Source organism: Pseudophryne corroboree, chromosome 1 (genome assembly GCF_028390025.1).
Source record: "Pseudophryne corroboree isolate aPseCor3 chromosome 1, aPseCor3.hap2, whole genome shotgun sequence".
In the NCBI taxonomy this organism is placed as follows: domain Eukaryota; kingdom Metazoa; phylum Chordata; class Amphibia; order Anura; family Myobatrachidae; genus Pseudophryne; species Pseudophryne corroboree.
The window spans coordinates 427,085,825-427,157,913 of NC_086444.1; the positions used below are offsets into that span (position 1 = coordinate 427,085,825).

General features: G+C 47.1%; 1 protein-coding gene across 1 annotated transcript; it reads right to left on the reverse strand.

Annotated features, from left to right (window-relative positions):
- Positions 1 to 22,317: 22,317 nt before the first annotated feature.
- On the reverse strand, positions 22,318 to 25,935 carry LOC134890309 (uncharacterized). The gene is made up of 3 exons (XM_063913444.1): positions 24,982 to 25,935; positions 24,766 to 24,883; positions 22,318 to 24,512 (listed from the first exon to the last, which is right to left on the reverse strand). Exons 1-3 carry the CDS (start codon positions 25,755 to 25,757, stop codon positions 24,078 to 24,080), a joined length of 1,329 nt encoding a protein of 442 aa, XP_063769514.1. The 5' UTR covers positions 25,758 to 25,935; the 3' UTR covers positions 22,318 to 24,077.
- Positions 25,936 to 72,089: the final 46,154 nt, after the last annotated feature.

Sequence of the window (72,089 nt, forward strand, 5' to 3'; positions counted from 1 at the left end):
TTAAAGTCAAGAGGGGCCGAATGTCCTGTAAGAATGGAGTTATAGAGTCTGGAAAGGTGTTCCCGAACATGTGGGGAGAGGAGTTTGTAGTATGCGGCAGATAGGCCATGTGGGCCTGGGGCCTTCCCAGTAGGTAGAGACTTAATCACCGTCTCCAACTCTGTGTCTGTGATGGGAGAACTAAGAAGGTCTCTATCATCGTCAGAAAGGGTAGGGAGTCCTGCCTGAGTTAAGAAGTCTAGACCTGTAACGGGCTGATCAGGGGGTGCTGTATAGAGGATTTGAAAAAGTCAAGGAAAACATTACTAATTGTCTCTGGAGTCAGTGCTAAGGAGCCCTGGCCGTTTTGAATGGATGGGATGTATTTAGGGGCTGAGGAAGCTTTCAGTAAAATAGTTTCCCAGGCGATTACCCCATTGAAAATATTTATTAGACTGAAATAAGTACAATTTAACTTGTTCAGCACAGAGTGTCATGTATCAACTTGGCATCCTTGTATAGTAGCCGATTAGGTTTGGTAGGATTAGCTAGTAATTGTGAGTATGTTGAGGTAACTTCGCGGGTTGCATGGGACAATCTGGCCTGGAAATGTTTTTTCTTAGCGGCTACATAAGATAATATGTGGCCCTGAAGGACCGGTTTTGAAGCCTGCCAGAAAAGATTTATATTATCCGTATGGACACTATTATCTTAGGCATAATTAAGAAAAGATTTAGTTAAATAAAGTTTAAAATCTTCAGAGGAGGCTAGGTAATCTGGAAAGCACCAGTTATGATAGTATGGACGAGGCGTCGATAGGGTAAGTATGAGGGTAATAGGAGCATGATCACACAAGAGGATGTCAGCAATGGTCGAATCTGCAACTCTGTGAATCAATGAAACCAGAGATCAACCAATAATCTAAACGAGAGAACATATTATGTAGATGAGAGAAAAAAAATTGTATTCCCTACAGTCAGGATGTAAGAACCTCCAGGGGTCTATAAGTTGTAATGAGTCTAATAATAATGACAAGATGGGTGGAGCGGAACTGCTTAATCCAGCCTGCCTGGGCCCATCGGACACATCGAGAGAAGGGTCAAAGACTACGTTTAGATCACCCCCTAAAATTAAGATAGCTTCCATCCATCCTTGTAGGTTAACAAAGAGGGTGGAATAAAAGGCCACATTTGGCCCCATTGAGGCGTAAATACATGCTAGGGTGAACCTTTCCTGTTCATTATCCACCTTCAAAAATAGAAATCTCCCATCAGGGTCAATCCATACATCCTGAATATCATAATGCAAAGATTTGTTTAATAAGAGCAGTACTCCCCTGGTTTTCATTGTATAAGAGGCACAATTAAAAACCCCAATCCAACTATCCCGCATTATGTTCGGATCTGTGAGCCTCCAATGCGTCTCTTGTAAGAACGCCACATCGGGGCGAAATTTTTTAAGATGGTTCAAAATATTCCTCTTCTTAATTGGGGTGTTCAACCTTTCCACATTCCAAGAGACCAGTTTAAGAGAAGTCTTCGACTTGTCTGTAATGACTTTAGAATCAGAAGACCTCAATATCATCCAACACCTAGTCTGATGGAGCATGGAAGGGGAAGCCATAAGGAAGCCTCCATCCACCTGTCCCAGCAAGCAGGAGGGACCAAAAATAACCAGCAAAGAGAAATACATAAAGTAAACCAGAAAAACAAGACATATTACAATACTTGTAAGTGCAACTATGGCATTTAACAATTGCCACCTGTCCAAAGATTTTACATTTTTTTGAATCCAAAATGACAGTTCTAAGAACCATCGCAATGCAAATAAAACGTTATTAAGACCAGTAAGAGAGAGATAGTGGGGAATAAACAGGAAAAATGGGGAGAGGATTTTTCTCTACCTAGGCATCCACAATATAGCGGGGGAGATTCCCCACAATAGCAAAAACAGAAACAATAAACCTAACATTATGTCATCCATTGAAAAGAAGAAAAAAGGAGGTTAGACTAGGCAATACTTATCAAACCATGTTCAGTCAATCGGCATCGTCCATGCGTGAATCCGATGAGGATGAGGACAAAGAGCTTAGGAAATTGAGGGCAGTATCAGGAGTGTCAAAATAGCAAGGTTTGCCGGCATGAAAGATTCGCAGCTTAGCGGTGTAAAGGAGGGCAAAACGAATATTTTTCAAGAGAAGTTCTTTGCAGAGAGAATTCCCTGCGTCGTGAAGAAAGTTGAAATGAAAAGCCCTGCAAAAGGAGCAGTTTTGAATCTTCATAGCAAAGGTTGTTCGACTTTCGGTAAGCCTCCATTATTTTCACCTTATCTAAATAATTCAAGAGCTTGAAGATCAACAGTCTAAGGCGTTGTTGAGATGACTGAGGCGATGTGCTCTTTCCACCAAGTATGATGTAGGAGAAGAAGGAAGACCCAGAGTCTCAGGAAGCCAGCAAGTGACCAGATCTCTGAGATCTTTAGGGCGGACCGAGTCCGGAAGACCAATGAGGCATAGGTTGTTCCGCGATTGCGATTTTCCAGATCTTCGATTTTATTGGTTAAATCCGCACGGGTAGCGTCATGAGTTTGCAATTGTGATACGGCCTCATGATGGTCATCTTCCAAAGTGGAAATGCAGTCTTCAGCCTCCACAAGGCGCTTGGTGTGTTGCGTTAGTTGAGCAGCAGCTGAGTTAATAGCCACCATCAACGGAGCCAATTTAGCATCTAGAAGAGGCAAAATAATGTCCGAGATTTCTTTAGCTCGCTGAACAGAGGAAGGACTGAATTTGCGGGGAAAAGAGAGTGATCAGAATAGGTATATTTATCTTTATCCTTGTCTTTAGATGTATTTTTATTTGTATTTATATTCTTTGAGCCTTTGGTCACCCGCGGCATTTTGGCTACATATTTTTCCATGATCAGGGTCATCGGAGCAGTATGCCCCAATAGAGATCACGGATGAAGTGTCACGAAGAGGATACAAGCTCACAAATACCACTGGATCTCCCACAGATGAGTAAGTAGCAGCAGCAATCTCGGTGTCTCAGATATCACTTGGAATCTCACAAATACACAAACAGTAGCAGCAGCAGGAACGGTGCCAGATATCACTGGAGGTGTCATGACTGTGGTTTTGTGAACCCGGTGTTAGTGAAGTCTGTGCGGGCAACTGGAGGACTATGTGAATATTAGGCTGGTCTGTAGGAATCAGTGAGAAGAAGGAGCAATCCCTGACCGGGGATCGAACCCGGGCCTCGGCAGAGGAAGCCGTATACTGACCACTGGATTACCAGGGACTTTGATAGCAGGATGATGAATGTATAGGAGAGACTGTACTGGATATAGTGTCACAGGAGTAGGTGCTTGTGTACTCAAGCTTAGTGGCAAGATAGTAAGACGGACTGGTTACTGGTGAGACTGGGATGCAACTGTAATGCGTGCTGGTACCGGATATAACTGGAAATGCAACTGAAAGTAGAACGATGACTGTGGCTATAACTCTAGTACGAGGCTGAAGAACCCTGCGGCTGTGACGGTAGAATACTGCAACTGTGGTCTTCAGTTGAGACTGTGGAATACTGCGACTGTGCCTTTAAGATGAAACACTGCAACTGTGTCTTTAAGTTGAGACTGCGGAATACTGTACTGTGCCTTTAAGATGAAACACTGCAACTGTGCCTTTAAGTGGAGATGGTGGAATACTGTACTGTGCCTTTAAGTTGAGACTCGTGGAAATACTGGATATCAATGGCAACACAAATGTAATCCAAACTGGGTAACAAAGAAACAGAGTTTTTTTACAGGAACTGAAGTACAAGGGTTACCTTTAGGGAGCTCAGCTTCAAAGCTCACACAGAGCTGTGTGTGACACGAGGAACTGGCCCCGTTTCCAACTCCAGCCTTCAGACTTATACTTCCTGGTCCTTGGTGATTGGTGAGCAGTGTCAGGTGATTCAGAGAATCTTAGGCTGACGCAGGATTGGACAGCTCTGGGTCAGGTGAACAGTCACTGTCATGTGAGTACTCTAGACTAGGCTGTGAAGTGGAGCGAGGCCTAGCAGGCCGAGAGAACACTGAAGCCTGAACTTCTGCAAACAAACAGAGGATGCTGGCTTTTAGGCCTAAACTTCAGATTGCTGAATTCAGACTCACACCGAAGATTAATCACAGGTTGAGCTCGTTAACTATTACCTTCCAGGCAGAGAACTCAGGACTCAGGAAACTCATGGTGCTGACAAACTGTTTATCTCAGTAAGCAAAACGGCACAGGATCCAGGACAGATGGCAGGGGTAAGTCACCAAATACGAGAACTACAGTCAGGATCGTGACAGTACCCCCCTCTTCAAGGGTGGACTCCGAACACCCATCTTTGGTCTTAGAGGAACTTGATGAATAACTTGTACACAAAGATTCAGAAAAGTGGAAACCAGAGGGTCCAGAAACAAAACTTAAACTGGATTCTTCAGAAGTATTCCTGATCATCTTCTGAACAGGTAGACCATCCATCATTGACAAAACTGGAATTTCCTTCATCTGAAAGGACTGGGGAATAAACTGTAGAAGATTCCTTTCCTAGATTAGTAGTACGAGAGGATTGTGCTTTTGAAGCTAGCACTCCACTGAGGCTTAAATTAATTCTTGTTTAATAATGAGGACTTTTCATACAGAGACCTGTAGAGTTTTTTGGTAATTCTGGAACCTCTTCATGCATTAAAGCATAACAGGAACGAACGGGACCTCCCAGGAAAGGAGTAGCATCATAAACTGGATCAAATTCAGAGTCTGAGTCCAAGTCTATTGGAAGATACCAGTCTTCTTTGGGAGTAACTACATCCATTTTGTAAGCTGCATTAACAAGTTCAGAACAACACAAGGTACTTGGAGTGGAATCAATGGAAACATAACCAACTCTTAAATCAACAGGCTGTTGTCTTTGTACTGTTTTCCAATTCTTGGCATTCCTGAAATTCCTAATGTATTGGTTCATCAAGGCATTATCTTGCTCAGAAAGCGATGGGTCAGAAAACGGAGCATCGGCTGAATGTTCTGAAGACTGAGTGGAGGATGAAATTGGACTCAAGGAAACAGATGCCACTGAAACAACATTAGACTGAGGTACACATTCAGACATTAGGTCAATAGCCTTGGTATTTTTCTTGACTTTAGATGCTACAGCAGAATTATCCCGACATCGAGGAGATGAGGTATTAGAATTCCCCGCGGAAGCTGTGGACTCAGTGCTGGAAGACAAGGAAACAGAATCAGAGACAGACTGAAGTCTAATTTTAGAAATAGATGGTGGAAGTCCTTTACTGGGACCAACTGACAAAAGTTCTTTACTCGGACCAATGCTTGGAATCGGTTTGAGTCCAGATGAGCTTGAACAGACTGAAACTGGAGAAATCTTTGGCTGGACGAGTAGGACTGGATTGGATCCGAGGATACTTGAATTGGCTGGAGCCAAAGGAGACTGACCAGGCTGGTCCTGGAGTATCGCTGGACCGGATGGAACTGGGACGGACTGACCAGGCAGTGCCTGGAGTATTGCTGGACCGGCTGGAACCGGGACGGACTGACCAGGTGGAGCCTGGAATATTGCTGGACCGGCAGGAGCCCCCTTCATGGGGCTGGGCTGAGGCAGGAGCCCCCTCTTCACGGGGCTGGGCTGAGGCAGGAGCCCCTTCTTCACGGGGCTGGGCTGAGGCAGGAGCCCCCTCTTCACGGGGCTGGGCTGAGGCAGGAGCCCCCTCTTCATGGGGCTGGGCTGAGGCAGGAGCCCCCACTTCACGGGGCTGGGCTGAGGCAAGAGCCCCCACTTCACGGGGCTGGGCTGAGGCAAGAGCCCCCACTTCACGGGGCTGGGCTGAGGCAAGAGCCCCCACTTCACGGGGCTGGGCTAAAGCAAGAGCCCCCACTTCACGGGGCTGGGCTAAAGCAAGAGCCCCCACTTCAGGGGGCTGGGCTAAGGCAAGAGCCCCCACTTCACGGGGCTGGGCAGCACTCTGTAGACTCTCTGGCTGGGCAGCACTCTGTAGACTCTCTGGCTGGGCAGCCCCTCCTTGGGCTGTAGACACGGACGCCCCTCCTGGGGCTGTAGACACGGACGCCCCTCCTGGGGCTGTAGACTCGGACATCCCTTCTTGGGCTGTAGACACGGACGCCCCTCCTTGGGCTGTAGACACGGACTCCTCTGTGACTCTAAATGGTTTGAACATTCTTCTCTGGATACCCAACTTGGGATAAGGTCTTTTAATCACCGGACCCCAGTCATAAATTTGAGTCTCTTTCAGAGTAGCCTTCTTGATACCCCCGTCAGCAGTAGCAGGATCGGCTACTGTGGATGACTTATAGACATGAGCGCTATGATACTGAGATTTGTCACCATTCCCTGGCTTGCAAAGAATGCAGTCTTTAACAAAATGACCGGAATTTCCACAGTAGAGACAGAGGTGTAGCTCCCTACGCCGCTGACGTTCAGCTTCAGAGAGCTTGGGCCGTGGATAGCTCTGATGAACAACTTTTCCTTGCACAGAGGAAGAGACTTTATTAACTGGATGGGACAAAACAGGATCAACAACGTTGGTAGTATTCCTGAAGAGATCAGGCATCACAGAAAGAATACTAGACAAAAGTTCTTGTAACTGTAATAACATCTGGTAGAAAATCTGCAGTTGGTCAGGAGTCTTAGTGCAGAAGGTCAGAGAATCTCTGGAGAACAAATTCCGCTGCAGACACTGTGCCAATTGATGCTGAGTCGACTCCAAACCCTCCAAGCGTCCTGCAATATTGCTTAGGAGGTCCTGCGTCAGACAAACACTTTCGGCCGGGTCCATGAGGCCAGTTCCTACTGTCATGACTGTGGTTTTGTGAACCCGGTGTTAGTGAAGTCTGTGCGGGCAACTGGAGGACTATGTGAATATTAGGCTGGTCTGTAGGAATCAGTGAGAAGAAGTAGCAATCCCTGACCGGGGATCGAACCCGGACCTCGGCAGAGGAAGCCGTATCCTGACCACTGGATTACCAGGGACTTTGATAGCAGGATGATGAATGTATAGGTGAGACTGTACTGGATATAGTGTCACAGGAGTAGGTGCTTGTGTACTCAAGGTTACTGGCAAGATAGTAAGACGGACTGGTTACTGGTGAGACTGGGATGCAACTGTAATGCGTGCTGGTACCGGATATAACTGGAAACGCAACTGAAAGTAGAACGATGACTGTGGCTATAACTCTAGTACGAGGTTGAAGAACCCTGCGGCTGTGACGGTAGAATACTGCAGCTGTGGTCTTCAGTTGAGACTGTGGAATACTGCGACTGTGCCTTTAAGATGAAACACTGCAACTGTGTCTTTAAGTTGAGACTGTGGAATACTGTACTGTGCCTTTAAGATGAAACACTGCAACTGTGCCTTTAAGTGGAGACAGTGGAATACTGTACTGTGCCTTTAAGTTGAGACTCGTGGAAATACTGGATATCAATGGCAACACAAATGTAATCCAAACTGGGTAACAAAGAAACAGAGTTTTTACAGGAACTGAAGTACAAGGGTTACCTTTAGGGAGCTCAGCTTCAAAGCTCACACAGAGCTGTGTGTGACACGAGGAACTGGCCCCGTTTCCAACTCCAGCCTTCAGACTTATACTTCCTGGTCCTTCGTGATTGGTGAGCAGTGTCAGGTGATTCAGAGAATCTCAGGCTGACACAGGATTGGACAGCTCTGGGTCAGGTGAACAGTCACTGTCATGTGAGTACTCTAGACTAGGCTGTGAAGTGGAGCGAGGCCTAGCAGGCCGAGAAAACACTGAAGCCTGAACTTCTGCAAACAAACAGAGGATGCTGGCTTTTAGGCCTAAACTTCAGATTGCTGAATTTAGACTCACACCGAAGATTAATCACAGGTTGAGCTCGTTAACTATTACCTTCCAGGCAGAGAACTCAGGACTCAGGAAACTCATGGTGCTGACAAACTGTTTATCTCAGTGTGCAAAACGGCACAGGATCCAGGACAGATGGCAGGGGTAAGTCACCAAATACGAGAACTACAGTCAGGATCGTGACAGGAGGTTTCACAGGTGTACAAGCAGCAGCAGCAGTAGACACTGTGTCGTGTGTCACTTGGTGTCACACAAATGCACAAGCAGCGGCAGTAGATACAGTGTTATATAGCACCAGATGTCATTCAGGTACACAGGCAGCAGCAGCAGATATGATGATATAGATCACTGGATATTTCACAATTGAACATGTGATAGCGGCAGCAGCAGACACAGCAGCACATATATCACTTTGGTACTTACAGATGTGGTCACAGCAGTAGTAGTGGTGACAGAAGTTGTGTCTCATGCAGCGTTTGGCCTCACATAAGCGTGGATACAGCAGCAGCTGCAAAGCCGTTGGTTCTGTGGCAAAGGCAGAGTGTAATACGATGGGCCTTGTTATAATACTGTACAGGATGTCCAAGTGGATGAGGGGGGAATTCCCCGTCCACACAACACAGTCGGTGGGGCACAGAGGAATCAGGCAGGAGAGGAGCAGTGTTGGGGGTGGTGATCCCCAACAGGAGAGAGCAGAGGAGATTGGGAGGGGAAGGAGTGGTGACCCCTATTTTCAAGTGCAATGTCCGCAGGAGACAGGCAGCTACTAGCGCAGTACCTGCTCCGCAGACTACTGCACCCGTAGTTGGGGCCCCTGGTATGGCCCAGATTGAAGATGGCCACCGCCGCCCTCCACACATCGCAGGTAGCGATGCCGGCTATGAGGGACGTACAGGGGTGAGCCGTGAGACCGCTCCTCCCAGCCCCACAGTACCGCCGGACCTATGCGGCCTGAGCAGCGGGTCCCGCTATTGAGGCTGGCGGTGAGAAGTGAGTCGCTGCGGAAGGCTGGGGAGAGTCTGTCCCTGAAATGTTGTTGGGCCCTGGCGGCTAGCACCACTGAAGCAGGAGATGGATCTGCAGCGGAGGACGCCCGGCAAGATGGCGGCCGTGGGCAGCATGCACCACAGACGGTGCAGAAACTCCGGGGAAGGAGCCACCACTATCTCCGCTGGTCTCCGGAGCGAGGTAGGGTCCCGGGTCACTGTAGTGTCCACGCTGTTAGTCATAGTTACAGCGGGAGATGGAGAGCTCCACTAAAACGCGGCCATCTCAGGGTCCGCCCACCAGAAGTCAACCATATTATGTATTCTTAATACACTCTAGAGAAATAAAGTGCAAATTTTAATGGGGTTAGATCTTATATCACTTAAACATTTATTAAATCTGGAGTATATAAATGAAGATGCAGTACCATATGTGTATTTATATGTGCACATATACAATTGAATGTAAATGGTTCCTATCACTTGGAAGCAGCAGCGATATACTAATATGGTGATGCAAGAAGAGGCGTCTGATATAAGGAGATGTCACCTGTATACATTTGTGATCCAGTGCTGCATCTGAGGGAAATGGCTGCCACACTCTCCCCACTCCCAAACAGCTGTAGACTATCAATCTTCTCTGATGTCTTTAGCTGTAGTGCAGGACCTGTACTCCAAATGCACCGTACAGGTATGGCGCATGCAAAAAGTAACGAACATCTGTACTTTGTGTAATGTGCCTCAGAGTCACAGCCTTAGGGATCTGAATTAGGTCCGAGGTGTATCTAATTGAAATGCTCTTTCATACTGATAGCTATTATAGGATCGATGTTTCTACAAGTACAGGTTGAGTATCCCTTATTCAAAATGCTTGGGACCAGAAGTATTTTGGATATTGTATTTTTCCGTATTTTGGAATAATTGCATACCATAATGAGATATCATGGCGATGGAACACAAGTCTAAGCACAGAATACATTTATGTTTCATATACACCTTATACACACAGCCTGAAGGTAATTCTAGCCAATATTTTTAATAACTTTGTTCATTAAACAAAGTATGTGTACAGTCACACTATTCATTTATGTTTCATATACACCTTATACACACAGCCTGAAGGTCATTTAATACAATATTTTTAATAACTGGTGTATTAAACAAAGTTTGTGCACATTGGCCCTCATTCCGAGTTGTTCGCTCGCAAGCTGCTTTTAGCAGCATTGCACACGCTAAGCCGCCGCCTACTGGGAGTGTATCTTAGCATAGTAAAATTGCGAACGAAAGATTCTCAAAATTGCGATTACACACCTCTTAGCAGTTTCTGAGTAGCTTCAAACTTACTCGGCATCTGCGATCAGTTCAGTGCTTGTCGTTCCTGGTTTGACGTCACAAACACACCCAGCATTCGCCCAGACACTCCTCCGTTTCTCCAGCCACTCCCGCGTTTTTCCCAGAAACGGTAGCGTTTTTCCGCACACACCCATAAAACGGCCAGTTTCCGCCCAGAAACACCCACTTCCTGTCAATCACATTACGATCACCAGAACGAAGAAAAAACCGTGAGTAAAATTCCTAACTGCATAGCAAATTTACTTGGCGCAGTCGCACTGTGGACATTGCGCATGCGCATTCGCGACTAATCGCTCCGTTGCGAAAAAAAATTAACGAGCGAACAACTCGGAATGACCCCCATTGAGCCATCAGAAAACAAAGGTTTCACTATCTCACTCTCACTCAAAATATTCTGTATTTTGGAATATTTGGATATGGGATACTCAACCTGTATTAGCACTACAATAGTCTATCTGCTATTGATAAACTTCTGCTCAATGAGGATATAATTGCCGTCATGGATTTCAAATCATGTAGCGGCTCATGTGCATTGCTGCTGTGCAATCTCTAAAAAATATCAGTGTTACAGTATAGTCTGCTTTAGAGGCCTGTTTGTTTACTTTTTTCATGACATTTTGTAGAAACTGCAGTTTCAAAATGTTGAAGCAGTCTCCAAGGTGATACAGAGTGTTGCCGTACGTTTGTTTCATATATATATATAGGACACAAGGGGGTGTTGAGTGTGACTGCAATACAATAGAAAGGAGTGGGACTGATCAGCATACCCAACCAACTTTCTAGTGTATCTACAATATGACCAAGCAAAGCCTACAGTACCCTTCCTACTTCCTACCCACAGGCTGATCTCAGTATGCAAAGTCTTCAGCTTAGGCTCTGCTTGCAAAGAAGTGGTGGGGATGGAGCTTCGACAGAGAAGCAATGTGACTGGATTGTTTGTGTAATGTTAATCTAACCTAGTGTTGCCATGTGAGTTATATAGATGTAGCTGCTTGTGATGGGGGTGTGACTTCCTGTCCAGGCTGCCTTGTTCAACATGAAACATGGATCACCTGTCACACTGTACCTTCCTGTGCAGACTGTACACAGGCAGCAGTGGTCGGGGTGAGCTGTGGGCGCAGGCCAGGACCTGGCCGTGTTGGCCACATTCAGTCAGCCAGTGAAGAAGGTTAAGACAGACAGCTGTCAGCCCATGCTCCCAGCTGGCCATGGGATTTGAAGTTTATTTTGTACTGCTCAGACTCTAAGCAGTAAAAGAAAAACTACAAATCCCATGATGCATTGCAGCCTCCAAAGATGGATATGCCTCTAGCATGTATGTCAGTGGTGGTGAGGAAAGGTAATGGGCAGCGGGGAGCTGGACAGCGCAGCATTGTAATCCGTGGCAGAGCTCGCCAGATCAGGCTGCTACACCTGAGTGCGCGATGGGCATTGGCAGTGGCTCTCTCCTCTCCTGCACTCCTGCTGGAGAAGTCAAGTGGAGACAGACACAATACCTACAGATGGGAAATGTCCTATTTGTGGCTGTAATCTGCTCATGTGCCGCAGCAGATAGTGCCCCTGCCAACCCGCCTGCTACGTATGTGTACTGGTAATGGGACCTGGGGGTAAGGAAGGATCGGTCAAGGAGGTGCCTGTATGTGGCAGGGGCACAGAGTCAGGGCGCAGGGTTTAAGGAGGTTGCCCAGAAAGTACGTACAATCATTAAGAAACGGGCAGAAAAGAGTTTGGAATGGTAGGGTCAGGACTGTAAGTGGGAGGAACAATGAGTAGAGAGGGGAGGAGTCAGTATTCATAAACCGCCCCCCCCCTAAAAGTCAACTCCCTTCTAACCTCTTCAGCACTCCTCTTTCCCAGTATAGTAGAACTTTTCTCCATCATGCCCTTCTGCATTTAGCTGTGTCATCTCAGCCATGCTAGAAGCACCTAATGTATTTCCTCACCTGAACTATCGGGATGTAGTTATGTGACCGGCAGTCACAATACCGACCCCTACATCCCGCCCGCTAGAAATCCTGACAGTCAGCATGACGACTAACAGGGATTGTTCCCACTTGTGGGTGTCCACGACACCCATAGGGTGCGCTCGCCATCGAGCCCACAAGGGGCTTTGTTGCGCTCACTCCCCCCCAGCGGCATTCTGCGTCCGGGATCCCGAATGCGGTAACACAACCCCAACCTGTACTATCACCAGTATATCTCACTTGTTTTTCCAGGTAATTCCACTCCCCTCCCCTCCCCCTGAGTTCTTTCCATGTCTGTAAAGATCGCATGGTTCATGGGATTTGATGTATTAACCTGGAGAAGGCATAAGGAAGTGATAAACCAGTGATAAAACAGGATTTTAATACCTACTGGTAAATCCTTTTCTCCTAGTCCATAGAGGATGCTGGGGTCCTCTTCATGACAATGGGGTATAGACGGTTCCGCAGGAGCCATGGGCACGCGTAAGACTTTTCAATGGGTGTGAACTGGCTCCTCCCTCTATGCCCCTCCTCCAGACCTCAGTTTTAGGAACTGTGCCCAGGGAGACGGACATTTCGAGGAAAGGATTTACTTTAATACTAATGGTGAGATACATACCAGCTCACACCTCAACCATGCCGCACACATGGCAATCAACATAACACATGCCAACAGGCATGAACCAATTGCAGCAACAAGCTGAAACTAACATAACACAACTTGTGTATAACTAAACTGCAGGTAAAGTACGAACTGGGACGGGCGCCCAGCATCCTCTACGCACTAGGAGAAAAGGATTTACCGGTAGGTATTAAAATCCTGTTTTCTCATACGTCCTAGAGGATGCTGGGGTCCACTTCATGACCATGTGGTTTATACCAAAGCTCCAGTACGGGCGGGAGAGTGCGGATGACCCTCCAGCACCGATTGACCGAACTTGAGGTCTTCATCGGCCAAGGTGTCAAACTTGTAGAATTTTGCAAATGTGTTTGACCCCGACCAAGTAGCCGCTCGGCAAAGTTGCAATGCCGAGACCCCCCCGGGCAGCCGACCAGGATGAGCCCACCTTCCTAGTGGAATGGGCCTTCACCGACGTCGGTAACGGCAAACCAGCCGTAGTATGAGCTTGCTGAATCGTGCCACTGATCCAGCGCGCAATAGTCTGCTTGGAAGCAGGACACCCAATCTTTTTGGGAGCATGCAGGATAAACAAAGACTCTGTTTTCCGTATTCGAGCTGTTCTAGCGACATAAATCTTCAAAGCTCTAACCACCTCTAGAGACTTTGATGCAGTGAACGTGTCAGTAACTACTGGCACCACAATAGGTTGGTTTATGTGGAAAGATGAAACCACCTTCGGAAGAAAATGTTGACGAGTCCTCAACTATCTTCATGGAAGATCAGGTAAGAGCTCTTGTGAGACAAGGCCCCAAATTCAGACACCCGCCGTGCGGATGCCAATGCCAAAAGCATCACCACTTTCCAAGTGAGAAACTTCAACTCTATCTCTCGTAGAGGCTCAAACCAATCCGATTGAAGGAACTGCAACACCACATTAAGGTCCAATGGTGTCACTGGAGGCACAAATGGAGGCTGGATGTGCAGAACCACTTTCACAAAGGTCTGAACCTCTGGAAGAGAGGCCAATTGTTTTTGGAAGAACACTGACAAGGCCGAAATCTGGACCTTGATTGACCCCAATCGGAGGCCCACCTCTACACCAGCCTGCAGAAAATGGAGAAAACATCCCAAGTGAAACTCTTCCGTAGGAGCCTTCTTGGATTCACACCAAGACACATATTTTCTCCAAATATGGTGGTAATGTTTCGACGTTACTCCTTTCCTGGCCTGAATAAGTGTGGGAATTACTTCTTTCGGAATACCCTTTTCGGGCTAGGATCCGGCGCTCAACAGCCATGCCGTCAAACGTAGCCACAGTAAGTCCTGATACACGGCCCCTGCTGCAGCAGGTCCTTGCGAAGAGGAAGAGGCTGAGGATCTTCTATGAGCAACTCCTGAAGATCTGGGTACCAAGCCCTCCTCGGCCAGTCTGGGGCAATGAAGATTGCTTGAACCCTTGTACTTCTTATGATCCTGAGAACTTTTGGGATCAGCGGAAGTGGAGGGAAGACATACACTGACCGGAATACCCACTGGGTCACTTACGCATCCACTGCTATTGCTTGAGGGTCTCTCGACCTGGAACAATATTTCTGAAGCTTCTTGTTGAGACGAGATGCCATCATGTCTACTTGAGGAACTCCCCAAAGACTTGTCACCCCTGCGAAGACTTCTTGGTGGAGGCCCCACTCTCCTGGATGGAGATCGTGTCTGCTGAGGAAGTCTGCTTCCCAGTTGTCCACTCCCGGAATGAAAATTACTGGCAGAGCTCTTGCATGCCTTTCCGCCCAGAGGAGTATCTTTGTCACCTCTGCCATTGCCGCTCTGCTTTTCGTTCTGCCCTGCCTGTTTATGTACTCGACCGCTGTTACATTGTCCGACTGGATCTGCACGGGATGATCTTGAAGAAGATGTACCGCTTGTTGAAGGCCGTTGTAAATGTCTCTCAATTCCAGCACGTTTATGTGAAGGCAGGCTTCCTGACTTGACCATTTTCCTTGGAAGTTTTCCCCCTGAGTGACAGCTCCCCAGCCTCGGAGACTTGCATCCGTGGTTACCAGGACCCAGTCCTGAATCCCGAACCTGCATCCCTCTAGTAGGTGCGGACTGTGTAGCCACCACAGGAGTGAAATCCTGGCTCTTGACGACAGGACTATCTTCCGGTGCTATGGCCTCGTAGGCCGCCACAATCTTCCCCAACAACCGAATGCACTGATGGATTGACACACTGGATGGTTTCAATATCTTTTCTGGATTTTTCTGGATTTCCAGAGCCTTTTTCACCGGAAGAAATACTCTCTGAACTTCCGTGTCCAGAATCATCCAGAGAAAAGACAATCTTGTTGTCGGTTCCAATTGTGACTTTGGATAATTTATGATCCAACCGTGTTGTTGGAGTATCGAAAGGGAGAGTGTGATGTTTTGTAACAACTGCTAGCTGGATCTCGCCTTTATCAGGAGATCGTCCAGATAAGGAATTATATTGACTCCTTTTTGACGAAGGAGGACCATCATCTCCGCCATCACCTTGGTGAATACCGTAGGCGCCGTGGAGAGACCGAAAGGTAACATCTGGAACTGGTAATGGCAATCCTGAACTGCAAATCTCAGATAGGCCTGGTGAGGGGGATAAATGGGAACATGCAGGTAAGCATCCTTGATGTCTACCAACACCATGTAGTCCCCCTCCTCCAGACTGGAAATCATTGCCCGGAGTGATTCCATCTTGAACTTGAACCGTTTCAAGTAGAAATTCAAATTTTTTAGGTTTAGGATCGGTCTGACCGAGCCGTCCGGCTTCGGAACTACGTAGAGGCTTGAATAAAAACCCCTCGTCTTGTTGCGGAAAAGGTACCAGGACTATGACCTGGTTCTGACATAATTTTTGGATTGCCGCTGTCACTGCTTCCCTTTCTGGCAAGGTTGATTTGAAAAATCGGCATGGGGAACGTCTTGAAACTCCAGCTTGTATTCCTGTGATACTATTTTCAATACTCAGGGATCCAGGCCAGACAGAATCCAACCTTGGCTGAACAGTTTTAGACGTGCCCCCACCCGAGTGGCCTCCCGCAAGGTAGCCCCAGCGTCATGCTGAGGATTTGGCAGAAGTAGGGGTAGACTTCTGCTCCTGGGAACCTGGAGCCGCTGTAGGCTTCTTTCCCCTTCCCCTTCCTGCAAAGAAGGGGGAACCTCTCGCTTTTTTGTATTTATTGGGCCGAAAGGACTGCATGTGTGTGTGATAGGTCTTTTTTGCCGGTGCAGGCGCAGAGGGCAAAAACGTCGACTTACCTGTGGTAGCCGCCGAGACTAACGCCTCCAGACCATCGCCAAATAAGGCCTCACCTTTATATGGGAGAGTCTCCATGTTTCTTTTGGAATCTGTATCCGCGTTCCACTGGCGAATCCACAATGCCCGCCTAGCCGATACTGCCATGGTAGTGGCTTGTGAACTCAAGAGTCCAATATCTTTTATTGCTTCTAGCATGTAGGCGGCAGCGTCTTTTATATACCCTAACTTGAGTATCTCATCTCTATCAATCGTGTCAATTTCTGATGGCACGTTGCCTGACCATTTTTCAATAGCGCGACTCACCCACGCGCAGGCAATAGTGGGTCTGAGCAGTGTACCATTGGCCACATAAATGGATTTCAATGTAGTTTCCATCTTACGGTTAGCCGGCTCTTTTAGTGAAGCCATGCCAGGTGCAGGGAGAAATTACCTTCTTTGTCAACCTGGATAGTGCACTGTCTAACACAGGGGGTGATTCCCATTTTTTCCTGTCCTCTGCTGGGAAAGGGTAAACTATCTGAATCCTCTTAGGAATATGAAATTTCTTCTCAGGATTCACCCACATCCCTTCAAAGAGTATTTAGCTCGTGGGAAGGAGGGAACGTGACTTTGGATTTCTTTTCCTTACATAAATAAGCCTTCTCCTGAGGTACAGGCGTGGCTTCTGTAACTTCCAACACGTCCCTTATAGCCACAATCATATATTGTATATTTTTTGCCAATTTATGATCTATTTCTCTGGAGTCACTATCGTCGACACAAGAATCAGAGTCCGTGTCGGTATCAGTATTCACAATATTCGCAAATGGTCTCTTATGTGACCCAGAGGGGCCGCCTGCAGATGGAAGAACTGAGTCCTGAAAAATCACATCTTCCACAGATTTTCTCCAGCATTCAGCCTGAGATTCAGACTTATCTAACCTCCTGTTAATAAGATGCATACTGTCACGTATTTCTTTCACCCATGCAGGCTCTTGGTGTGCCGGCAGCGCCACCACATTACAACTCTGTGTCCCTAAAATGCCTTCCTCCGGGGAGGAACTCCCTGCCTCAGACATGTCTTACACACGTGTACTACACACACTCACAGACACACTGGGATTTATAAGGGGACAGACCCACAGTAAAATCTGTCAGAGGAGCAGCCAGTTCACAACCCCAGCGCCAGTATGTAATGTCTGTGAACACAGAATGCCCTCAGACAAACAGCGCTTTTACACAGTAATTCACACTTGTAATGCACCACAAACGCTTTGTGCCCCCCCTTATTTTCACCCTGTACTTGTAGTCAGAAGTGGAGGAAAGGACCAGCGTTGTCTCTGCAGCCTGAGGAGAGAGAGAAAATGGCGCTGAGCAGTGTGCTGGCTGCCTGAGGAAGAAGCTCCGCCCCCGCAATGTCGCATTTTTACCTCAGTATATGTGCATAATATTTATACTGGCGGGGGGTAGGGCTGTGCCAGCGGCATCTTATGCCCCCTTTTTTGCCAGTTTATAGAGGTGTATATGCTGCCCAGGGCGCCCCCCCCCCCCGCGCCCTGCACACTGCAGTGCCTGTGTGTGGGCAGCAATGGCGCGCTGCGCTCCCGCCAGCCGCGCTGTACCTCAGCCATCACTTTGCTTGATAGAAGATCTATCTTCTTCTACTCACCTGTCTTCTGACTTCTGGCTCTGCGAGGGGGGTGACGGCGTGCTGTGGGAGTTAGCATCTAGACACGGCTAGCGTTCAGTTCCCTTCAGGAGCTAATGGTGTCCTGTCAGCCATAAGCAGAGCCATGAAACTCTTCAGGAAGTTGGTGCTACTTCTGCCCCCTCAGTCACACGAAGCAGGGAGTCTGTTGCCAGCAGTTCTCCCTGAAAATAAAAAACCTAACATAAGTCTTTTTCAGAGAAACTCAGTAGAGCTCCTCAGAGTGCATCCAGTCGACCTGGGCACATTTCTAAAACTGAGGTCTGGAGGAGGGGCATAGAGGGAGGTGCCAGTTCACACCCATTGAAAAGTCTTAAGAGTGCCCATGGCTCCTGCGGAACCGTCTATACCCCATGGTCATGAAGTGGACCCCAGCATCTTCTAGGACGTATGAGAAAGCGGTGTTAAGTGCAAGGTGATGATGCACCAGCCAATCAGCTCCTAACTGTTAATTTACATATGGGAGCTGATTGGCTGGTGTGTTTATCACCTTGCATTTATCACTGGTTTATCACTTCCTTATGCCTTCTCCAGGTTAATACATCTGCCCCCATGATAACAAGGGCAGGGGCAAAGCCTGAGGTGGTGCAGTGCAGCGAGGCCCGCCTCATTGACGGGTCCCACTGCCGACAGTATTGCCAGCACGGCCAGCTAGTTACCCCAAAATTGCTCTATTATGATTGGCAATAAAATGAGTGTTGATCAGTGTAATGAGTCAGCTCTCTAATTATAGTACACTAGTTGCTGCCGTGGCACAGGCAGTAACAAAGAGGAAGGAGGAGGAGGCTGATGTGTGCCATGGAAGGACTCGGTGTCGACGGACATCAGCTGTTGCTGGGTCTCACTCCTCAATTACGTGGTTAGTCTAGCTGGGTTAAAGAAGATGCAAATTAAATACAAGGAAGGTCTCAGTGCGCAAAGACTAAGCTGCTGGAAATCACCCCCCTTCTCCAAAGAAGGTTCCCAAATCCTTCACCACACGTGTCAAACAGAAAAGAATGAGAAAAGGGGACTTATCCTGCGCTCCACAAATGAGTAATGTTTCAGTATATTCCAGAGCTATTTGAAAACTCATACAGATGCCATATAAAAGAGAGAAATATTGTATATATAGTGAAGTACAGTTTTAATCATATACATATAAAACAAATTAATCAAGCGTTAAAAACATCATAGACATTCCAATAGGAATATATAGCAGCAATTGAAATGACAGTTTTTATGGGAATAGCAGCATGTAAGACTGGGGTGGGGAGTGGTGAGGAAATTACCAGATGTTATGAACTGTATGCACAGTTCAAAGCCAGCGTGCGGGTTTATTAGGTGCAGGGAAACCCGGGAATCCCCTGTGCCTCGCTGTACTGGAACGGCTCAGTCCTCTCCTGCTCCCTCCTCACAGTCCTGTAATCACCGACGCGTTTCTACCTCTAACATAGTTCTTTTTCAAGGTGCAATAACGTGCTGCTGTGGAACATATTTAAATAGTTCATAGCCAATCGTCTCACAGATGCAGCAGCTGGACCCTATACAAAGTAATTGCCTAATCAGGTCCCATGGTCCGTTGCTACGTACTGTGATTTCCGGATTCTCCCCCATCGTCATGGTAACCGTGATAAACTTCCGGTGTCGGCATCCGGATCCCCCCCCCATTGTCATAGTAACCGTTATCCACTTCCGGTTACAGCGTCCCTCAATGTCTCACTTTGTGTCTTCCTATATGCCCTGATCCACATGAATCTCCATCGTTATTAGTTGTTAAAAGAGCGTCCGGATCCCGGTGTCATCACAGTTATAAAGTCCTCGGAGTAGCGTCACGTCACTTCCTGTGACGTTTTCTTTAGGGAAACCCAACAGAGTCATTCCTTCAGATAGCGTAACGTCACTTCCGGTGACGGGTGTACACAAGAAGCGGTATACCCCTTGCTTCCATGATTTAAATAGGAAGCTACAAATAGATATGATAAGATATCAATGCATAGTTAAGAGTCAACAAAAAGTATAAGAGAAAATCTAAACAAAGGGTGATCCTAATGTACAGAGGGTGACTTTATATCAATACAGTTAACAGTAAAAAGATAGATTAAAATTAAACGGATGAATTAAAACTTAAAAATGGTGTTATAGCCAAATGCTTGGCCATAGAACCCTTCATAAAAACCATTTAATTTCAAAGTCGCAGTTTAGGCCCTCAGGTTTCAGTGTTACTAGCTGATATATTGCCCTCATCTCCGCTTTTGCTAACTGTGTCGCAATATCTTTGCGACACAGTTAACAGGAAGTGACGTGATGCTACTCCGAGGACTTTATAACTGTGATGACACCGGGATCCGGACGCTCTTTTAACAACTAATCACGATGGAGATTCATGTGGATCAGGGCATATAGGAAGACACAAAGTGAGACATTGAGGGACGCTGTAACCGGAAGTGGATAACGGTTACTATGACAACGGGGGGGGGGGGGGGATCCGGATGCCGACACCGGAAGTTTATCACGGTTACCATGACGATGGGGGAGAATCCGGAAATCACAGTATGTAGCAACGGACCATAGGACCTGATTAGGCAATTACTTTGTATAGGGTCCAGCTGCTGCATCTGTGAGACGATTGGCTATGAACTATTTAAATATGTTCCACAGCAGCACATGTTATTGCACCTTGAAAAAGAACTATGTTAGAGGTAGAAACGCGTCGGTGATTACAGGACTGTGAGGAGGGAGCAGGAGAGGACTGAGCCGTTCCAGTACAGCGAGGCACAGGGGATTCCCGGGTTTCCCTGCACCTAATAAACCCGCACGCTGGCTTTGAACTGTGCATACAGTTCATAACATCTGGTAATTTCCTCACCACTCCCCACCCCAGTCTTACATGCTGCTATTCCCATAAAAACTGTCATTTCAATTGCTGCTATATATTCCTATTGGAATGTCTATGATGTTTTTAACGCTTGATTAATTTGTTTTATATGTATATGATTAAAACTGTACTTCACTATATATACAATATTTCTCTCTTTTATATGGCATCTGTATGAATTTTCAAATAACTCTGGAATATACTGAAACGTTACTCATTTGTGGAGCGCAGGATAAGTCCCCTTTTCTCATTCTTTTCGGGTTAAAGAAGATGACTAGATGAGTAAGGGATACTACTTTGTGGCATAATGTGAAAGAGTGGCACTTCTATGAAGGCACATTGTGAATAAGGGACACTACTGTTTCCGGAAAAATAGTGATTATCGCGCACAAGAAAAAAAAAATAATTAAGAATTATTAACGAGCATTAAATATATATACATATTATATCAGGAATGACTCAATTTTATGGTGCTGGAGGTGCTCCATGGGATAAATACAAGTACTTAGAGAAACATGAGATGAAAAGAAATAGGAACTTTGATCACAAAGAAAAGGAATCCCTTTTTGGAGCACTCATTTTAGACTATAGTGTCAATATATAAATATTAAATTATTAAAACTTAACTTTTATTTATCTTATCTTAAAAAATTATTTTAGCACAAAACAAGCATTTAGTGTGCTTGGAAAAAATAAACACATCTTTATACATATAGAATACAGATATTTGTATAATTATAATTATCTGTGGTGATGATTGACACAAAAATCTCTAAATGAGATAAAGACGGCTGCATGGTTTCTTTGTGAAATACTACAAGTTTAATCAGAATGAATATTCTACCTCTGGTTGGCACCATTTTTCACACAAAAATAAGACACATACTAGATGTCAAACAAGATTATTACACCTCTGGTAGACACAATTTTACATACTAGTGAATCCAGCACTTTTTGAACATCAAACACAGGTATACATGAAATACTCAGCAATTATTAGCAGTTAATGGGAGACAAAGATGGTTATGAAATAATAAACAGTTAATACGTGCAATATTCACAACCATATATGTGTGGCCTTTTTTGTAGTAAAAATCTGAATGAGTATTCCACCTTTAGTTGGCACAGTTTTTCACACAGATTTATAAAAAAAAAATGTGTTATATATCAAACACAAATATATGAGGAATAAGCAGCTGTTAATACATGCCAGTGTTCTCAACCTTAAGTGTGATATCCAATAGTTGGCAGCTGTTTTAATAGGTCCCACCTGTTGCTAATAGTATTTAAATAGTGATTCTTCAAAACATAGGGGACAAAAGTCTCCACCATGGGGGTAATTCCAAGTTGATCGCAGCAGGACATTTTTTAGCAACTGGGCAAAACCATGTGCACTGTAGTTGGAGGCACATATAATACCCCTTTCACATCGCAAAAATAACCCGGTATATTGCCGAGTTTGAGCCGTGTCAACCCGGTTTGAGGTGCAGTGTGAAAGCGCCATTATGAATTTACCGTGTCAAACAACCCGGTATTTCAACCCGTGTAAAAAGAAGGATCCTACACGGTTCAGAAACGGTTCATTTGGCAGTGTGAAGCCTCAGACCCGCTATATTCAACCCGGTAATCTTAAAAAGGAGATGATAGGTTGTCTCCCTGCATGATGTCACGTGTCTGAACCCGGAAATAAACAGGCAGCACGCTTTAAACATTGTGTTTTTATTATACTTCTACATTCACGGGTACAGTGCTTGGAAAATATGGCAAACTGGAGTGAGGATGAGGTTAGGGAGCTGTTGCGGATAAGAGGGGAGTCGGAAATCACCCACCAAATGACAGGGACTGTTAAGGATGCAATCACATACAAAAACATAACGAAGATGCTTGCAGCCTCTGGATTCCACCGTACCTCCCAGCAGGTAATCAATAAGCTAAAGGCCCTTAAAAGGAATTTCCATAAGGTCCACGACCACAACAGAAACAGAAGTGGTGCTGCCCGTATGGAGTGGCAATATTATGAGCAGTGTGCCACCATATTTGGCCACACACCACTTGCAACACCGGTTAGCTTATCCTCCAGCATAGCAGCAGCAGAAACAAGACAGGCCTCTGCTGCTTCCACCAGCGTACAGGACCCAGACACCCGAGCACAGGACCCAGACACCCGATCACCACCACCACCATCTCCACTACTCGTACTGGATGATACGCAACCGATGGCAACCACTATGCCTGACCCAGTTGTACAGGAGCCCAGCAGAACTGAAACCACTGATGCGCCAGAAGACACAGCGGCTGGGCCAAGTCAAATGGCCATAATTGCACAAACGCAGCCTTTGCGTGGAAACAGTAAGTACAACAATCCTAAAGCATAATAACTAACATGAACAATTAACGTCAACTAAACACAAACTAACAACTCTAAACATTAACGTCATTAAATCATAGAAAAAAATGCATACAATTTAAAATGATAAATGTTGCAGAGTATATGCAGTGTGTAGGTGGAAGGAGGCCACAAAACACGTTTGCAAACACTGCTATTTTATATAAGCTCTTTGCAAATTCCAATAACATATTATTTGATTTGTGTCTGCAGTATATACTGTTCCGCCAAGGAGGCGCCGTCCAAATAAAACGGAGCAAGCTGCAAGAATTATGACCACTGTCCTGGTTGAAAAATTACAGGAGATGGACGCTGCTATGGCTGATCGAGAAGATGCACGTCTCGAGCGATTTCTGCAGGCAGAGCAAGAGATGAACAATACATTTATGACGCAGCTGATGTCTATGCAGGAAACCTATAATAGGGATGCAAGAGAACGTCAGAGAGAAATGCAGGAATTTCAAATGTCCATATTTGACCGAATGTTTCAATGCATTGAAGGGCTGCACACAGTGCCACCAAACTACCCTCAACCATATACCCAATACCCTGCACCCCCCTACTATAATCATACCACACCTCAACCAACGCCACACCATACCCATGCTCGCCATAACCAACCCCAACAAACCCCACCTCCAACAACTCCAACTCACTATACCCATCCTCGACATACACAACCTCAACACACCCAATCACCTTCTGAAACGGAGACAACAACAGAGTCTCCTGTTTATCGTAATTTAACTTAAATATTATTGTTTTTAAAAAAAGGTTGGTTTTAAATTCATAGGAGTGTTTTTACTGCACTATTACTTGTTTGACTTGTTACTGTAACGATTGCACTACTTTATTTTCCAAAGTTTTATACAAATTAAAATTCTACGGTCTCTGACCTTTTGTTAATCTTTGGACTTGTCCTATTTTGACTTACAAACAAACAAAATGCTTGATACATCCATTTCAAATTGGATATTGATGTTGTACATTTGTATCGACACAGTAGCAGAATGTCAACTAAACAGGTTTTTTTTTTGGAACAACAACAATATATACAATATACAAACTGAGAAAAATTAACGGAGTAATGAGGGAAGGTTGGCCATTATAGCAGACCTCATCTGTTCTGCACTACCAGAATGGTCGCCCAAATAGGCCTCACAATCAAGGGCAGGGTACGCAGCAGTGGCCTGCACTGTCCACTCTGGTAGGAATTCCTCCCTCTGAAACTCACATAAGTTATGCAGAATACAACATGCTGCAACAATGTTAGGCATGATATTAATGTCTACATCATTGCGCTTCATAAGACAGCGCCAACGTCCTTTTAATCGTCCAAATGCATTTTCAACCACCATTCTTGCCGAGCTCAGGGTGTGTGTATATGTAATTTGATTGGGGCTCAGCTGGACATGTTGGGTGAACCCCTTCATGAGCCATCGTCGTAACGGGTAGGCTGCATCACCAATTATGTGTACCGGTATCTCCACTCCGTCCACAAATTTGGATTTCTAGTAGGAATAGAGATGTAAAAAAATGTACGTTAGCAATAAGAAATTGGAATACAAATATGAGCAGACTCCTCCATGATGGGCAGGCTGGCGGGCACATAGGAAGCATGTTTGAAGGTAACGCCAATTGGTCCCAATGAAAATTAATTGCAGTCATCTATTACCTGCTTGATTCATGAACATTTTGTCATTTTAACACATCTTTTCTTGGTCATGTTTTCAAAAGTATTAAAATGTTTAAACAAATAATCACCTCTCTTGGAAAAAGGTAGCCCCCTTGCTTGTCCTCTGCTACCCGGTACAGATCAGAGTTTGCAAGAACTCGAGCGTCATGTGACCGCCCCGGCCAGCCGATGAATACGTCAGTGAAACTATATAAAAATATATAAAAAAATATATTAAGTTGTAAATTAATTATAAACAATTAGCATTAAGAAAACACAATGATAAGAACATTACCAATACTTACCAATACTTATGATCCACCACAGCTTGCAAAACAATGGAATGCCATCCCTTTCTGTTGTAGTAGTCGGCATGATTATCATGAGGTGCGATTATAGGGATGTGGGTACCATCAATTGCACCTGCACACTGCGGATATCCAGACTCCACAAATCCCACAATTGTTTCATCCAAACGCTGGCCTTGCGGAAGAGATATAAATCGGTGGTATAGGTTGTCCACCAATGCTTTGGTCACTTCATGTACAATGGTGCACACGGTAGATATCCCCACACCAAACAGGCAAGCAATTGTGCGATATTCACCGGGAGTGGCATACCACCACAATGCTATAGCTAGCCTCCTGCTTGGCTCTATTGGTGACCTGAAGTTTGTGGTCTGTCTAGAGAGTGCTGGGGACATTAAATCCAAAAGATAGTGGAATGTGTGACGTGACATCCTGAAGTGACACTTCCACTGAACATCCTGAAAGTTCAGTACACTTTGCATAAAAACTTGCCCATGCTGCCGTTCTCTAGACCACAATTTTCGTTGAGTACTGTGGTTAAGGTTGAGTATGGTGGTCACAGAAGCAGATATAAACGATCTCCTCCTGCGCAGGTATTGCCGACGACGAATGGTGGTGTCTCTCAAATACTGCAGCCTCCTCCTCCTCATAACATAGCTGCTGAACAAGCTACAGAATGTGAGAAGCTCAAATATCCTCTCACAGGCTGAATCCAAGAGTAGTACAGCTGAGACTATCACAAACTCTATAGAGACATGTGCTGTGTCGGCCATGATTGCTGCACTACTGAGCACTCCCCAGCCCCTCCTTGTAATACCTTTGCAACCTCATCAATAGGAGACAGAAAAGTCCATTTATAATGACATCACAAATGTTTTCACAGGGCGAACCGGGTTCAGTGTGAAAGGCACCAACCCGGGAATAACCCGGTAATAACACGGCTCCAAACTGCGATGTGAAAGGGGTATAGCGTGTTCAGACCCGGGTCGCAAGCGTGTTCAAAAGCCGGTTCAATACCGGGTTAGCGATGTGAAAGCGGTATAACATGTGCAGAGAGAGTTAGATTTTGGTGTGGTGTGTTCAATCTGCAATCTAATTTGCAGTGTAAAAATAAAGCAGCCAGTATTTACCCTGAACAGAAACAAAATAACCCACCCAAATCTAACTCTCTCTGCACATGTTATATCTGCCTCCCCTGCAGTGCACATGGTTTTGCCCAACTGCTAAAAATTTTCCTGCTGCGATCAACTTGGAATTACCCCCCATAAGTGGTGCCTATTTAGCACCTACTACACAGCATAAATACATAAAGCATACTGGCAGATGTATTAACCTGGAGAAGGCATAAGGAAATGATAAACCAATGATATGTGCAAGGTGATAAAGGCAGCAGCCAATCAGATCCTAACTGTTAATTTACATATTGGAGCTGATTGGCTGGTGCCTTTATCACCTTACACATATCACTGGTTTATCACTTCCTTATGTCTTCTCCAGGTTAATACATCTGTTTGAAAATAGACACAGGCAGGGGCGTCGGAACTGGGGGGGCAAGGGGGCAGCTCGCCCCCCCAAACTTAGAGAGGCTCCGATCATCTATGCACAGTGCTCCTGCGGGCGGCTACATTCACTGCACGGAGCGGAGGAGCGATGTGAGGTCAGATGAAAGACCGCAAATTATATCCTCCGCTCCGTGCAGTGAATGTAGCCGCCTGCAGGAGCACTGTCCATAATACTTAGCCCCTCCTACGCCCTGAGGGTCCCGGACTCCCGGCCAGTCCATACGCACACGCAGGGGTGGGGGTGGGGATCTCCCTCTGATGCAGGCAGGCATTATTGCAGTGCAGCCTCCAGGTGGCGGCGTGTTGTGGGCGGAGCCTGCAGCGCTGCCGCTAATGAGGAGTTGGGGGCGGTCACAGTGATTTAATGTTGTCAATCACCTGTAATCCCCGCCCCTGGACGGAAGGACAGTTCAAAATGACTGGGATCGGCTGTTCCATGAAAGACCTGAGCTTCCTTGCGCCATGCGCCTCAGTAAGTTTCTGTCACAGTACATCTGCCCCTTTACTTCATAGCGTACGCCTCTCTGTTTCCCCCATTCACTTGTGTACATGTCTCCCCTCAGTAATATCTCAGTGTAGCTATCTCCCCTGAGGCCCCAGTGTGTCCCGTTATGTCATCATGTCCCCCACCCTAAGTCACCAGTGTGTATTTTCCCCTCCCCGCAGGTCGTCCCCACTGTGTGCATCTCCATGTCCACCACCCCCAGTCATCAGTGTTTACGTCTCCATGTCCCCCTCCCCCAGTCACCAGTGTGTACGTCTCCATGTCCCCCTCCCCCAGTCACCAGTGTGTACGTCTCCATGTCCCCCTCCCCCAGTCACCAGTGTGCACGTCTCCATGTCCCCCTCCCCAGTCACCAGTGTGCACGTCTCCATGTCCCCCTCCCCCAGTCACCAGTGTGTACGTATCCATGTCACCCTCCCCCAGTCACCAGTGTGTACGTCTCAATGTCCCCCTCCCCCAGTCACCAGAGTGTATGTCTCCATGTCCCCATCCCCCAGTCATCAGTGTTTACGTCTCCATGTCCCCCTCCCCCAGTCACCAGTGTGTACGTCTCCATGTCCCCCTCCCCCAGTCACCAGTGTGTACGTCTCCATATCCCCCTCCCCCAGTCACCAGTGTGCACGTCTCCATGTCCCCCTCCCCCAGTCACCAGTGTGTACGTATCCATGTCACCCTCCCCCAGTCACCAGTGAGTACGTCTCCATGTCCCCCTCCCCAGTCACCAGTGTGTACGTCTCCATGTCTCCCTCCCCCAGTGTGTACGTCTCCATGTCCCCCTCCCCGTCACCAGTGTGTACGTCTCCATGTCCCCCTCCCCCAGTCACCAGTGTACGTCTCCATGTCCCCCTCCCCCAGTCACCAGTGTGTACGTCTCCATGTCCCCCTCCACCAGTCACCAGTGTGTATGTATCCATGTCCCCCTCCCCAGTCACCAGTGTGTACGTCTCCATGTCCCCCTCCCCCAGTCACCAGTGTGTACGTCTCAATGTCCCCCTCCCCCAGTCACCAGAGTGTATGTCTCCATGTCCCCATCCCCCAGTCACCAGTGTGTACGTCTCCATGTCCCCCTCCCCCAGTCACCAGTGTGCATGTCTCCATGTCCCCCTCCCCCAGTCACCAGTGTGTACGTATCCATGTCACCCTCCCCCAGTCACCAGTGTGTACGTCTCAATGTCCCCCTCCCCCAGTCACCAGAGTGTATGTCTCCATGTCCCCATCCCCCAGTCACCAGTGTGTACGTCTCCATGTCCCCCTCCCCCAGTCACCAGTGTGCACGTCTCCATGTCCCCCTCCCCCAGTCACCAGTGTGTACGTCTCCATGTCCCCCTCCCCCAGTCACCAGTGTGTACGTCTCCATGTCCCCCTCCCCCAGTCACCAGTGTGTACGTCTCCATGTCTCCCTCCCCCAGTGTGTACGTCTCCATGTCCCCCTCCCCCAGTCACCAGTGTGTACGTATCCATGTCACCCTCCCCCAGTCACCAGTGTGTACGTCTCCATGTCCCCCTCCCCCAGTCACCAGTGTGTACGTCTCCATGTCTCCCTCCCCGTGTGTACGTCTCCATGTCCCCCTCCCCGTCACCAGTGTGTACGTCTCCATGTCCCCCTCCCCCAGTCACCAGTGTACGTCTCCATGTCCCCCTCCCCCAGTCACCAGTGTGTACGTCTCCATGTCCCCCTCCACCAGTCACCAGTGTGTATGTATCCATGTCCCCCTCCCCAGTCACCAGTGTGTACGTCTCCATGTCCCCCTCCCCCAGTCACCAGAGTGTATGTCTCCATGTCCCCATCCCCCAGTGTGTACGTCTCCATGTCCCCCTCCCCCAGTCACCTGTGTGTACGTCTCCATGTCCCCCTCCCCAGTGTGTACATCTCCATGTCCCCCTCCCCCAGTGTGTACGTCTCCATGTCCCCCTCCCCCAGTCACCAGTGTGTACGTCTCCATGTCCCCCTCCCCCAGTCACCAGTGTGCACGTCTCCATGTCCCCCTCCCCCAGTGTGTACGTCTCCATGTCCCCCTCCCCCAGTCACCAGTGTGTACGTCTCCATGTCCCCCTCCCCCAGTCACCAGTGTGTACGTCTCCATGTCCCCCTCCCCCAGTCACCAGTGTGTACGTCTCCATGTCCCCCTCCCCCAGTCACCAGTGTGTACGTCTCCATGTCCCCCTCCCCCAGTCACCAGTGTGTACGTCTCAATGTCCCCCTCCCCCAGTCACCAGTGTGTACGTCTCAATGTCCCCCTCCCCCAGTCACCAGTGTGTACGTCTCAATGTCCCCCTCCCCCAGTCACCAGTGTGTATGTCTCCTTGGCTTCCTTCCCCCACCCTATCACCAGTGTGTACCTTTCCCATGTCCCACTTTCCCTACCCAGTCACCAATGTATATACTCCTACTGCTTACTGTAGAGAAAGACTGTGTGTGGCCGCAGGCATCGCGGAGAGTGATGCTCCCGCTGCCATAATCAGGGAGAGCGAGCCGGCGGAAGCTAGTGGGCATGGGCCCATAGTTACAGGTAGTTTTACCAGGCGGCGTTCGAGGGTGCATGCATACACACACTCCCGCAAACACTAGCAGAACTAAGGAAAGCTGCAGGAGACTGCGCTACGTATGCATCGCTGCAATGCCACGTTAGCAAGACCCACAGCAAAGATCTATAGGGACACATCTGTATACCCTCCCAGTCACCAGCGTATATTTCTTTTGTAATTTTTGCCTTCATTTGTAGTTTATGTAGATTTTATTTTATTTTTTTGGGATGGGTTGGGGGCCACAGACCAGCAACTTGCCTAGGGCCTTATGAAGTGAAAATGCGGCTCTGCATGTATGTCTCAGACAGAAACGCTGTCCCGATCAATGCTGCTGCGCTTCCCTTGGGCCTTCAGTCAGGGGTCGCGGCAGGGGATAGCCACGGGGGTCAGGTTTCAGGGAAGCTGCTGCAGCGCATACAGTAGCTCCTTACAGTGCTGCACTCCTCTCCTCAGCACGGCTATGGACACAAGGTGAGGGTGCCTGCTGTGCTTAGCTCACCTTAGATAACTGTACTGTAAGGGCAAATGGGAAGTGCTGCTACACAGTATACTTTACTTAACATGCTCACCTCCATGCAACAGTGTATGATGTGTAAAATATATGTGTGTGTCTGAATCCCATTTATATGGAAGCCCCCCATAATCCTGCGTTTGCCCCTGCAGCCTCACCTTTAAAGCAACGTACTGCTGCTATGCGCCAGTCCCAAGCTCCTCCTCCACAGTACTGCAAGTGTGGTGGTATGGTGTACCGGTAAGAAATTCCCAGACGGTACGTAGTACCGCCATCTTGCAGACACCATGTCGGAAAGAGGAGAGCGCAGCATACGCCTCTCCTCTCCTGCCCCTCTCCTGCCTGCCCAGTCAGCCCGGACTCCGTTGACCAGCGGTCTCTCCTCCTCCTGCAGCAGCGTCGGCGTTCTGTATCTTAGATCTGGCGCCAGTTCGCGAGCCAATCAGAGCGACAATGAGGAGCCGCCGCCACGGACATTGAGCTCTGATTGGCTCACGGACCGGCACCAGATCTAAGATACAGGACGCCGCCGCAGGAGGAGAGGAGACCAGACTGAGTGGGCAGGAGAGGGGCAGATTTGTGTGCTGCGCTTTCCTCTCTCCGACATTCACACTGCACAGCCGGCCCCAGACAGCAGCAACAAGTTGCTGTTGGTGAGTTGCACTGCTGGGGGCATATCTGGTACTGTGGGGGCATGTGTATTTGGCAACATGGGGGCATATCTGGCAATGTGGGTGCATATCTGGCACTGTGGGGGCATGTGTATTTGGCACTGTGGGGGCATATCTGGCACCAATGAGGCATATGTGTATCTGGCACTGTGGGGGCATATGTGTATGTGGCACTATTGGGGGCATATGTGTATCTGGCACTATTGGGGGCATATGTGTATCACGCCCCCATTTTAATTGGCCACGCCCCAAGTGGCCACACCCATTTTCCGGCACACGCACACATTACCACAAAGATTTTTTTTCTACTTGCATCACTGCTCCTCCGCCAACCGCAGCGCCTCCATCCCTGGACCTCCCGGACTCTTTTCTATTGTGCCTCCTTCTTCTCCTATCCTGGTAATGCCGTCCCTTCCTCTGTGGCTTATGAATGCCAAATTGATTTCTCACAAATATTTAAAATGCCCGCTCTAATATATATTGTAAATGCCTGCACATCTTATTACCATATCCCATAAATGTGCGCTGTACATCGCACAACACTGCATCCTATAAGAGAAAACAATACACCCACACATTATCTGAGTTCCAAAGCTCATTGATGTATATATTTGTTGTTAAAAGGATATGGATTCAATATATATTACAAAGTACAGTATACCTATAGTTACATGAATACAACTCACACAGTAAACAGTTAGAACATACAATTACATACAATTTCAGTTACATGCCAGCGATACAATTACCATTCCCTCCAATGTAGCTTATGTCTCCCTCTCTCTGTAAATAAATACAGGAACTGATCTGCTAGCAAGTCCATCATCGTCCTCTGAGACCAAAAAGCAAGTAAATCTGACTTCCTGTGTGGTCAGCTTATGTCTCATCTAGTTTCTAGGGGAGGGGTTCACGATGAGTCACCAATTCCTTTGTATATGGTAATCAGATTCAGCCTTGAAGACATCCAAAGGGCTGGCCTGAGTTCCCTGTCCTCTACCTCTAAGAATATCTATTGTTCTAATAAGAGCGATTTTAGCTTTTATACATGTAATCATAACTATTCGCTGCAATGTCCTATAACTTCATAACAAGTATCAAATTAATCTACACATTAAGCTGGTTGTTTTAATAGTAAACATGACCGGTCTATCTTGTTCCGTTCAAATAATACACATACATGACATTACTTCAATATATATAATTCTAAATCATCATGATGTCTGGCGCTTGATATTATTATAATTATGTATTGTATGAAATAAGTGTCGAATCCATCTCTGTGGCATGTCCGTGTAAATGCGTGTGTTACCATATATGGCTGTGCTTGCTGCGCGTATTTGCAAGTATAGCGACTTAAATGTGTGTAGTTTGTATGTTCTCTTTATGCAATATTTTTTACTTCGACAGTCCACCCTTTGGCAGTAAACAATAACTGCCATCAATTATTAACCTAAGAAAAAAATATTTCATACCATAATCGGTGACCTAGACACAAGTATGTATGCATTTCACAAATCAGACACTTGACTATATTTGGGGAAGACAGGGAGGAGGACGAGACATCCTCTATATGCACTCAGCGGTCACGGGACCACTGGTTGGGTGTAGGACAACATTCAACCTATAGAGTATGCTGGGACAGTGCTTTGGCCTATAATGTCTGATTTGCGACGAATATTTCACACATACATGTACCTACGTCTTTGTACACTGATGTTTGGATTCAATTGAGGTTCTGCTGGGTAGGTGAAGAAGACACAAACAAATCGTGACAGTGGCATATAAATTTTCATGATCTACATATTCCTATCATTTTCTGAACATTGTTTCCATTTCTGGAACGTATGCTAGGTCTGTTTAGTCATTGAACAAGGGTTATTAGTAGTGTCCTTCCTAAATAACATAAACCTTCGGAGTTCGGGGAGAGCCACTCATAAACCTTTCTTCCACATATATTAATGAGCTCTTTATCTGCAATGTGTAAATAGCCATTGTTCCTGATTACCTCTGAACTCCATAACTACTAGAACTTTGATTTTTCTCTGACTTTAACAAACTGATCGGCTAATCCTGGGATCCTATAAGGAAATCACTCCTTCCTACAGAACCAGTTCCAGTCCCACACTCGACTCATGAAAAAACCTAGCAAAAATAGAATATCCTGAAAGAAAATGTTTGTCAGAGGGAAAGAGAGAAAAGAGAAATAGAACAAAACAACTCTTGTTCATAACAAATCAATTACAATGACTGGTCTTTCTGCAGTCCGCTCAAGTAGTGTTCAACAGTGCCGCCTCTCAGTCTTCACGGAACAGAGTCTCTGGTGATACTTTTGCGATCTCTTAGCCTTGTTTTTTGAAAACACAGTTCACTTGGAACACACAGTTACCAAACTACACAAAGTCGATGAATGTGAGCAATAAACTACTTTATCACGAGTTCTCTCCGGGTCAGCAACCTTCTTGCAGTGGGACGAGTGGACCCAAATCTCTCTTTCGGCGACCTTTAGTGCTGTCAACAAATCTTGGTATGGTCCTTCCCACCTGTCTATTAGGCAACCTGAGCGTAAGGGCAATCACACAGTCTCTTGGTTCATAATCAATACAGTTAGCATTTGGCATACCAGCAATCAACAGCTTCAAGTTCTTTTGTCAAGTTCTCAAATGGTGGCTCATCTCAACAAGGTACTGTACTGTCACTTCATTGGTGTATTTGTGATCATTGTGCGGATCAATCATGATATGAGGTTGTCTTCCAAAAACAACCCAAAAAGACACAAATACCAAAACAAAAACAAATTTCGAAGAGGGTGATTCGTCGAGTGAAGATCTGGGAGTGGTTCCGAAGCTACATAATACTAGTGGCAGTATCTATGATCACAATAGTACAATTTCAAGCTTTGCTAAACCTTTAGGGGTACCATTATCTACACACAAATTTCTGCGCAATTTTTCTTTGCGGTAAACACAGCAGTATTCGTGGCGGCAGGAAATGCCTCTACCCAGTTTGAGAAAACATCAGTGCACACCAATACATAACAATAATTCCTAATTCCGATTTGTATTTCCTGAAAAGATCCATCTGCAGGAGGGATATGGGATGGCTCTGTTGGTATTGCTTTACCAATATTCTTCCTCAAGCAAGTAAGACAGGTCATTGCTCTCTTACCTGCATGAGAAAAGAATCCTGGCGCACACCAGTAGGCTCTCATCAGCCTGTACCTACCCTCTTTGCCTAGATGAGTCAGACCGTGTGCCACCTCAGCTAGACTTGGAAAGTATGCTCTGGGGGCTACTGGTTTACCATGTCCACCTGCCCACAGTCCTGAGGACTCCTGGCCATACCCCTTTGTCCTCCAGACTGCCTCTTCCTGCAGGGAACACAAATTTTTGTATCTTTTTTTTCAAAAATGATTTTTATTATTAGTTTCCAAATATAGAGGGGAAAAAACAGATAAATGTACACGAATATACATCATATAGAGAGTGCTACATTGAGCTAACATATAAAACCCGATCATAGACAACAAGTCTGAATTCAAAGTCTCGGTACACTAATAGTGTACATAGTTCCTTTTAACTATCAATCATAACTATAACCATATAAGTAATAGGATGGAGAGCTCAGTATAGAGGAAAAGAGAGAAAGACATAAGACAGCGACACACGAGGGGAGGAAAGAAAAAAAAAAAACATATATGTCAGGGAGATACCTTACTCAAATATTGTAGCATAGATATATGTAGATAAATAGAGAGATAGGGGGCATCTATTACGAATGGGTGTTATCAGATTGTGGAGAATTTAGAGTTGCCATATCAATGGGATCACTAAAAATTACGGAGTGACCCTGTCTCTCCCGGTATTCGCTCCATTTAAACCATCTCATATAGACAGAAGAAGGAGAGGCAGAGTACACACATCCCGCTGTTTCAAAAAGAAAGTGCTTATGGGTATTATTAATAACCGTCTGGATGTGTGGTATGGACTGTGATTTCCACAGTTGGCCTATCGCCGCCTTAGTTGATATTAGAATGTGACCTACAATATAATTGTCGCAGCTGAGAAGAGCGAGAGGAGAATAGTGGAATAAGGCAAGCAGTGGATCTAGTGGCACAGTCGTTCCCACCACTTCCCCCAAAAGAGAGAACACCTCCGTCCACAGAGGCCTCAAAACTGGGCAATCCCAGAAAATATGTAGGATGGTACCGACATCTCCACACTTTCGCCAACAGAACCCGGAGGTCGAGGGCCATATACGGTGAAGCCTCTGCGGAGTGAAGTACGTCCTATTGCAAAGTTTATAGAACATTTCTGAGTGCTGCAAACATTTAGAGATCTTAAAGCACTGTGAGGAAATTGTATCCCACTCTTCTTCTTGAAGTACGATAGAAAGATCCCTCTCCCACCTAGTCTGCGCAGGGAGTTTACCAGTTTTATTCAGAAGAACAATATATTGATACCATCTGGACACCCCACCCCTATGACCTGCGGTAGACAGTCTAGAGAGCATATTAGCAGGTAGAGGAAGGGGAAAGGGGCCACCAGCCCTGTCAACATAAGTCTGAAGCCAATGGCGTAGTTGTAAGTATTTGAAAAAATCATGCTTTGATATCCCAAACTGAGTCTGAAGCTGAGAGAAGGGAATCAAACCATCATTCAAGAAAAGATCCTTCAATCTCACAACTCCAGCGTCAATCCAGGCATCTAATACAAGATCAGGGATAGTACAAGCAACGGTTCTAATAGAAAGACCCGCTGCCGGTAATGCAATAGATGGGTCAGATATAGCCACTGAGTGCCATGACTTCAAGGTACATCTAATCGCGTCCCCAGGGCCAGTCCATTTCGGAACGTTGTTTATCGGCAGTAGAAATAGATCTGTAATGTCAATCGACCCTAAAAAGGATTTCTCAATGACTACCCACGGTTTGGAGGAATGGGTGGCATACCAGTCGCGGGCCTGACTGAGGAGGCAGGCGGAGTGGTATGTATCTAAGTTGGGGTGGTCAACCCCGCCAAGGCCCTTGGGCAATGACAGAACCAGCCTAGAGATACGCGGTCTAGATCCCTTCCAAATGAAGTGTGATAGAATCTTATTAGCCCTAACGCTAAGCGGTTTAGGGAAGCTGCGGGGAATGGCTCGAAATAGGTAAAGGAGTTTAGGAAGCAGTACCATCTTAGTTGCAGAAATACGCCATAGCTAAGAGATTTCATGTAAGGACCATTCTTTAATCAATTTTTCAAAGGCACCAAACAGAGGTGAGTACTTACATTCATACAGATCTCTGTCAAGCGATAGATGTATACCTAAATATTTAATAGTTTTCGCTTGCCAAGCATACCTGTATTTATCCTTAAGCAAAGCCAGGATATGCGGTGGGATGTGGAGCGGTAGTGCCTCCGTTTTGGATGTATTCAGTTTGTAGTATGATATTTTAGAGTACCCATCTAATATGGCGTGGAGACCGATAAGGGAGGATCCAGGGTTGGTCAAACAGAGTAGAATATCATCTGCGAAGAGGTTGACCTTATGGCTCAATCCTCCTATCTCGGGTCCCGAGACCTCTACATCAGACCTAATAGTCTCGGCCAGGGGTTCAATAGCCAGGGCAAAAATAAGGGGGGACAATGGGCACCCCTGTCTGGTGCCGTTGAAAATATCAAAGCCCCTGGATAGACACCCATTTACATACACCTTAGCAGAGGGGGCAGAATATAAAGCCAAAATGGAATCCAGAAACCTTCCCTGGAAGCCAAACTTACCCAGGACAGATCTCAGGTATCCCCAGTGTAGCCTATCAAATGCCTTCTCAGCGTCCAACGATAGGACGAGAAGGGGCGTTCTATTAGCATCACAATATTCCATGACATTGTAAACTCTCCGAGTGTTGTCCAGGGCCTGCCTGCCCGGGACAAAGCCAACCTGATCAGCAGCTATAAGGGAGGGTAATAGAGGGCAAAGTCGGTTAGCGATAATCTTAGCACGTCTGTGTTCAACAGAGCTATCGGCCGGTAGTTTTGAACGGACGTGGGAGTTTTACCCGGCTTAGGGATAGCAACTATCCGTGCTTCAAGCATCTCCTTCGGGAACCTCCCAGAGTCCGACGCCTCGTTGAAGACTGCTAATAACACTGGTGCCAAATCTGCTTTATAAGTTTTGTAGAAATTAGACGGAAATCCATCTGGCCCTGGCGCTTTATCACGAGGAAGGTCGTCAATAGCTGTCTCAAGTTCGGGAATAGTCCAGGGAGAGCTGAGGGACAGGCAGGCCTCGGAGTTCAGTGTCGGAAGGGACAGGTCTTTTAAAAAGGACTGAATTTCAGCTTCAATGGGTTGGGGAGTATTAGTATCTGCCTGTAGGTTGTAAAGTCGGGAGTAATACTCTGCAAAGGTGTCTGCTATACTATAAGGGTCAGAGACTCTAGAGCCCGTAGGGGAATAGATAAAGTGAAGTCTGGCCTTAGCTCGCTGACCTCGCAGTTTCCGTGCCAAGAGACGCCCTGCTTTATTTCCAAATACATAAAATCTCTGATTTAATCGGGCAAGATTGCGTTGTACTTCCCGAAGAGAAAAAACGTTCACCCTTTCCCTTGCGGCAAGCAAAAGCTTAAAGGCAGTTCTATTCTGCGGGTCAGCTTTATGAACTAATTCTAGTTTTGCAACTTTGCTTTCAGCCAAAAGACGCTCAGCATTTTGAGAACGTTTTAATCGTGAAGCGGCATGAATGGCAGCCCCCCGCATTACAGCCTTACAAGAGCACCAATTATTAAAGACCGAAGTCTCCTCGGGTTTGTTAGTTTCTAGATATAACTTTAAGGTTTGCTGCATGGCAAGTGAAGCCTCCTGATGGCATAACAGGAAATTTCCTAGTCTCCAGGGGCTCGGTGCGACTTTACGGTCCCCAAGTCTCCACACCACCTTCAGTGGAGAATGGTCAGACCATGTCATTGGTAATATATCAATTTTCGTGATGGCTGGTAGTGACATTCTGTCAGTCAAAACTAGATCAATTCTAGAATATGAGGAGTGGACATGTGAATAAAAGGAGTAATCCCTACTTCTAGGATGTTTAGTTCTCCACGCATCGTAGAGATCGTACTCTCCTAGCAATTGGCGAAGCCCAAGGGTATAAACAGGGGAGGTTCTGGGTTTAGCTAAGGGGCTTCTCGTGGGGAGAGATCTATCAACAGAAGGGTCTACAACTAAGTTGAAGTCCCCCAATAGCATGACGGCACCTTTAGCGTGCTTCTGTATCAGGGAGAATAGTTTCCTACAAAAGGAGAGTTGACCAGAGTTAGGTGCGTAGCAAGATGCTAAAGTAACGGTGGTGTCCTCGAGCTGTCCGATTAATATTAAATACCTGCCTTCGGGGTCTACGAGTTGGAATTCGAGAGAGAATGGGCAGTCACGCGAGATTAGTATAGCCACTCCGGCCTTTTTTACGGGACCATTAGCCATGTAGCAGGTAGGGAAATGATTATCGCAGAGTCTAGGGGGATCTAACCTCCTAAAATGAGTTTCCTGGATAGCGACCACATTCGCCTTCAGTTTGTAGAAAGAAGATAGGGCCATTCTACGCTTCTGTGGGGAATTCAGCCCCTTTACATTCAATGATACCAAATTAACCATGATAACCTAACCAGGAGGAGGAGCATCCGCTGAAACCAGTACATACCATTAAAGAAGTACCGTATCCTGACCACAGGGTGAAAGAAAAAAAAAAGCATGGGGGGAACGAGACACAAAGGGAGACACACAGGGGAGGATAGAAAGATAGAGGAGAGAAATACAATACACAGAACAAAGAAAACCGACTCCGTGTAGAAACGAAGTAATAGTAAGACGCCAAAACATACAGCGCCTCACCTAGCAAGGTTGGGAGGTTAGTGGCCATCCTCCCCGCAATCAAATAACAAAAAAAAATTTTTTTTAAACATTATAAACAAACAATCGCACATGGCATATCAAAGGAATGTGGTAAGAATGGAATGATAGGCTAATTTGTAATGAGTCACAGGGGCCCGGAACCGGCAAAGAGTAATACCATAATTACAGTAACAAGATGGCCCGAAGAGGGGCGTACAAACCAGACCAGAACCCTGTGACACAACAACCATCGTTAAAGAAAAAAGCCCCGTCTTACGATGAGATCAAAAGTATGAAACATGAAGTAATAAGGCAATTGACTTATAATTAACACTAAAACTAGTACTATCTTATAGAACACTGCAGGTCCTATAATGGCCATTCTTAGCAGGGAAAGTACCGCAGTGGGAAGGGCCTACTTCCCAACCGTCGACCAGTCCGGCTGAAGTCGGCGGTCAGGAGAGCCGGCTCCCTGATCTCCAGCGATATTCCATTTATGAAGAAGTCTCATACCGTCCTCGACCGAAGACACCACAATAGTTGAACCTTCTCTAGAAATCAATAGACGTGTGGGGAAACCCCATCTATAGATGACTCCAGCTTTCCGAAGGGCCGCGGTGACGGGCTGAAAGGAGCGCCTCCTGATTAGGGTGTGTTGTGATAGGTCTCCAAAAAGTTGAAGCTGGCCCAAAGCTTTCACTGTGTCAGAGGAAGGTCTAGCCGCTTTAAGCAGGGATTCCTTAATGTGGAAAAAATGGACCCTCATTAGGACATCCCTCGACGCACCTTCAGGAGCGCTGCGGGCCTTCGGAACTCTATGAATACGGTCCAATAACAAGTCCGCAGATGTAGCTAGGGGTAGCAGCTTCTTGAATATTTTGATTGTATAGTCATGTAGGCTGCTATTAGATACGGATTCAGGAACCCCTCTTAGCTTGAGATTATTTCTGCGTGAGCGGTCCTCCAAGTCTGCTACTTTATCCCGCAAAGCCGCCACTTCCCCCTCAAGAGCGTCATGAGAGTCGATAAGGGTATTGTGAGAGCTCACCACCTCACCCATCTTTGTTTCCAAATGTCCGGTCCTCTCGCCCAGGTCCTCAACGGAGCGCTGACAGGATTGCAGCATAGTACGGAATTCTGACGCCACCTCATCTTTAAACTGGTGTAACAAAAGCTTCATGGCGCCCACCGTTAAGACTTCACTGTCCTCCAGGCGTGGAGAGGAGGGGGAATCCTGAGATGGGGGTAAGGTCATCAGAGGTGAGGAAGTCGTAGGTGGGGGATCCGATCCGGTGGCAGAAGCCCCAGTCCCTTGAGATTTATTACGATAAGGAGAGGGCTTGAAAAAGGCAACTTGGGAAATTGACTTGGAGGCTTTATTCTTTTTTGGAGCCATCTTGTATCACCGTGAGAAGATAGAAGAACCCCAGTAGAGAGGAGGTTTTCGTCTAAGGCCCAGAACGGCGGATATCCTCTTCGCCACGTGCGTGATTGTGTCAGCTAAAATGATTGCAGGGGGTTTCGGGGGAGACACATTGGGAAGGTGCCTACATCTTATAGGCACAGCAGGGTGCCCAGCTCCTGTGGGTAGATGTCATCCAATACACAACAGGGAGGGCCCAGTGGACCTAATAGTGAATGTGGAATCAGTTGTAGGATCAAAGGGCTGGATTCTCCTTATGCACTGAGCTGTTCCACCACTAAGCCACGCCCCCTACTTTCAATCTATTTTATAAGAGCAGCTGGAGCGGCCCCACAGAGTGCCCGGGGGATAGAGGCACCAATAATTTCCCCCCAAGTAGCGGCAGAAGGAGATCCGAGCCGCCTCCGCAGTACACGCTGCAAGGGGTTCAGGTGTGGGCGCAATGCCAATAAGTAAGATGGCGCCGTCAGATCTCCACTAAAACCGCCGGCCGTCTAGGTCCTCGGAGGCCCCCAGCTGAGCAGCCAGGAACGGGAGCGGGTGCAGCGGCGGGTACTGTGCGCAGGCCGGGGTCCCCCAGTCCGGGCGCTGGTGAGTGGGAAGAGCAACCACGGCGGGAGAGAGCGGCAGGGTCCGCTCGCCTTCGGCTCTCCTCAGCGCGACCGGGTGACCGGCGGGTCTCCGTCCGAGGTAAGGGGGCTGCGGGCAGCACTCACCTCTCCACAGAGCAATACACGGAGAGGCGTCGGGCAGGATAGCAGAATCCCGATGTGGGGGGGGGGGCACCCTCCGCGGCCAATTCCAGCTACACCAGGCCTCCTCCTCCGGGGCAGCAGTAAAATCGAGGTCCCGGCTTCTCCTGGGTCAGAAGGCCGCAACCCGCACGGGTGCAGGGGACACCCGCCGGCTCCGCGGACCTCTCTGCCCTACACAGGAAGACCCCAGCTGATGAAGGGGGGTCCCTAAGATTACCAGGGAGCAGCAGAGTGTCGTTTATTAACGGTATATGTGGACGTAAGGCAGGAGCTCCTGTGAAACACGTCTGCACAGGTCTGCAGCTAGGCCACGCCCTCAATTTTTTGTATCTTAATTTAACTATCGTGTGTTTGCAATGTAGAGTACCATGAGTATAACTCAAAAAGAAAAAAAAAAGAAAAAAGAAACATCTCTAGAGGAGAGAAGGAAGAAGAAAATGGAAAAAGAAAATGTCAGGTTTGCCATTCACCAACAGGCATATCAGTGTCTATACAAAATTTCCCTTCACCAGTATTCCCATTCTCCACCCTTTGTGCACGACAAGGCACACTGCAGTAATACTGGTGTCATCGTGCTGTTGAGATATACTGGGTTTAAGCAGAACTCTGAAGGACCTAGGCATATGGATTTTGAACTGTACTTTGGTCCATGTATTGTACCACCCTGTCTGAACGCAAAAGATGAAGAGGAAACTGTAGAGAAACAGAATAGAGGTTGGTGACAGATGAGTTTTGTAGAGGTGAAGAAGATTTTATAAAAATTTGACAACTGGATTGGGCACTACGGGGAAGTGATTCTCTACTTGGTCTACTCCCCTAAAAAAAAAAAACATTTCTGTGTGTCTTATCTCTACTGGGATTATCCCAGCCATCAATCCAGTGTCCTGTCCATCCTAAATTCATAGGGAACCCGGTATCTGTGAGTTAATTTCCTCTACCTGTGATGGACATGCATCTAGAACAGCGAAATGTAACATTAGTAAGTTGCATTTATTCTGTTCTTCCCTGTGTTTTCTATATGGCTCGTGACTCCTTACTATATGTCCCTTGGTCCCGTCTATGTGTTTAATAATGTGGCTTGTGTTTTCTGTCTAGGGGATCTATATTGACTATGTGTCCTACTACTCCTACAATCTTAGGCAAAATGCCCTTCCTTCCTACAAGTGTAACATATTATTGACCATTTGGGATCTGGGGTTTGGACTGATGGGTCTTTCCTGTATGTGCCAGTATACTTACCGTCCTCAACCTCTCCACCTGTTGTTCACTGCGCCTAACACTATTCTTGTGATGTTCAATAGCACACTATCTAAGATTAGCTACTGTGACCTTTCCAATTTTGCAAAGAAGTCTGCACCCTGACACTCAATGCCTTATTGAGCCCGTCCATTTGCACAGAGACAGCCACCTCCCATTTGCCGAATTAGTGTGTACTAGTGGTCTTATCCAGATGGAGAGTTTTCTATTTCTGCAAGAGACAAAACAAAAAAAAAAAAGTTTAACAAGCTTCTAGGTCATGCAAAGTATTTCATTCAATCCCTCTCATCCCATACTAAGGGTCTGTACATGGTTCAACAAACATTTCTAAGCTCATCTTTACTAGGGGCATTACTAGGAATGCATACTTCTTATATGGTAACTGAAAGAAATACCCTGGGGTTACCTTGTCTCTGTCCGCTTTCCTACTGGCAAATACTAATGTGCGGACAGGTTTTTCTCCATTTCTGACGTTACTTTCTTGATTTTTTTGTTTTATTTTTGGGTTTTACTATATATGTACACGAATGATACCATACTTACCTGTTCCACTGGTCTCAACCACTTCCCCCACAGGCTACTGCTCTTCTTTTACCGGTTGGATACTCCTCTGGGTGCATGAGAAATGGCTGAAAACGATCAGGTCACCTTCTCCTCCTAAATAAAACTTCAACATTCATTAGTACATATATAGGTTACAGTCATATTTTTCATATTTTTATTATTTTCTATAGTTTGTATGCTGGCCGTAACTGCTTCCACATCTACATAAGGCGGTGTACTTGTATTCTCTCTTTTTTTTCTACTTATTTATTGTTGCTACAAGTTCAAACAGTTCTTATATTTTCATTCTTGTCTTATATGACTTTGGTTAAACATACCACCTGCAATACCTTAGGATCAAACTCGCCAACCCCTCTTGCTGTCACAGGTTTAAACAATTTGTATGTCTGACCCTTTGTTTCTTGGATTTTATCAAACATATCCTTAACTTTAAGTTCTGTAATACCTCTGGTTCAAAGCTGCCCACCCTAGGGAATGGTACCCTATCATTGTTAGTCATACATACCCACTCATTGCATAAAACTTCTGTGTGTGAACCATATTTTTCACACATGATAAACCTTGCTGAGCCTTTTGGCCACAATTCTACCTGAACCCTGTCTAAACGTCTCTTACTTGAGCAACTGGTTCCCATATTTGTGGGTCTCTTCCAATAATTTTAAAAGATTCCCACAAACACCAAAATACTCAATATAAGTAGACGGTGGAAGTAAACCCGAGTGCCTTCCACTCGCTCTCGCCCACGCTGGCCAGTACAACGATACACTGTTGGTAGCGGATCGCAATGTACCCAACTTAGGGCTCCTATCAGACCTTACACCGTAATTTATTTCGGTGGAAGTTCTGTTTGGAATATTTTCCTGAGAGAGGCAGTGAAAATTTCCTTTTCGGTATCTTTCAACTGGAATTGTTTGTAGGGTGAAAAACAGAGAAATTAGATAACTATCCTTCACCCTTTCCAGTGAAGCCCACCAGGGAGATTTCCCGAAGTTATCAAAGAAAAACCCCTTTGTCTATACAATCACGTCTGCGTATGCTCTTCCACAGCTCATATGACACAATAATATCACGTTGCGCTGTGCAGAACAAACAGACATGTGATGCAATAGCACAGCCTATAGATACTAGTTATCTATATGCCCTACGATTGCTGTAGACCACCTAGCCTAGACCACTTCAGACCACTAAAAGTTGTATGGGATACCACTCAGTCCACTAAGACCACCTAGTTAATAACGCAGGGTTGCGAACCCTACGCCACCATGCCTCTACTAACCCAGTGTGTCCACCTAGATCACCTAGCTTAGACCACCTAGACCACTTCAGTTCTTGGGTTCAGTATCCACTCACTCCTGCATTCGCTCATTCAAATACACTTTATTTTTCTGTACAGAAAAATAAGAATTTACTTACCGATAATTCTATTTCTCGTAGTCCGTAGTGGATGCTGGGGACTCCGTAAGGACCATGGGGAATAGCGGCTCCGCAGGAGACAGGGCACAAAAGTAAAAGCTTTAGGATCAGGTGGTGTGCACTGGCTCCTCCCCCTATGACCCTCCTCCAAGCCTCAGTTAGGATACTGTGCCCGGACGAGCGTACACAATAAGGAAGGATTTTGAATCCCGGGTAAGACTCATACCAGCCACACCAATCACACTGTACAACCTGTGATCTGAACCCAGTTAACAGCATGATAACAGCGGAGCCTCTGAAAAGATGGCTCACAACAATAATAACCCGATTTTTGTAACAATAACTATGTACGAGTATTGCAGACAATCCGCACTTGGGATGGGCGCCCAGCATCCACTACGGACTACGAGAAATAGAATTATCGGTAAGTAAATTCTTATTTTCTCTGACGTCCTAAGTGGATGCTGGGGACTCCGTAAGGACCATGGGGATTATACCAAAGCTCCCAAACGGGCGGGAGAGTGCGGATGACTCTGCAGCACCGTATGAGAGAACTCCAGGTCCTCCTCAGCCAGGGTATCAAATTTGTAGAATTTTGCAAACGTGTTTGCCCCTGACCAAGTAGCAGCTCGGCAAAGTTGTAAAGCCGAGACCCCTCGGGCAGCCGCCCAAGATGAGCCCACCTTCCTTGTGGAATGGGCATTTACATATTTTGGCTGTGGCAGGCCTGCCACAGAATGTGCAAGCTGAATTGTACTACACATCCAACTAGCAATCGTCTGCTTAGAAGCAAGAGCACCCCGTTTGTTGGGTGCATACAGGATAACAGCAAGTCAGTTTTCCTGACTCCAGCCGTCCTGGAAACATATATTTTCAGGGCCCTGACAACATCTAGCAACTTGGAGTCCTCCAAGTCCCTAGTATCCGCAGGTACCACAATAAGCTGGTTCAGGTGAAACGCTGACACCACCTTAGGGAGAAACTGGGGACGAGTCCGCAGCTCTGCCCTGTCCGAATGGACAATCGGATATGGGCTTTTGTGAGACAAAGCCGCCAATTCTGACACTCGCCTGGCCGAGGCCAGGGCCAACAGCATGGTCACTTTCCATGTGAGATATTTCAAATCCACAGATTTGAGCGGTTTAAACCAATGTGATTTGAGGAATCCCAGAACTACGTTGAGATCCCACAGTGCCACTGGAGGCACAAAAGGGGGTTGTATATGCAGTACTCCCTTGACAAACTTCTGGACTTCAGGAACTGAAGCCAATTCTTTCTGGAAGAAAATCGACAGGGCCGAAATTTGAACCTTAATGGACCCCAATTTGAGGCACATAGACACTCCTGTTTGCAGGAAATGTAGGAATCGACCGAGTTGAAATTCCTCCGTGGGGGCCTTCCTGGCCTCACACCATGCAACATATTTTCGCCAAATGCGGTGATAATGTTGTGCGGTCACCTCCTTCCTGGCTCTGACCAGGGTAGGGATGACCTCTTCCGGAATGCCTTTTTCCCTTAGGATCCGGCGTTCAACCGCCATGCCGTCAAACGCAGCCGCGGTAAGTCTTGGAACAGACATGATCCTTGCTGAAGCAAGTCCCTTCTTAGTATCTCTTGAAGTTCCGGGTACCAAGTTCTTCTTGGCCAATCCGGAGCCACGAGTATAGTTCTTACTCCTCTCCTTCTTATAATTCTCAGTACCTTGGGTATGAGAGGCAGAGGAGGGAACACATACACCGACTGGTACACCCACGGTGTTACCAGAGCGTCCCAGCTATTGCCTGAGGGTCTCTTGACCGGGCGCAATACCTGTCCAGTTATTTGTTCAGACGGGACGCTATCATGTCCACCTTTGGTCTTTCCCAACGGTTCACAATCATGTGGAAGACTTCCAGATGAAGTCCCCACTCTCCCGGGTGGAGGTCGTGCCTGCTGAGGAAGTCTACTTCCCAGTTGTCCACTCCCGGAATGAACACCGCTAACAGTGTTATCACATGATTTTTCGCCCAGCGAAGAATCCTTGCTGCCATTGCCCTCCTGCTTCTTGTGCCGCCCTGTCTGTTTACGTGGGCGACTGCCGTGATGTTGTCCGACTGGATCAGCACCGGTTGACTTTGAAGCAGAGGTCTTCCTAGGCTCAGAGCATTGTAAATTGCCCTTAGCTCCAGTATATTTATGTGGAGAGAAGTCTCCAGACTTGACCACACTCCTTGGAAATTTCTTCCCTGTGTGACTGCTCCCCAGCCTCTCAGGCTGGCATCCGTGGTCACCAGGACCCAGTCCTGAATGCCGAATCTGCTGCCCTCTAGTAGATGAGCACTCTGCAGCCACCACAGAAGAGACACCCTTGTCCTTGGAGACAGGATTATCCGCTGATGCATCTGAAGATGCGATCCGGACCATTCGTCCAGCAGATCCCACTGAAAAATTATTTCGTGAAATCTGCCGAATGGAATCGCTTCGTAAGAAGCCACCATTTTTCCCAGGACTCTTGTGCATTGATGCACTGACACTTGGCCTGGTTCTAGGAGGTTCCTAACTAGCTCGGATAACTCCCAGGCTTTCTCCTCCGGGAGAAACACCTTTTTCTGGACTGTGTCCAGAATCATCCCTAGTAACAGCAGACGTGTCGTCGGAATCAGCTGCGATTTTGGAATATTTAGAATCCACCCGTGCTGTCGTAGAACTACTTGAGATAGTGCTACTCCGACCTCCAACTGTTCTCTGGACCTTGCCCTTATCAGGAGATCGTCCAAGTAAGGGATAATTAAGATGCCTTTTCTTTGAAGAAGAATCATCATTTCGGCCATTACCTTGGTAAAGACCCGGGGTGCCGTGGACAATCCAAACGGCAGCGTCTGAAACTGATAGTGACAGTTCTGTACCACGAACCTGAGGTACCCTTGGTGAGAAGGGCAATTTGGGACATGGAGGTAAGCATCCTTGATGTCCAGGGACACCATATAGTCCCCTTCTTCCTGGTTCGCTATCACTGCTCTGAGTGACTCCATCTTGATTTGAACCTTTGTATGTAAGTGTTCAAAGATTTCAGATTTAGAATAGATCTCACCGAGCCGTCTGGCTTCAGTACCACAAATAGTGTGGAATAATACCCCTTTCCTTGTTGTAGGAGGGGTACTTTGATTATCACCTGCTGGGAATACAGCTTGTGAATTGTTTCCAATACTGCCTCCCTGTCGGAGGGAGACGTTGGTAAAGCAGATTTCAGGAACCTGCGAGGGAGAGACGTCTCGAATTTCCAATCTGTACCCCTGGGATACTACTTGTAGGATCCAGGGGTCCACTTGCGAGTGAGCCCACTGCGCGCTGAAACTCTTGAGATGACCCCCCCCACCGCACCTGAGTCTGCTTGTACGGCCCCAGCGTCATGCTGAGGACTTGGCAGAAGCGGTGGAGGGCTTCTGTTCCTGGGAAGGTGCTGCCTGCTGCAGTCTTCTTCCGTTCCTCTACCCCTGGGCAGATATGACTGGCCTTTTGCCCGCTTGCCCTTATGGGAACGAAAGGACTGAGGCTGAAAAGACGGTGTCTTTTTCTGCTGAGATGTGACTTGGGGTAAAAAGGTGGATTTTCCAGCTGTTGCCGTGGCCACCAGGTCCGATGGACCGACCCCAAATAACTCCTCCCCTTTATACGGCAATACTTCCATGTGCCGTTTGGAATCTGCATCACCTGACCACTGTCGTGTCCATAAACATCTTCTGGCAGACATGGACATCGCACTTACTCTTGATGCCAGAGTGCAAATATCCCTCTGTGCATCTCGCATATATAGAAATGCATCCTTTAAATGCTCTATAGTCAATAAAATACTGTCCCTGTCAAGGGTATCAATATTTTCAGTCAGGGAATCCGACCAAGCCACCCCAGCGCTGCACATCCAGGCTGAGGCGATCGCTGGTCGCAGTATAACACCAGTATGTGTGTATATACTTTTTAGGATATTTTCCAGCCTCCTATTAGCTGGTTCCTTGAGGGCGGCCGTATCTGGAGACGGTAACGCCACTTGTTTTGATAAGCGTGTGAGCGCCTTTAATTTTCTATCGGGGGAAACCCACGCATCATCACACACTTCATTTAATTTATCTGATTCAGGAAAAACTACAGGTAGTTTTTTCACACCCCACATAATACCCTTTTTTGTGGTACTTGTAGTATCAGAAATATGTAACACCTCCTTCATTGCCCTTAACATGTAACGTGTGGCCCTAATGGAAAATACGTTTGTTTCTTCACCGTCGACACTGGAGTCAGTGTCCGTGTCTGTGTCGACCGACTGAGGTAATGGGCGTTTTAAAGCCCCTGACGGTGTTTGAGACGCCTGTACAGGTACTAATTGGTTTGCCGGCCGTCTCATGTCGTCAACCGACCTTGCAGCTTGTTGACATTATCACGTAATTCCCTAAATAAGCCATCCATTCCGGTGTCGACTCCCTAGAGAGTGACATCACCATTACAGGCAATTGCTCCGCCTCCTCACCAACATCGTCCTCATACATGTCGACACACACGTACCGACACACAGCACACACACAGGGAATGCTCTGATAGAGGACAGGACCCCACTAGCCCTTTGGGGAGACAGAGGGAGAGTTTGCCAGCACACACCAAAACGCTATAATTTTACAGGGACAACCTTGTATAAGTGTTTTCCCTTATAGCATCTTAATATGTAATAATATCGCCACAAAAATGCCCCCCCTCTCTGTTTTAACCCTGTTTCTGTAGTGCAGTGCAGGGGAGAGCCTGGGAGCCTTCCCACCAGCAGTTCTGTGAGGGAAAATGGCGCTGTGTGCTGAGGAGAATAGGCCCCGCCCCCTTTTCGGCGGGCTTCTTCTCCCGTTTTTCTGACAACCTGGCAGGGGTTAAATACATCCATATAGCCCCAGAGGCTATATGTGATGTATATTTAGCCAGCATAGGTACTTTCATTGCTGCCCAGGGCGCCCCCCCCAGCGCCCTGCACCCTCAGTGACCGTTGGTGTGAAGTGTGCTGAGAGCAATGGCGCACAGCTGCAGTGCTGTGCGCTACCTTAAGAAGACTGGGAAGTCTTCAGCCGCCGATTTCTGGACCTCTTCTCTCTTCAGCATCTGCAAGGGGGTCGGCGGCGCGGCTCCGGTGACCCATCCAGGCTGTACCTGTGATCGTCCCTCTGGAGCTAGTGTCCAGTAGCCTAAGAAGCCAATCCATCCTGCACGCAGGTGAGTTCACTTCTTCTCCCCTAAGTCCCTCGATGCAGTGAGCCTGTTGCCAGCAGGACTCACTGAAAATAAAAAACCTAACAAAACTTTTACTCTAAGCAGCTCTTTAGGAGAGCCACCTAGATTGCACCCTTCTCGGCTGGGCACAAAGATCTAACTGGGGCTTGGAGGAGGGTCATAGGGGGAGGAGCCAGTGCACACCACCTGATCCTAAAGCTTTTACTTTTGTGCCCTGTCTCCTGCGGAGCCGCTATTCCCCATGGTCCTTACGGAGTCCCCAGCATCCACTTAGGACGTCAGAGAAATTAGGATTCATTCAAGTTGGCAGCTTTACCCCCCAGAGGCAATTAAAAACAAAAAAATAATTTATACTAAATTTTGTTTTTATACTAAATTTCTTTAGAAACCGGGTGGTTTGGTGCTATTGTAGCGTGGCTACTGTCCCACCTTTAAACTAAACGAACTATTGTGTAATTTGTACTTAGCGACCGTATTTATTACGCAATTTGCGTAAACACGCGACCGTGCTTACGCCGCGTGTGCAGTTCCGTACTTTGTCCGAGACACGTGTACAAAACCGTACGTCCGCAATAGCACAAATCACACAATTCTATAAATGTGAGCAATATTAACTATAATCGCTCACTTAACACAACACACAGTTTCTTTCTGTATAAACCTTTACAACTAGGCCAGGCTGCGTGTGTGTCTTACACTTACTTCCTTAACATTTATTTTAGTTTTAACTATATAGCAACAAAAATATCTCCGGTTTCACATAGGTTTAAATGAATCTAGCAATGATCAATAATTTAAATGATATGATTCAGATTGGATAGCTATCTTGCAGAACATACACTGATATAAATATACACATAATTATAATAATATTATATATAATATATATTTATATAATATATATCACTTGACTCTCATAGAACCCCCACACAGTACACACCTACTGAATGAATGCATTTCCTTTAAAGTCTCTAATTTGCATATCAACAAAGGTTCATATGCCTGTTCAAGAGGGTAGTGGGACAGGTTAATTAACATTTTAATGTCTATTCTAAACTAGCAAGCAGAGTTAACTGAATCCTAGAGGTAAAATAAAAAAAAACACCTTTTTTTATATCTGTGTGTAATTCTTACACTAAGTATTCATCTCACTATTAACTTTCACTAGGCCCAGCTGAAACTATTTGTAATTGACTATGGCATGGGTTAAATAATTGCATTGGTAACTCACAAATGGTGATTGATGTGACCAAGGAAAGCTGATTATTCTGAGCAGACTGAAAATCAGCATTTAGAAAAATGACCTTCCCAAAATGGCCGCTGCTCCTCCCCCTACCACATCCATGAGGGTTACACAAAATGGTGGACAGGCCATGTGGTTAGTCCAAAATAGAGGACAGACCATGCGGCTTCCTTTGTCACAAAGAAATCATACATCATTCAAGCATCAGAAGTTATTTTAGGCCTGAGTTAAAAATAAAAACTATATCAAAGCTTTGCAGCAACTTTTAAATATACTTTTAAACCTACTTAACAGATAAACAATCCAATCTGAATCAAACACAATATGACTTATTTGAATCTTGTTTTGCAACAATAAAAATACATTTTAGCATCTTAAATATTATGAGAAACGCATAGTCCCTTGAAATTTCATATCAGCGTCTTACTAATAACACAACAATACACACGGATATGATGATTTTCTCAGCTTTAGGATGCGTCCATCACAAGCTGATCGACCACAGCGTCGCGTTTATAATGTACAGTGCATCATTAAGAACGTAATATCCCGTACGAGCCCCCATCTATGAATGCCAAATTGATTTCTCACAAATATTTAAAATGCCCGCTCTAATATATATTATAAATGCCTGCACATCTTATTACCATATCCCATAAATGTGCGCTGTACATCGCACAACACTGCATCCCATAAGAGAAAACAATACACCCACACATTATCTGAGTTCCAAAGCTCATTGATGTATATATTTGTTGTTAAAAGGAAATGGATTCAATATATATTAAAGTACAGTATACCTATAGTTACATGAATACAACTCACACAGTAAACAGTTAGAACATACAATTACATACAATTTCAGTTACATGCCAGCGATACAATTACCATTCCCTCCAATGTAGCTTATGTCTCCCTCTCTCTGTAAATAAATACAGGAACTGATCTGCTAGCAAGTCCATCATCGTCCTCCGAGACCAAAAAGCAAGTAAATCTGACCTCCTGTGTGGTCAGCTTATGTCTCATCTAGTTTCTGGGGGAGGGGTTCACGAAGAGTCACCAATTCCTTTGTATATGGTAATCAGATTCAGCCTTGAAGACATCCAAAGGGCTGGCCTGAGTTCCCTGTCCTCTACCTCTAAGAATATCTATTGTTCTAATAAGAGCGATTTTAGCTTTTATACATGTAATCATAACTATTCGCTGCAAAGTCCTATAACTTCATAACAAGTATCAAATTAATCTACACATTAAGCTGGTTGTTTTAATAGTAAACATGACCGGTCTATCTTGTTCCGTTCAAATAATACACATACATGACATTACTTCAATATATATAATTCTAAATCATCATGATGTCTGGCGCTTGATATTATTATAATTATGTACTGTATGAAATAAGTGTCGAATACATCTCTGTGGCATGTCCGTGTAAATGCGTGTGTTACCATATATGGCTGTGCTTGCGCGTATTTGCAAGTATAGCGACTTAAATGTGTGTAGTTTGTATGTTCTCTTTATGTAATATTTTTGACTTCGACAGGCTCCGCCCCCAGGTCTAAGAACTTCTCAGTCCTCACAAGGCACTGAAGGCAGGCCCCACTGTTCTGCGGCATAGGATATCTGATTTCCCACAGTGCTGTCATTGACTGCAGCAGGAACACCATAGAAACACCACAGGTATGTTGAAAGGGAGGGTTAAATGATATATAAATAATAATAATAAAAAATATAAGGTTATTAATATTATTATTATGGTTGGGTAGTCATTATGGGGGTGAAAGGGTTTAGATGAAGAGCTATTGCTTTTATTGGACTTAAAGAAAATTAAATTCTTATTTTGATTGTAGTGAGGGAGGTAATGAAGGGGTTAATATATTCAATTAATTGATTAGTGGGGGCTAATGTTGGTAATGAGATGAGATGTAGTTAATATCCCGGCTGTCGGGATCCCGGCGTTCAGGATCCAGGAATGCCGACAGCGCTCGCCAAGGCTATTCCCACTTGTGGGTGTCCATGACACCCATACAGTGTGAATAAAACCTGTGGTGAGCGCAGCAAGCCACTGAGCCCGCAGCATGGCCAGCCCAGCAAGCCCAGCAAGGGGACTCTTTGCGCTCACCCCGCTGCTGGCATTCTGGCAGGTGGGATGCCGCTGTCAGTATATTGACAGCCGGCATCCTGTCCGCTGGGATATAATTACCATCCCATAAGGATATACGGATGTAGCCACGCTCAGCGTTGCCGTATATGCTGCACTGTGACTGTGGGGTCTATTTACTAAGCCTTGAATGGAGATAAAGTCAACGGAGATAAAGTACCAGTCACTCAGGTCCTAACTGCCATGTCACAGGCTGGGTTTGAAAAATGACAGGAGCTGATTGACTGGTACGTAATCTCTGTCCACTTTATCTCCATCCAAGGCTTAGTAAATAGACCCCTATGTGCAGTCGGCGATAACATTTCATTAACTATGAGGCATTAACTATGAGGGGGTGAAGTTTACAGATTCAGCAATTCAGGGGCGCCAAAATGAGATTATATCTTGCCCCCCCCCCCCCCCCCCCCCCAACCTAAAAACGTTCTGACGCCCCTGGACACAGGGGTTGCTCATTTAAAATTTGTAACCTGGATAAAGGTGATGAGTTACAATGTGAACAGCTGTGAGGGTGTATAAATATAGGGGGAGGGGGATTCAGCTGATCGCAGCAGCAAATTTGTTAGCAGTTGGGCAAAACCATGTGCACTGCGGGGGGGGGGGGGGGCAGATATTACATGTGCAGGGAGAGTTAAATTTGGATGGGGTGTGTTCAAACTGAAATCTAGATTGCAGTGTAAAAATAAAGCAGCCAGTATTTACCCTGCACAGAATCAAAATAACCCACCCAAATCTAACTCTCTCTGCAAATGTTATATCTGCCACACCTGCAGTGCACATGGTTTTTCCCAACTGTTAACAAATTTGCTGCTGCGATCAACTCTGGATTACCCCCATAGTGCAGACCTGGCGTTGTAGTGCGTGATCCCTTCTGCTGCTACCAGTCTTCCGTGAGTGGACGGGGGTGAGATAGGGATCACAGACCCGCTGGTGGAAATCGTAGGAGAAAGTGGTGCCGCTAAGTTGCCCGTACATGATGTTAGACTGCCCCTGTTACCATAGGCATTGCAGGAGCTGAATTCGCAGCCGGGCTAGGAGCGCGCACCATGAAGGAAGATACATGTGTGTGTGTGTGGTAGCATACAGAGGTGGACCGTCAGCCATTTTGCCTGATTTCCCCCTGCAGTGGGGAGCCTGCACAGGAGCCAGGTATGGATCGTTGGGTCGACTCAACTTAGGTCGTCAGTCATTAGGTCGACCACTGAATGTCGACATGCATTATGTCGACAGGGGCAATAGGTCGACATGGTCATCAGATCGACATGTACTAAGTTGACAGGTCAAAAGGTCAACATGGGTTTTTGGACTTTTTTTGGTGTCGTTTTTTTTCATAAAGTGATGGGGAACCCCAATTAGTGCACCGTGTCCCCCCACATGGCTCGCTATAAAGTATGAAAAAGTCCAAAAAATGAAGAAGAAAAAAGTGAAAAACTCATGTCGACCTTTTGACCTGTCGGCCTAGTACATGTTGACCCATTGCCCCTGTCGACCTAATGCATGTCGACATTCAGTGGTCGACCTAAGATGTGTCGACCTAACAACCGTATCACCTGGAGCCATAGAACGCGTTTCAGCACATAGGCTTGGTCTCCTGTCAGGAGACCAAGCCCACATGGTGAAACGCATTCTACGGCTCCAGTGCAGGCTCCCTGTACTCATTCAGATATGGTTGTGAATATTGCACGTATTAACTGTTTATTATTTCATAACCATCTTTGTCTGCCATTGACTGCTAATAATTGCTGAGTATTTAATGCAGGGATGCGGAACCTTCGGCCCTCCAGCTGTTGTTTAACTACACATCCCAGCATGCCCTGCAGCAGTTTTAGCATTGCCAAATAGCAAAACTGTAGCAAGGCATGCTGGTATGTGTAATTCAACAATACCTGGAGGACCGAAGATTCCCCATCCCTGACTTAATGTATACCTGTGTTTGATGTTCAAAAAGTGCTGGATTCACTAGTATGTAAAATTGTGTCTACCAGAGGCGTAATAATCTTGTTTGACATCTAATGTGTGCCTTATTTTTGTGTGAAAAATGGTGCCAACCAGAGGTAGAACATTAATTCTGATTTAACTTGTAGTATTTCACAGACCGTGCAGCCGTCTTTATATCATTTATGAGATTTTTATGTGTCAATCATCACCACCACAGATAATTATAATTATACAAATATCTGTATTCTATATGTATAAAGATGTGTATATTTTTTCCAAGCACACTAAATGCTTGTTTTGTGCTAAAATATTTTTTTAAGATAAGATAAAGTTAAGTTTTAATATTTATATGTTGACACTATAGTCTCAAAAGAGTGCTCCAAAAAGGGATTCCTTTTCTTTGTGATCAAAAGTTCCTATTTCTTTTGATCTCATGTTTCTCTAAACACTACTGTTTCCATAATGTAATTGTGGGACACTACTCTGGCATAACATAAACAAGGGGACTACTGTGTGGCATAATATGAAGGGGTACTACCGTGGCATAACATGAATGAAAGGCAACACCTGTGGCACAATGTGAATGAGGGGCACTACTATGTGGCATAACATGAATGAGGGGCACTACTGTGGCATAATGTAAATGACAGGCATTACTGTGTGGTATAACTGAATGAAGGACACTACTGTGTGGCATAATGTGAATTGTGGGCACTACTGTGTGCATGAATAAGGAGTGCCACTGTGTGGCATAATGTGAATCAGGGACATCAGTCTGTTGGATAATGTAAATCAGGGACACCACTGTGTGGCATAATGCGAATTGTGGGCAATACTGCTTTGCATTATGTGAATAAATAAGAATTTACTCACCGGTAATTCTATTTCTCGTAGTCCGTAGTGGATGCTGGGTACTCCGTAAGGACCATGGGGTATAGACGGGCTCCGCAGGAGACTGGGCACTCTTAAAAGAAAGATTAGGTACTATATCTGGTGTGCACTGGCTCCTCCCTCTATGCCCCTCCTCCAGACCTCAGTTAGGGAAACTGTACCAGGAAGAGCTGACATTACTAGGAAAGGATTTGGAATCCAGGGTAAGACTCATACCAGCCACACCAATCACACCGTACAACTCGTGATAACTATACCCAATTAACAGTATGAACAATAACTGAGCCTCTCTCAACAGATGGCTCATACAATAACCCTTTAGTTAAGCAATACAGGTTGAGTCTCCCTTATCCAAAATGCTTGGGACCAGAGGTATTTTGGAAATGGGATTTTTCCGTATTTTGGAATAATTGCATACCATAATGAGATATCATGGTGATGGGACCTAAATCTAAGCACAGAATGCATCTATGTTTCATATACATCTAATTCATACAGCCTGAAGGTAATTTTAGCCAATATTTTTTATAACTTTGTGCATTAAACAAAGTGTGTCTACATTCACACAATTCATTTATGTTTCATATACACCTTATACACACAGCCTGAAGGTCATTTAATACAATATTTTTATTAACTTTGTGTATTAAACAAAGTTTGTGTACACTGAGCCATCAGAAAACAAAGGTTTCACTATTTCACTCTCACTCAAAAAAGTCTGTATTTCGGAATATTCCGTATTTCGGAATATTTGGATATGGGATACTCAACCTGTAACTATATACATGTATTGCAGAGAGTCCGCACTTGGGACGGGCTCCCAGCATCCACTACGGACTACGAGAAATAGAATTACCGGTGAGTAAATTCTTATTTTCTCTGACGTCCTAGTGGATGCTGGGTACTCCGTAAGGACCATGGGGATTATACCAAAGCTCCCAAACGGGCGGGAGAGTGCGGATGACTCTGCAGCACCGAATGAGCAAACTCAAGGTCCTCCTCAGCCAGGGTATCAAACTTGTAGAATTTTGCAAAAGTGTTTGAACCCGACCAAGTAGCAGCTCGGCAAAGTTGTAAAGCCGAGACCCCTCGGGCAGCCGCCCAAGAAGAGCCCACCTTCCTTGTGGAATGGGCTTTTACTAATTTAGGATGCGGCAGTCCAGCCGCAGAATGTGCAAGCTGAATCGTGCTACAGATCCAGCGAGCAATAGTCTGCTTTGAAGCAGGAGCACCCAGCTTGTTGGGTGCATGCAGGATAAATAGCGAGTCAGTTTTTCTGACTCTAGCCGTCCTGGAAACAAAGTTTCAGGGCCCGGACTACGTCCAGCAACTTGGAATCCTCCAAGTCCCTAGTAGCCGCAGGCACCACAATAGGTTGGTTCAAATGAAACGATGATACCACCTTAGGGAGAAATTGGGGACGAGTCCTCCATTCTGCCCTTTCCATATGGAAGATCAGATATGGGCTTTTACATGACAAAGCCGCCAATTCTGACACACGCCTAGTCCAAGCTAAGGCCAAAAGCATGACCACTTTCCACGTGAGATATTTTAGCTCCACGGTCTTAAGTGGCTCAAACCAGTGGGATTTTAGGAATCCAACACACGATAAGATCCCAAGGTGCCACTGGAGGCACAAAAGGGGCTGAATATGCAGCACCCCTGTAACAACGTCCGAACTTCAGGCAGTGAAGCCAGTTCTTTTTGATAGAAAAAGGGATAGGGCCGAAATCTTGGCCTTTATGGATCCTAATTTTAGGCCCATAGTCACTCCTGACTGTAGGAAGTGCAGGAATCGACCCCCCTGGAATTCCTCTGTAGGGCCTTCCCGGCCACACACCAAGCAACCTATTTTCGCCATATACAGTGAAAAAGTCTTGCTGTCACGTCTTTCCTAGCCTTTATCAGCGTAGGAATAACTGCATCCGGAATGCCCTTTTCCGCTAGGATCCGGCGTTCAACCGCCATGCCGTCCAACGCAGCCGCGGTAAGTCTTGGATCAGACAGGGTCCCTGTTGCAACATGTCCTGACTGAGAGGCAGAGGCCATGGGTCCTCTGAGAGCATTTCTTGCAGTTCCGGGTACCGAGTCCTTCTTGGCCAATCCGGAGCAAAGAATATTGTTCACACTCCTCCGTTTATTACAATTCTCAGCCCTTGGGTCTGAGAGGAAGAGGAGGGAATATATAGACCGACTGGAACACCCACGGTGTTACTAGTGCAACCACAGCTATCGCCTGAGAGTCCCTTGACCCAGCGTAAAACCTTTTTTATCTTTTTATTGCGGTGGGACGCCATGTAGTCCACCTGAGGCATTTTCCATCAATTTGCAAAACTGCGTGAAGACTTCCTGATGAAGTCACCACTTTCCCGGGTGGAGGTCGTGTCCACTCCCGGAATGAACACTGCTGACAGTGCGCTTACTTGATTCTCCGCCCAGCGAAGAATTCTGGTGGCTTCTACCCTCGCCACCCTGCTCCTTGTGCCGCCCTGGCGGTTTACATGAGCCCCTGCGGTCTGACTGGATCAGAACCGGTTGGTCGCGAAGCAGGAACTCCGCTTGACTTAGGGCGTTGTATATGGCCCTTAGTTCCAGGATATTGATGTGAAGGCAAGTCTGTTGGCTTGACCACAAACCTTGGAATTTTCTTCCCTGTGTAATTGCCCCCCACCCTCGGAGGCTTGCATCCGTGGTCACCAGGACCCAGTCCTGAATGCCGAATCTGCGGCTCTCGAGAAGGTGAGCACTCCGCAGCCACCACAGGAGAGACACCCTGGCCCTGGGGGATAGAATGATTAACCGATGCATCTGAAGATGTGATCTGGACCACTTGTCCAGTAAGTTCCATTGTCCTTGCATGGAACCAGCCGAAGGGGATGGCCTCGTATGATGCCATCATCCTTCCCAGGACTCGAGTGCAGTGATGCACTGACATCTGTTTTGGTTTTCAATAGATTCCTGACCAGTGTCATGAGCTCCTGAGCTCTCTCTATCGGGAGATAAACCCTCTTCTGGTCTGTGTCTAGGATCATGCCTAGGCAAGGCAGATGAGCTGTAGGAACCAACTGCGACTTCGGAATATATAGAATCCAGTCGTGTTGCCGTTTCACTTCCAGAGAAGGTGATACGCTGTCCAGCAACTGCTCTCTTGATCTCGCTTTTATGAGGAGATCATCCAAGTATGTGATAATAGTGACACCTTGCTTCCGCAGGAGCACCATCATATCCGCCATTACCTTGGTGAAATTGGTAATGACAATCCCGTACCGCAATTCTGAGGTACGCCTGATGAGGTAGATAAATGGGGACACGAAGGTATGCATCCCTTATGTCCCGATTAATTTCAGGCTTGCAATGACCGCTCTTAGCGATTCCATCTTGAACCTGAACCTTTTCAGGTATATGTTCAGGGATTTTAATACAATATGGGTCTAACCGAACCGTCTGGTTTCGGGATTATAACATGGTCGAATAATAACACCCTCTTGTTGAAGGAGGGGACCCTTGACCACCACCTGTTGAAGATACAATTTACGAATTGCAGTTAACACTGGCTCCCTCTCTTGGGGGGAAGCCCGCCGGGTCCTCGGTGAGGGGGCATCTTCTCACAGTCCAGCCTGTATCCCTGCCATACAATTTCTATTGCCCAGGGATCTAACAGGGAGTGAACCCACTTGTGGCTGAACTTACGAAGGCGTGACCCCACCGGGCCTAGCTCCGCCTGTGGAGCCCCAGCGACATGCGGTGGATTTTTGTAGAGGCTGGGGAGGACTTCTGTTCCTGGGGACTAGCTGTGTTGTACAGCTTCTTTCCTCTGCCCCCGGCTCTGACAAGAAAGGACGCACCTCAGACTTTCTTGTTTCTTTATTCGAAAAGCTGCATTTAATAATGTCGTGCTTTCCTAGGCTGTGCAGGAATATAAGGCAAAATATCAGAATTACCAGCTATAGCTGTGGAGACCAGGCCCGAGAACCTTTCTCCACACAATCCTCAGCCTTCCATATGCCTCTTAAGTCGGCATCATCTGTCCAATGTATATTCTACAGGACACGTCAAGCAGAAATCGACATAACTTTTGTCTCTAGGACCCAGTATACTCATGTCCCTTTGGGCATGCTTTATAATTATATATCTATCACTTAAGACAGCATCTTAAAATATTTATATGCATACTAGGGTCTCAATCTCTGCTGATAAGGTACCTGTCCACGCTGCCACAGCGCTATAAACCCATGCCGACACAATCGCCGGTCTGGGTAGTATACTAGAATGTGCACACTATCTGCAGGATCCCTGAGAATAGCTAGTGCAAACAGGACACCCAAGGGGAAGATTCTCAACATATCCTGGCCCTAGTGGGGAAAGGATACAGCCTGAGAATTCTCTTGTGGGAAGCTGCCGTCTCTTGTCTGGAGATTCACGCTCTTTTTCCTCATGAGAGGAGGGAAATTTACCTCAGCATTCTTCCCCTTAACATGTGTACTCTCCTGTCAGGGACAGATGAGTCATCAGTGATATGCAAATCATCTTTTATTCCAATAATCATATATTGAATATCTTTTAGCCCTCTTGGCTGTAACTTTGCATTATCGTAGTCGACAGTGGAGTTAAACTCCGTGTCGATACTTTGTTATTTTGGATAGTGAATATAGAGAGACTCTGAAGGACTCTGTGACATAGGGACAGACCAGGGTAGATTTCCTTTCTGTTCCCTAACCTTTTGTGCAATAATTTTACCTCAGCACTTACACATATCCAAACAGGTGTCGGCGTTGTCGACGGAGACACCCTCCCACACACATATCCGCTCTATCACCTCCTTAGAGGAGCCTTTTACCTCAGACATGTCGACACACGCGTACCGACACACCACACACACAGGGGATGCTCTATTTGAAGACAGTTCCCCCACCAGGCCCTTTGGAGAGACAGAGAGAGAGTATGCCAGCACACACCACAGCGCTATATAATACAGGGATGTACACTATACTGAGTGATTTTTCCCCTATAGCAGCTTATATACACAGTTTTGCGCCTAAATTTATGTGCCCCCCTCTCTTTTTTACCCTTTGTGTACCAGGATACTGCAGGGGAGAGCCTGGGGAGCTTCCTTCCAGCTGAGCTGTGAAGAGAAAATGGCGCCGGTGTGCTGAGGAAGAAGGCCCGGCCCCCTCAGCGGCGGGCTTCTGTCCTTTTATGTACTTTAATGGCGGGGGTTAATGCACATATACAGTTTATCAGACTGTATTATGTGCTTTTCGCCAAGTAAGGTAATCTAATTGCTGCCCAGGGCGCCCCCCCCCCAGCGCCCTGCACCCATCAGTGACCGGAGTGTGTGGTGTGCTAAGGGAGCAATGGCGCACAGCTGCAGTGCTCTGCGCTACCTTAATGAAGACCGGAGTCTTCAGCCGCCGATTTTCAACTTCTCTTCGTTCTTCTGGCTCTGCAAGGGGGACGGCGGCGCGGCTCCGGGACCGGACGACCGAGGACTGGGCCTGTGTTCGATCCCTCTGGAGCTAATGGTGTCCAGTAGCCTTAGAAGCCCAAGCTAGCTGCAAGCAGGTAGGTTCGCTTCTCTCCCCTCAGTCCCACATAGCAGTGAGTCTGTTGCCAGCAGATCTCACTGAAAATAAAAAACCTAACAAATACTTTCTTTTCTAGGAAGCTCAGGAGAGCCCACTAGGAGCACCCAGCTCTGGCCGGGCACAGATTCTAACTGAGGTCTGGAGGAGGGGCATAGAGGGAGGAGCCAGTGCACACCAGATAGTACCTAATCTTTCTTTTAGAGTGCCCAGTCTCCTGCGGAGCCCGTCTATACCCCATGGTCCTTACGGAGTACCCAGCATCCACTAGGACGTCAGAGAAATGGGCATTACTTTGTGGCATAACATGAATCATGATCCGTCTTGTCTGGATACATCAGGATAGTCAGCAGACATAGAATTAGGCAGCCGGGGCAATCACTGTAGTAACTTCGAATAGACTGTACAGTAGGTTGTTTCCAGTGTCTGACGGGAATCAGACTTGGATACTGGACTGGAATCAACTGAATACTGGAGCAGACTAGAACTGGACTTGGACCAGACAGTAGTCAGACTTTGATGATGATACTGCACTGGAATGCACTAATTCAGAGGTTTTCAAATGTGGTCCTCCATGCACCCCAACAGTCCAGGTTTTAGGTATACCCAAGGTTCAGCACAATTGGTTAAATCAAATTATCTGAGGTGCTAATTAAGTCACCTGTGGCCATGCATGGATAAACTTAAAACCTGGACCATTGTTGTGCCTTGAGGACTGCATTTGAGAACCTCTGCTCTAGTTCATACCTCCCAACATGACCCTCTCCAGGAGGGACAATATGCTCTGCTCCAGGAGTTTCCTCTTAATTTCAGTCACCTGTGTTGAACAGGTTAACGAATAAGAAGGGGTGTTTCCCCACAGGTGATCGCAATCCTAAATTAAGAGGGAAGTCCAGGAGCAGAGCATTCTGTCCCTCCTGGAGAGGGTCATGTTGGGAGGTATGTTAGTTACTGACTGTAGCTCTGAGGAGTACAGGAGTTCAAGTTGGGTTCTGGTGCAATGGCTGCATATGAATGTATAGAACTCACTGAACCAAGTTAGCTCACTGGAATACAGGGGTTAATCACATGGCAGAGTTCAGGATCACTGTAACAGCTTTGATAGGAAGGCTGTGGTAAGCAGTGTAATCAGGAGCAGGCAGAAGACACAGGTGGAGTCTGAGACAGAACTTTAGCGTGTAGTGAAGCTTAGCAGTAAAATCACTAGACGGTGTGCACCCAGACCCACAAGCCGATGCCGGGTTCGACTGGGGGGGGGGGGGGAGATGTGTGACATGCTGCATGTAATTGCTAGCGACGTGCCCCATCAGCCCTGCTTGATGGCTGATGGGGGATGTCACTAGCTACCCATGGAAGCATGCATATCATGGGTACACACTAGACAATGCACCCGATATATTGTTTTGATCCTCATCGGAAAAATATATTGGACAATATATCATCACAAAAAGGACGCGCACAGCGCTGCCCTGCCGGACGCTCTCTCACCTCTTTCACTCTGGAGTGATGCAGCCGTGTGTCTCTGTCGGTGGCCACGGTGATCAGTGTCCAATGTGGAGCTGGTGCCACCATCTTGGTTCTTGTCACATGTCTGCAAAGCACCAATGGAGTTAAGCAGGAAGCTGCATCTGCTGGGAGCAGCTATGACAATATAGATCAGCTGACCGGTCAGGATTCAATCGGGAGTCGGTTAGCGTTCAGATGACTCCTCTGACCAATCATCAGAGACACAAGGGTATTAAGATACCGCAAAGGCACTTACTGGTTGCCAGTTCTTTGTTGTCTACAAACCTGCTGTGACCTCTGCTGAGTATTGCTCTGTCTAGCAGCTTGCTCATTGACTCCTGTGCAGTTAACACCTTAGCACCCACTGACTCTTATCAGCAATTTTAAGTAGTTGGTAATGCTCCAGCAAGCCTGTATAGCTGGTACTGCTTCGTAACCCAGCATCCAGGAATCCTGAGTAGCTGGCCGTGCTCCAGCAATCCTGTATAGCTGGTACTGCTCTGCAACCTGGCATCCAGCAGTCCGGAGTAGCTGGTTGTGCTCCTGCAAACCTGAGTAGCCAGCACTGCTCCGCAACCGGAAACCTGTGCTTAAGTAACTGGTCATAACCTGGTAAATCTGAGAAGCTGGTACTGGTCCGCATCTCAGCACCAGAGAGTAGTAGCTGGTCATAACCCAGCAATCCTAAATAGCTGATACTGATCTGATTACCAGCATCTAAGCCTCTGTTTTCCAGCAATTCAACATAGTTTCTCAGATCTACACTTCATAGTAAGCACTAAACCACCTTATCTCTCTTCACATTCCTATCCTGCATGAAGAAGAGTTATAGGGGCTAATTCAGACTTGATTGTAGATGTGCTAAATTTAGCACATCTACGATCATTTACTCTGACAGGCGGGGGGGAGGGCGCCCAGCACAGGGATAATCCGCCGCGCATGTCAGGCCCTACCCCTCCCCCCCGAACAAGTACAAAAGCATCTCACAGTGGCAGTGCTTTTGTACTTGACAAGTAGCTCCCTACCTGCACAGCTCCTGTGCGCTAGCAGTAAGCTACTTGTCGCATCCCGGGTTGCAGCGGCTGCGTGTCCCGGGTTGCAGCGCCTGCGTTGCCCGGACCACGCCCCCAAAATGGCGGGCAAATGTTGCCAGACCGCCCCTCCCGCCCAGGGTACGCCTCCTGCCTGTCAATCAGGCAGAGGCGATCGCTGGGCTGAGATGCCGATAGCATCTCTAGCATACTGCAGCGCATGCGCAGTTCAGACCTGATCGCCTGCTGTGCGAAAACACACAGCAGCGATCAGGTCTGAATTAGCCCGATAGTAAGCCACCTAGCTTCTGACCCTACCATCCACCCTCTACTCCTGTGGCAATACCTAGTCCTGGCCACAAACAAATCCAAGCCTGACAATCGTCTAGTATGTACCTGTATTGAGAACCAGAAAAATAGGATTTTAATACCTACCGGTAAATCCTTTTCTCCTAGTCCGTAGAGGATGCTGGGGTCCACTTCAGTACCATGGGGTATAGACGGTTCCGCAGGAGCCATGGGCACTTTAAGACTTTTCAAGGGTGTGAACTGGCTCCTCCCTCTATGCCCCTCCTCCAGACCCCAGTTAAAGGAACTGTGCCCAGGGAGACGGACATTTCGAGGAAAGGATTTACTTTTATACTAATGGTGAGATTCATACCAGCTCACACCTCAACCATGCCGCACAACATGGCATTCAACATGACACACGCCAACAGGCATGAACCATTTACAGCAACATGCTGAAAACAAATGAAACACAACTTGTGTAACTATAAAGAACAAACTGCAGGTAAAGTACGCACTGGGTCAGGTGCCCAGCATCCTCTACGGACTAGGAGAAAAGGATTAACCGGTAGGTATTAAAAATAAGATTTTAAACCTACCGGTAAATCTTTTTCTCGTAGTCTGTAGAGAATGCTGGGACTCCGCAAGGACCATGGGGATAGACGGGCTCCGCAGGAGACATGGGCACTTTAAGAAAGACTTTGACTCTGGGTGTGCACTGGCTCCTCCCTCTATGCCCCTCCTCCAGACCTCAGTTAGAGAAACTGTGCCCAGAGGAGATGGACAGTACAAGGAAAGGATTTTTGTAATCCAAGGGCAAGATTCATACCAGCCACACCAATCACACCGTATAACTTGTGAAATACTATCCAGTTAACAGTATGAAAAAACAACATAGCATCAGTCCAAGACAGATGAAACTATAACATAACCCTTATGTAAGCAATAACTATATACAAGTCTTGCAGAAGTAGTCCGCACTTGGGACGGGCGCCCAGCATCCTCTACGGACTACGAGAAAAAGATTTACCGGTAGGTTTAAAATCTTATTTTCTCTAACGTCCTAGAGGATGCTGGGACTCCGTAAGGACCATGGGGATTATACCAAAGCTCCCAAACGGGCGGGAGAGTGCGGGTGACTCTGCAGCACCGATTGAGCAAACAGGAGGTCCTCCTCAGCCAGGGTATCAAACTTATAGAACTTTGCAAAGGTGTTTGACCCCGACCAAGTAGCAGCTCGGCACAGCTGTAGTGCCGAGACCCCTCGGGCAGCCGCCCAAGAAGAGCCCACCTTCCTAGTGGAATGGGCTTTAACCGATTTCGGTAACGGCAATCCTGCCGTAGAATGCGCCTGCTGAATCGTGTTACAGATCCAGCGAGCAATAGTCTGCTTTGAAGCAGGGCCGCCAACTTTGTTGGCTGCATACAGGACAAACAGTGCTTCTGTTTTTCTGATCCTGGCCGTTCTGGCCACGTAAATTTTCAAAGCCCTGACAACATCAAGGGACTCTGAATTCTCCAAGCCACGTGTAGCCACAGGCACGACAATAGGTTGGTTCATATGAAAAGATGAGACCACCTTAGGCAGGAATTTAGGACGGGTCCGCAATTCCGCTCTATCCATATGGAAAACCAGATAGGGGCTTTTATGTGATAAAGCCGCCAATTCCGACACTCGCCTAGCCGAAGCCAAGGCTAACAACATGACCACCTTCCAGGTGAGATATTTCAACTCCACTGTTTTAAGTGGTTCAAACCAATGTGACTTAAGGAAACTTAACACCACGTTAAGGTCCCAAGGCGCCACCGGAGGTACAAAAGGAGGCTGAATATGCAGAACTCCATTCACAAAAGTCTGTACTTCAGGTAATGAGGCCAATTCCTTTTGAAAGAAAATGGATAAGGCCGAGATCTGAACTTTAATGGAGCCTAATTTTAGGCCCAAAATCACTCCAGTTTGTAGGAAGTGAAGAAAACGGCCCAGGTGGAATTCTTCTGTAGGAGCATTCCTGGCCTCACACCAAGAAACATATTTTCTCCATATTCGGTGATAATGTTTAGATGTCACGTCCTTCCTAGCCTTTATTAGCGTAGGAATGACCTCATCCAGAATACCTTTTTCCGCTAGGATCCGGCGTTCAACCGCCATGCCGTCAAACGCAGCCGCGGTAAGTCTTGGAACAGACAGAGACCTTGTTGTAACAGGTCCTGTCTTAGAGGAAGAGGCCACGGATCGTCTGTGAGCATTTCTTGCAGATCCGGATACCAGGTCCTTCGTGGCCAATCTGGAACAATGAGAATTGTTCTCACTCCTCTTTTTCTTATTATCCTCAACACCTTGGGTATGAGAGGAAGAGGAGGAAACACATATACCGACTGGAACACCCATGGTGTCACTAGGGCGTCCACAGCTACCGCCTGAGGGTCTCTTGACCTGGCGCAATACCTTTGTAGCTTTTTGTTGAGACGGGACGCCATCATGTCTATTTGGGGTAGTCCCCATCGACTTGCAATCTGCGCGAAGACTTCCTGATGAAGTCCCCACTCTCCCGGATGCAGATCGTGTCTGCTGAGGAAGTCTGCTTCCCAGTTGTCCACTCCCGGAATGAACACTGCTGACAGAGCGCTTACATGATTCTCCGCCCAGCGAAGAATCCTGGTGGCTTCCGCCATTGCCACTCTGCTCCTTGTGCCGCCTTGGCGGTTTACATGAGCTACTGCGGTGATGTTGTCTGACTGGATCAGAACTGGTCGATTGCGAAGTAAGATCTCCGCTTGACGTAGGGCGTTGTATATGGCCCTTAGTTCCAGGATGTTGATGTGAAGACAAGTCTCTTGACTTGACCAAAGTCCTTGGAAATTTCTTCCCTGTGTGACTGCTCCCCAACCTCGGAGGCTCGCGTCCATGGTCACCAGGATCCAGTCCTGAATGCCGAACCTGCGGCCCTCTAGAAGGTGAGCACTGTTTAGCCACCACAAGAGAGATACTCTGGCCCTGGGGGACAGGGTGATCCTCTGATGCAATTGCAGATACGACCCGGACCATTTGTCCAATAGGTCCCATTGGAAGGTCCTTGCATGGAATCTGCCGTATGGAATGGCTTTGTATGTTGCCACCATCTTTCCCAGAACTTGAGTGCAATGATGTACTGACACTTGTTTTGGTTTCAACAAGTTCATGACTAGAGTCATGAGTTCCTGTGCTTTTTCTGTAGGAAGAAAACCCCTTTTCTGGTCTGTGTCCAGAATCATGCCCAAGAAGGGCAGACGAGTTGTAGGATTCAGCTGCGACTTTGGAATATTGAGAATCCAGCCGTGTCTCTGTAACACATTCAGTGAAAGTGATACGCTGCTCAGCAACTTCTCCCTTGATCTCGCTTTTATGTGGAGATCGTCCAAGTACGGGATAATTGTGGCACCCTCCTTGCGCAGGAGCACCATCATTTCCGCCATTACCTTGGTGAAAATTCTCGGGTCCGTGGAAAGCCCAAACGGCAACGTCTGAAATTGGTAATGACAATCCTGTACCGCAAATCTCAGGTACGCCTGATGAGGAGGATATATGGGGACATGCAGGTATGCATCCTTTATGACCAGAGATACCAAAAAATGTCCGCCTTCCAGGCTGGCGATGACCGCCCTGAGCGATTCCATCTTGAACTTGAACCGTTTTAAGTAAAGGTTCAGGGATTTTAAATTCAAAATGGGTCTGACCGAACCGTCCGGTTTCGGAACCACAAACAGAGTTGAGTAGTACCCCTGCCCTCTTTGAATTAGGGGAACCTCTACCACAACTTGCTGCAGACACAATTTGTGAATTACCTGTAAAACTATCTCCCTTTCCAGGGGTTGTTTCGGTAGGGCCGATTTGAAAAACCGGCGAGGAGGCACTTCTTCGAATTCTAGCTTGTAACCCTGGGAAACAATTTCTATTGCCCATGGATCCACCTGTGAGTGGACCCAGACGTGGCTGAACAGTCGAAGACGTGCCCCCACAGGAGCTGACTCCCTCAGGGGAGCCCCAGCGTCATGCGGTGGATTTAGCAGAGGCCGGGGAGGACTTCTGTTCCTGGGAACTAGCTGTGGTGTGCAGCTTTTTCCCCCTGCCCTTACCTCTGGCAAGAAAGGACGATCCATGTGCTCTCTTGCTTTTATTGGAACGAAAGGACTGCATTTGATAATGAGGCGCTTTCTTAGGGAATATATGGCAAAAAATTTGGTTTACCTGCCGTAGCCGTGGAGACGACATCCGAGAGGCCCTCTCCGAACAATTCCTCACCCTTGTAAGGCAACAACTCCATATGCCTCTTGGAGCCGGCATCACCTGTCCACTGCCGGGTCCATAAGCCACGCCTAGCAGAAATAGACATAGCGTTTATTCTGGAACCCAGTAAACTAATGTCTCTTTGAGCATCTCTCATATATAAGACAGCATCTTTTATATGGGTTCCCAAACTGTGCGCCGCGGCTCCCTGGGGTGCCGCAGCGCTGTCACAGGGGAGCCGCAGCCTATAGTTAGCCGGAGGATGGAAGGGGAGACTGTGTGCTGCAGGAGCGGCGGGCGGGCAGTGAGTAGTCAGCCGGGCTGAGGGGAGTGCGGGCGGCAGGACAGAGCGGCCATCCAGTGTGTAGATAGCCGGGGGGAGAAGTGCGGGGGACAGGAGCAGCCATCTAGTATGTAATCAGCGCAGGGGGGGGGGGGGGAGCACGGGCGGCTGGAGCGGCCGTCCCGTAAGACAGTAATCAGGGGAAAGGGGGTTTCGGAGAGCGCGGCGGTCTCGAGCGGCGGTCTCGTAAAGTGATCAGCAGGGGGGGGGGGGAGCGCGGGCGGCTGGAGCTAGGTACAGCCGAAGTCAGCCGCAATGTGTAATCAGCTGGCGCTGTGGGGGGGGGGGTTGGGGGAGGGAGGAGAGTGCGGGACGTCTGCGGCTAGTTCATCGGCTGCAGGGGGGGGGGGATGTCCCTGGTCACAAAGTCACCCGGCGGAGATGGGGGGGAGGGATGTTGTGCTCTCAGGTGCAAGGGGGGGGGGGTAACCGATGGCTGGAGTCACCAAGGAGTGCGCTGGTGTGGCCAAGAAGTGCGCTGCAGTGACCAAGGAGTGCGCTGGGTAAGGATCCTGACGGCTTATTGAAGTCCTGGCCGGCGTGACAGAGGAGCTGGCTGAAAAAGTGAGTAAAATATTAATATATGATACTGTATGTGAGATGCTGCATAGGGAAATCTATAGGAGGGGGGTACCTGCTGTAAGTGACTTAAGGGCCTTACACACTCGGCGACCCGCTGCCGAGCTGCCCGACAGCCGATATGGCCGTCAAACGACCCGGCGGCGGAGGGGGAGGTGACTGGGGGAGTGATGTTTCTTCACTTCCCCCGTCACCCGGCTCTATAGCCCTGCATGCTAATTTGGACGAGATTGTCCATATTGGCCTGCAGGTATGAACGAGTCGGCACCAACGATGGACGAGTGCTGGGCCGCGCATCATTCATCGGTGGTGCCTACACACTGAAAGATATGAACGAGTTCTCGTTCATTAATGAACGAGAATGTTCATATCGTTCAGTAAAATCTTTAAGTGTGTATGTAGGGCCCCTTTATGCGACGACAAGCTGGTAAGCAGGTGGGGGGCTGGTCTTTGTGCATGGATGCACAGGAGCCTTTTTAGATTGATTTATTTGACTGCAAAAAAACCCTGTTATTTTATACAAAGCCTGTTTTTTTTTTTTTTAAATGAATGCAGGTGACCAGTGTCGCACGGCAAAAAGACATAGGGGGTCATTCCGAGTTGATCGCTAGCTACATTAATTCGCTGTGCAGCGATGAGGCTAAAAAATGGCACTTCTGCGACCCAACTACTTTAAAAAAGCGACAGTTTGGTGATTATTTTGGCGTAAGGGTGCCTTGAAAAAGTCAGGGATACCCAAAGGGTGCCTTGGACTAAAAAAGTTTGGGAACCACTGCCCTAGGGTCATTAAAATGGTATCCTTATCAAGAATCTCAATATCTGCTGATAAGGAATCTGTCCATGCTGCTACAGCACTACAAACCCTGGCCGACGCAATAGCCGGTCTGAGTAACGTACCAGAATGTGCGTAAATGGACTTCAAGGTAACCTCCTGCTTGCGGTCAGCAGGATCCTTGAGGGTAGCTGTATCTTGGGATGGAAGCGCTATCTTTTTTGATAAGCGTGTTAAAGCTTTGTCCACCCTAGGGGAGGATTCCCACCGTATTCTGTCCTGTGACAGGAAAGGATACGCTATAAGAATCCTTTTGGGAATCTGCAGTTTTTTGTCTGGAGTTTCCCACGCTTTTTCGCATAAATCGTTCAGCTCATGTGAGGAAGGAAAACTGACCTCTGGTTTCTTTCCCTTAAACATGTGTACCCTCGTGTCAGAGACACTCAGTGATATGCAAAACATCTTTTATAGCGATAATCATATATCGAATACATTTTGCCACCCTTGGCTGCACTTTTGCATCTTTGTAGTCGACACTGGAGTCTGAGTCCGTGACAGTATCTGTGTCAGCTATTTGGGATAGTGGGCGCTTCTGAGACCCCGAAGGTCCAGGCGACATTGGGACAGGCATGGGTTGACTCCCTGACTGTAACCCAGCTTCAGCTTTGTCTAATCTTTTGTGCAGTAAATTAACATTTGAACTCAAAACATTCCACATATCCATCCAGTCAGGTGTCGGCACTGCTGACGGAGACCTAGCATTCATACACTCCCCCTCCTTAGATGAGCCTTCAATCTCAGACATGTCGAGACACGCGTACCGACACACCGCACACACACAGGGAAGCCCTTTTTCTGAAGACAGGTTCCCCACCAGGCCCTTTGGAGAGACAGAGAGAGAGTATGCCAGCACACACCCCAGCGCTATATGACCCAGGAAAAACACAGTGTGTTTACCTAGTAGCGCTTTGTAATCTGTATTGCGCCAAATATGTGCCCCCCCCCTCTACTTAAAAACCTTCTTTCACCGTGTGTCAAGCAGGGGAGAGTCCGGGGAGCTTCCTCTCAGCGGTGCTGTGGAGAAAAGATGGCGCTGGTGAGTGCTGAGGGAGAAGCCCGCCCCCTTGGCGGCGGGCTTCTGTCCCGCTCGAAATAATTCAAATTATGGCGGGGGCTCTCTATATACATGTACAGTGCCCAGCTGTACATGTATATACACTTATATGCCATATAGGAGGTTTAAATTGCTGCCCAGGGCGCCCCCCCCCCCCCCTGCGCCCTGCAGCCTTACAGTGACCGGAGTGTGTGAGGTGAATGGGAGCAATGGCGCACAGCTGCAGTGCTGTGCGTTACCTCCGTGAAGAATCTGAAGTCTTCTGCCGCCTGTGATGATCTTATCCTCACATACTCACCCGGCTTCAATCTTCCGGCTCTGCGAGGAGGACGGCGGCGCGGCTCTGGGACGGACGGCGAGGGTGAGACCTGCGTACCGATCCCTCTGGAGCTAATGGTGTCCAGTAGCCTAAGATACAGAGCCCTGAAACTCAGAGAAGTGGGTCTGTTTCTCTCTCCTCAGTCCCTCGATGCAGGGAGTCTGTTGCCAGCAGGCTCCCTGAAAATAAAAAACCTAACAAAAATGCTTTCTTACAGGAAACTCAGGAGAGCTCCTGAAATGCACCCAGCTCCTCTGGGCACAGTATCAAACTGAGGTCTGGAGGAGGGGCATAGAGGGAGGAGCCAGTGCACACCCAGAGTCAAAGTCTTTGTTAAAGTGCCCATGTCTCCTGCGGAGCCCGTCTATCCCCATGGTCCTTACGGAGTCCCAGCATCCTCTAGGACGTTAGAGAAATCCTATTTTCTCATACGTCCTAGAGGATGCTGGGGTCCACTTCAGTACCATGGGGTTATACCAAAGCTCCAGTACGGGCGGGAGAGTGCGGATGACCCTGCAGCACCGATTGGCCGATGAGGACCTGAAGTTTGGTCAAAGTGTCAAACTTATAAAATTTAGCAAATGTGTTTGACCCTGACCAAGTAGCTGCTCGGTAAAGTTGTAAAGCCGAGACGCCCCGGGCAGCCGCCCAGGATGAGCCCACTTTCCTAGTAGAATGGTCCTTCATCGACTTCGGTACCGGCAAGCCTGCCATAGAATGAGCGTGCTGAATTGTCCCTCTGATCCAGCACGCAATAGTCTGCTTAGAAGCAGGACACCCATTCTTG

Coding starts and splice junctions, on each gene's coding strand:
- LOC134890309 (XM_063913444.1), bottom strand. CDS start 25,757: ATGGCCGACACAGCACATGTCTCTATAGAGTTTGTGATAGTCTCAGCT. Junction 24,884..24,981: donor GTGGTGGATCATAAGTATTG/GTAAGTATTGGT, acceptor ATTTTTATATAG/TTTCACTGACGTATTCATCG. Junction 24,513..24,765: donor GCTACCTTTTTCCAAGAGAG/GTGATTATTTGT, acceptor TATTCCTACTAG/AAATCCAAATTTGTGGACGG.